The sequence below is a fragment of the Myxine glutinosa genome, chromosome 14 (assembly GCF_964187855.1).
Source record: "Myxine glutinosa chromosome 14, kmMyxGlut1.1, whole genome shotgun sequence".
In the NCBI taxonomy this organism is placed as follows: domain Eukaryota; kingdom Metazoa; phylum Chordata; class Myxini; order Myxiniformes; family Myxinidae; genus Myxine; species Myxine glutinosa.
The window spans coordinates 60,171,825-60,243,250 of NC_136274.1; the positions used below are offsets into that span (position 1 = coordinate 60,171,825).

Sequence of the window (71,426 nt, forward strand, 5' to 3'; positions counted from 1 at the left end):
GTCCCACTGTCAGTTGTTCTACTCCCAGCGTCAACTCCTCTATACCACCTTGCAATTTTACAGTCCCCTTTCTCACCTCTTTCTCCATGCGCTCCTTACAGTGCCTCACCTCCTCGCGCACTCCTCCGACCTCCTCACTCACTCCTCTTCTGATCTCCTCTCCCATCACTTGCATCTCCTGCCCAGATGCCACCCTCATCTGCTCCATTTCCTCCCTGTGAGCATCCAGTTTGGTTTCTACCCCCATTCTGACCCCCTCTATCTGCTGCCCCATTTGGTTAACTTCCCTTTCCGCTTGGTCCCTCATGTCCCTCAATTTGCCTTCCATGGTGTTTTCTAACCCCTCTAACCCATTTTTCACTCCCTCTATCTGATTCTCCTGGGCAGCCATTCTATTTTCTACCCCCTCTAACCCCTTTTGCATCCCTTCCATTTGATTCTCTTGAGCGGCCATTCTGTTTTCTACCCCCGTTAACCCCTCCTGTATTTCCCCTAATCTATCGTCTAATTTCCCAAATTTCATGTCTAATCCCTTAAAATTATTGTCTAATCCCTTAAAATTATTATCTAATCCCTTAAAATTATTATCTAATCCCTTAAAATTATTGTCTAATCCCTCACTGGTACCCCTCGCTTCGTCCCTCATTACCCCCAATTGCTCACTCTGAGCCCTCGCTTCGTCCCTCATTACCCCCATTTGCTCACTCTGAGCCTCCATCCGGTTCCCCATTACCCCCATTTGGTTTCCCAAGTCATTCCTCAGGTCTTCACTTGTCTGGACCATGAGCGCCTTTATTTGTTCCATAAATAGGCCCCAATCCATCGGCGGCGCTGCTACGGTCGCGGGCGCGGTGACCAGCGAGGCGCCATTTTGTGCGTTTGCTACCCCCGCTGTTTCGCTCTCCTCACGTGTCTCAATTTGGTCCTGGACCGACCCTGCTTCACTCTCCCCTACCGGACCCCAGCCGTCTTGATCCGCCATAGCGCGACTTTCAAAATTCGGGTTTTGTAAAACAAAACGAATTTCGGCCGCTCCAAATTTTGACCAAATTTTTTTTTTTCCCTCTATTCGTTTTTTTTTTTTCAAAATTTGGTCGGGCCTCGAATCTCACTCCCAGACACCAATTGTTACAGACGTGGCTTGGATGTTATTTACCGAGCGGTTTTATGGTATGACCACGTCTGCACAAGTTACCCGATTGTGCCCGAACGTTGACTAGTCGCGCGATGCTGGCTCAATAAGAAAAAGAAGACACCCGGCTGGATTACAATAACACAATACGACACCAATGTTTCAATTCTCAAGACCTCCGGAGGAGATTATATTCGTACGGAAAGGTCAGATTACAGGGGCTAGAGGTATAATCACAGAAAGACAGGCACTTAGACACACTCTTATATTAACCCCGGACAGACGACAGACAAACGGGACAACGGCTGACTCACACGGGGGTTTGATGGCTAGGAAAGGCAGGATCGATGGCTCCAGGTCCTCCTGGGCTCGGGGCAGGGTACAGTACGGTCCGGTCCGGTCCAAAGATGCGGGGAGGTCTCGTCGCGCTGGGGGTGGCGGTGGCTTCTCTCTCCAAGCTGAGGCGCATCTGACGTCACATCCGGCGCGGGGCCGCGTATATCCGGCGGGGAGTGACACGCCCTCGGCTCGTTAGCGCTGCCCCAGATGGAATCGGCACGTTGCTTCTCATTGGGTGCGTGGGGGGGTTACTGGCTCCGCCCCTGACGAGGAGCTGACAGCCAGCCCCTTCGGGGTAACGCCGTGGAGCGCATGGTCATGGCGGGTAACCGAGCCGGTGTGAGGACGCACACTCCCCGCCCCTCTGTTGTTGTAGTCGTAGTTGTAGTTGTAATTGTTGTTGTAGTTGTTGTTATTGTTGTTGTTTGGGGAAGAAGATGGGAGGAGGTATGGGAAAGGTCCTAAACTCACTACTGATGCCATATAATCACATTCTGGTGCAACGAAGAGTCATAATTAATGGAAACGAGGCCTTAACTGACATAGATTAAGAATAACTAGGAAGATGTCCGAAAGTTGTCTACGTGTGGTGCGGTGGACCTGGGCACGACATTTAATGGGGGAATAAGGGGAAGGTCGGCTCTACTGATTGTTGTTTACATGCAATGGGACTAGGGAATGGGGGATTGGGGAAAGTTGGGGAGTATTGGAGAAAATAGGGGAATATTTACAAGCGGATATGGAGGCCAAATTCCATATTCGCAACAATATATTGTCTCCCGACGAAGATTTTCGGTGCAAATCTTTCATACCTGTATTGAAAATCGTGTTAATTCGTGTCGTGTCTTGAGGCCTTGTACAGTGTACACTGTACAACCTTGAGGCTTTGTTTTTCCCTCAGCGGTCCGTCGTTTTGTGATCCAATAACTTTCGTTCTCTGTTTTCCCAGTCTTTTCACCCCATAGCCTACTTCCTTATGTAAATCTCAACTTAAAAAAAAAAAAAAAAATTTCTCTGTTCTCATTCGTTTATTCATTCTTATTCGTTCGTTCGTTCTTCGACCACGGGTTTCTCCCCCATTTCCCCAGATAGATTGTCAAATTTCAACTCATTATTTTATCGTCCATGCGTTATTGTTTGATTATAGTTAGTTTTGGTTTGAATTTCCTGGAACTCGTAATTAATTAATCGTGTTCTGCTCCTCGTGTGCGGCCTTGTAGTTGTACCCCCGTCGGTGTTTGTTAACTTAAGCGTGTTTTGCTTGGCTCTTAGTTTTTCCCCTTCTACCCCGAACATAATACTCTGTCTAACGTTCTAAATCCCCACCCCCCCCCCCCACCCCCCAAAAAAACAACAAAAAAACCCATTTGTTTTCCTTTCTCCACGTGTACTGTTGTCTCATCCTGTATTTTCTGTCCAGGTGTGCTGTTCGCCCCGCCCCCATTATCTCCTTGCCATCCACCGTTTGCCCTGTTCACGTGACTCGTGGTGGTCCCTCTCGGCTCTACCCCCGTTGGTATTTTGTGCATATAAGATTGTTCACGGTTCTGTTTAAATATTATTTAAATATGTTTAACCTTTCCCCTTCAGTGTTTTACTCAGTGGTATTTTACAACACGCTGTTTTTCTTCCTATTTAAAAGGCTTTTCTCAATTTCCTCTCCAACTCATTCCACTTCAAAAAAAAGAAATTCAATATCTTATACATCTCCCTCACTACATGGTCTAAATTCACATTCATTCCACCCCTCCTCCATCGTTCTGAATCGGATTGCTAACTTGAAAATCACAACAAACCCAATTTGTTTTCAATGTTCGTCTTTCAGAAATCATCCACTTACTAAACTCCCCTCTTGCCCCTCCCATCCAAATCCCCCCCCTTGCACCTACACTCCTGAACTCCCCCCTTGCCCTTCCCCTCCTAAACTCCCCCCTTGCCCCTCCCCTCCAAATCACCCCCCTTGCCCCTCCACTCCTGAACTCCCCCCTTGCCCTTCCCCTCCTAAACTCCCCCCTTGCCCCTCCCCTCCAAATCACCCCCCTTGCCCCTCCACTCTTAAACTCCCCCCTTGCCCCTCCACTCCTGAACTCCCCCCTTGCCCTTCCCCTCCTAAACTCCCCCCTTGCCCCTCCCCTCCAAATCACCCCCCTTGCCCCTCCACTCCTGAACTCCCCCCTTGCCCTTCCCCTCCTAAACTCCCCCATTGCCCCTCCCCTCCAAATCCCCCCCCTCGCCCCTACACTCCTAAACTCCCCCCTTGCCCCTCCACTTCTAAACTTCCCCCTTGCCCCTTCCCTCCTAAACTACCCCCTTGCCCCTCCCCTCCTAAACTCCCCCCTCACTCCTCCCCTTCAAAACTCCCCCGCAACCCCTCCCATTCAAATCTCCCCCCATACCATTCCTCTCCAATTTTCCCTCCTCCCCCCTCCTCCTCAAAGCTGCCTCCTCCCCATTTCGTCTCCCTTCTATCTCATACCTCCACCCCCCCCAACCTTCTACTTTCCTCTGCCCCCCCCCCCCTCAAACAACCCCTCACTGTGCCTCATCCCTTCACCATCAAACCTTTCATCCTCCTCATCCTTCCCTTTCTTGGAACTCTTCTGCAATCTCTGACACACTATCAACTGCTCTCCCTACCTCCCCCTCTCATCCTTCATCTTACCCTACTCCTCCCCTCCCCTGTCCTGTACCCGATGCTCCCCCTCTCTCTTCATTAACGGTATGGACCTCAAACATCCGGGGCCTTCGCTCAAACCTGACTGATCTCTCCATACAGGTTGCTTCTGACAATCCAGACTTGATCTGCTTAACAGAGACTTTCCTCCTTCAAGATGTCTCTTATTCCTTAATATCTCTTCCTGGTTACTCCCTCCTCCGGTATGATAGACCTGAGCCTCGGCCTGGTGGTGGGGTGGCTATCTTTATCAAAAACTCTTCCTCACTCTCCTTGCACTGCCCTCGCTCCTCCTCACCCCCAGGAGTACCTCTGGCTACGGCTTCCTCTCCGCTCCCACCTTTTGTTCATATGTGTTCTGTACCGTCCCCGAAACAGTGATGACTCCATCTACATTTCACTGTCTGACAACATGGACCAACTTCTATCCACTCATCCCAACTCTCTCTTCCTCATATGTGGTGAGTTCAACTGTCATCATGCCACCTGGTTGGGTGTGGGTTCCTCTCTCACCAGTCATGGCACCTCAGCAAAGGACCTCTGTGACTCACTGGGATTGACACAATCTGTCAATTTCCCGACCCGGATCTCAGCCAATGGAGTATCTTCTCTTCTAGACTTGGTTATGACAAACTTCCCTGCTAATGTCTGTTGCTCTTCTTCTGCTCCAATCGGTTCTTCTGATCATGTGCTTGTCAAAGTGGACATCTCTCTGGCCATTCTCAGAGAGCCTCCTCAGCGTCGACGAGTCTGGCATTTCACTCAGGCCGACTGGGACGGTCTTCAAGCAGCCATCAATCGTCTGGATTGGTCTCCCATCTCCACTGCCTCTGACATCAATTCTTCCTGGGAATTCTTCCAAAGCAAACTGATCTCTCTCATGCACAGAGTTATCCCATCTCGCCTTCAGTTGTCTTACCCTTCCTCCCGTCCATGGTACACTGACTCTTGTGGTGAGGCAGTTGCCCTGAAACAACTTGCCTTTGCCTCTTGGAAGGCTAATCCAACTGAAGGCAATCTCAGTTCCTTCCACCAAGCTCGGAACAAGTGTGTGTCTACCCTCAGGAGTGCCAGGAAGCACTATCTCTCCTCACTCAAGAATGAACTCTCAAACCTGTCTCCTTCCTCCAAATCCTGGTGGCGTCTGGTCAAATCCGTTTCTGGTGTTTGTTCCCCCTCCATCCCCTCCCTTACCTCAAATGGCCACACAGTTGATATCGCACGTGACAAAGCCGAATGCCTCAACTCTGTGTTTGCCTCAAAATCCTTAGTCCCAAACCCATCTCTCTCTGTTCCCACCTTTCCCAGTCGAACCCAACTGCTCCTGGACTCTGTGTCCTTCTCTCCTGACAAGGTGGAGGAGTTTTTGTCAAACCTCGACTCTGATTCTGCAACTGGACCAGACGGCATCAGCCCACGGGTCCTAAAATCCTGCTCTGCCGCTCTATCTCACCCTCTCTCTGTTCTTTTCACCCTATCTTTTGCTCAAGGTCATCTGCCAGCATCCTGGAAATCAGCAAACATTACCGCTTTACACAAAAAAGGTGCAAAAACAGATCCTTGCAACTACAGACCAAGCAACCTTCTCCCAATTATCAGCAAAGTCATGGAATCCATCATTGCTTTGGATATGAAATCATTCCTGTTCTCCAATGGCTTGATCTCTGATCATCAATTTGGTTTCAGACCAGGTCACTCTACTCTGGACATGCTGCTTCTGCTGTCTCAACAATGGATGGAGGTCGTCAATGCCAAACAGGAAATCAGAGATGTCTCCCTTGACATATCACGTGCCTTCGATATGGTCTGGCACCCAGCTCTGCTCACCTAACTCTCCTCCTATGGTATCCATGGAAATCTCCATGCATGGCTTGCGGACTTCCTCTCTGATCGTAGTCAACGTGTGGCCCTGAATGGGTTTCTCTCATCTCCCCTTCCTGTTCAGGCTGGAGTTCCCCAAGGCAGTGTGCTGGGCCCTGTGCTTTTTCTGGTCTTTATCAAAGATCTCTCCGACTCTCTGGAAAATCCTCTCTATCTCTTTGCCGATGACTCCACTCTCTGCCGCTCCATTCCTCTTCCCTCAGATCGGCAGTCTGCAACCTCCTGTCTCTCTGAAGACCTGGACAAAATCACAGACTGGTCAAACAAGTGGAACATGTCTTTCAATCCTGACAAATCTCACACTCTTACTATGTCTCTCCGAAAAGATCGACTGGACAACCCTCCCATCTACTTTCTCAACAATCCTCTCCAAGAAGTTCTGTTGCTCAAGCTTTTGGGTCTCACTATCTGCCATGATCTTTCTTGGGAAAACCACATTTCCAAGCTGGCCTCCAAAGCCAGTTGCCGACTGGGCATCCTCCGTTGTGCGAAGTCCTTCCTCGGCACACCTGAGCTCCTCACCACATACAAGGCTTTCATCCGCAGCTCAATGGAATACTGTTCTCCCCTATGGGCTGGTGCTCCTGCCTCACGCCTGGCTCGGCTTCACGCTGTTGAATCCAAAGCTTTCAGAATCATTGGAATCTCCCGCGATGAAGCTATCTCTGAGGGCCTTTCACTCACTCACCGCAGGCAGGTAGATGGTCTTTCTGTCTTCTACCGACTCCTCTCCGGCCTTGCTCCCCCAGCTCTCTCTGTGCTCTGTCCCCCAAATATTCCTACAGGTCGCACAAGATCTGCCAGCCACCCTCTGATGGTTAAACTGCCGAAATCTCGGCTCTCTGCTCACCTTCACTCTTTCATTCCTCTTTTCTCCCGCCTCTGGAACAAACTCCCACACTCACTTCAATCACACTCCTCCCTCCAGGTCTTTAAAACAGCTGTTCACCACCATCTCTTATCTTCCCCCATCCAAAACCTTGATCTTTTCTACACCCACTAATTCACCCCAGATCCACCTTGTTTGAAATTCCAACTTCTTTCCTGGAAGTCCTGGCAGTGTCCATATGTTTTATACCTCTCGCACCCCCCCCCCCTTCCCATGCCTCCCTCCCAAAGCCCTCTCCCTCCCACAGTTCTCTCGATGTCTCCATGTCTCTCGGTCCCTGCTCTCAAATGTTGTGTTTGTGTCCTTCCCCCTCTCTCCCCATCTTGTCTACCGCTCCCGATGTTATTTGTTTTATGTGTCTGTTTGTCTTTCTGTGTGATTAATGTTCGCTCTTTCACGAGCCTCGATCTTGTATACAAAAAAAAAAACAAAAAAAAAAACAACAACAACAATAATCATAACAACAATCATTAGGGCCGAATCCGTAACAGTATCCATGGAAATCTCCACTCGTGGCTCGCGGACATCCTCTCCTGTCATTGTCAACGTGTGGCTCTAAATGGAATCCTCTCATCTCCTCTTCTTGTGCAGTCTGGAGTTCCTCAAGGCAAGTGTTCTGGGCCCTGTGCTTTTTCTAATCTTCATCCATGATCTCTCCGACTCTCTGGAAAATCCTCTATCTTTTTGCTGATGACTCCAGCCTCTGCCGTTCCATCTCTCATCCCTCAGATTGGAAGGCAGCAGCCTCCTCACTCTCTGCAGACCTGGATAAAATCACAAACTGATCAAATAAGGTGAAAATGTCTTTCAATCCTGACAAAACTCATACCATCACACCTTATCTCTCCAAAACGACAATCTGGAAAACCCTCTCATCTACTTTCTCAAAAATCTTCTCGAAGAAGTTCAGTCATTCAAGCCTTTGGGTCTCACTATCTCCGTCGAGATTTTCAAGCTGCCCTCCAACGCCAGTCGCCTACTGGGCGTCCTCCGTCATGCGAAGTCCTTTCTTGGCACTACTGAGCTCCTCACCACATACAAAGCTTTCATCCACAGCTCAATAGAATACTGCTCTCCACTCTGGGCTGGTGCTCCTGCCTCACACCTAGATCGGATTCACGCTGTAGAAACCAAAGCTTTCAGAATCATTGGAATCCCCCGCTATGAAGCTGATTCTGAGGGCCTTTCACTCTCTCATCGCCGGCAGGTTGGCGGTCTTTCTATCTTATACCGACTCCTATCTGGCCTAGCTCCCCCAGCTCTATTTGTGCTCTGTCCCCCCAATCGTTCTGCAGGATGCACATGATCTACCAGGAACCCTCTTCTTGTGAAACTGCCAAAATCAAGACTCTCTGCTCACCTTCACTCCTTCATTCCTATTTTCTCCCACATCTAAAACAAACTCCCACACTCTCTTCAATCCCTCTCTTCCCTTCGGGTCTTCAAAACAGCTGTTCACCCACCATCTCTCAACCCCCTATCACTCCTCACCTCAGCCTTTACCCACCACCCCTCAACTCTCATGTCCCAAACATTCCACAACCATCTCTCCCCGAAACCCCTCAATTACAGGACATTCAGAAAGTATTCAGACCCCTTCACTTTTTTCACATTTTGTTATGTGCCTTATGCCTTAGGCTGAAATCGTTTAAATTCATTTTTTCCCTCATCAATCTACACTCAATACCCCATAATGAAAAAGAGAAAACAGGATTTTAGAAAGTTTTGCAAATTTATTAAAAATTAAAAACTGAAATATCACATTGACATAAGTATTCATAGCCTTTGCTACGGCACTTGAAATTTAGCTCAGGTACCTCCCATTTCTCTTGATCATCTTTGAGATGTTTCTACACCTTGATTGGAGTCCACCTGTGGTAAATTCAATTGATTGGACATGATTTGGAAAGGCATACACCTGTCTATACAAGGTCTCGCAGCTGACAATGCATATCAGAGCAAAAACCAAGCCATGAGGTCGAAGGAACTGCCTGCAGAGCTCCGAGACAGGATTGTGTCGAGGCACAGATCTGGGGAAGCCTACAAAAAAAATTCTGCTGCATTGAAGGTTCCCAAGAGCACAGTGGCCTCCATAATTCTTAAATGGAACAAGTTTGAATCAACCAGGACTCTTCCTCGAGCTGGATGCCCAGCCAAACTGAGCAATTGGGGGAGATGGGCCTTGGTAAGAGAGGTGACCAAGAACCCGATGGTCACTCTGGCTGAGCGCCAGACATCCTGTGTGGAGATGGGAGAAACCTCCAGAAGGACAACTATCACTGCAACACTCCACCGATGAAACCAAGATTGAACTGTTTGGCCTCAATTCTAAGCGTCATGTCTGGAAGAAACCAGGCACCGCTCATCACCTGCCAAATACCATCCCAACGGTGAAGCATGGTGGTGGCAGCATCATGCTGTGGGGGTGTTTTTCAGCAGCAGGGACTGGGGGACTGGTCAAGGTTGAGGGAACAATGAACGGAGCAAAGTACAGAGATATCCTTAATGAAAACCTGAAACAGAGCGCTCAGGACCTCAGACTGGGCCGAAGGTTCACCTTCCAACAGGACAATGACCCGAAGCACACAGCCAAGACAATGCAGGAGTGGCTTAGGGACAACTCTGTGAAGGTCCTTGAGTGGCCCAGCCAGAGCCCTGACTTGAACCCCCAATCGAACATCTCTGGAGAGACCTGAAAATGTCTGTCCACTGACGGTTCCCATCCAACCTGACAGAGCTTGAGAGGATCTGCAGAGAAGAATAGCAGAAAAAATCCCCAAATCCAGATGTGCAAAGCTTGTCGCGTCATACCCAAGAAGACTCGAGGCTGTAATCGCTGCCAAAGGCGTTTCAACTAAGTACTAAGTTAAGGGTCTGAATACTTATGTGAATGTGATATTTCAGATTTTTCTTTTTAATAAATTTGCAAAACTTTCTAAAATCCTGTTTTCTCTTTGTCATTATGGGGTATTGAGTGTAGATTGATGAGGGAAAAAATGAATTTAAACGATTTCAGCATAAGGCTGCAACATAACAAGATGTGAAAAAAGTGAAGGGGTCTGAATACTTTCTGAATGCACTGTACCTGTCGTCACCATCTCTCAACCCCCTCTCCCTCTCATCGTCTCCCATCCAAAACCCTAACCTTTTCTACTCCTGTTAATCCAACCCAAACTCACATCTTCAAATACTGTGTTCTTTCCTGAAAGCCCCTGTGGTGTCCTTCTTTTTTATCCCATATACCCCACCCCAGCCCTCCCTTTTCCACAGATCTCCTGATGTCCTTGTTCCCTTCTGTTGTTGTGCTTCCCTCTCTCGCCCCCCTCTTATCTCCTGCTCCCTTTGTTATATGTTCTGTGTAGCTCTCATAGGAGCCTCGACTTGGTATACAAAAAAGGCTGTAAGGAAAGGCAGGAAGCTTACTGAAATGAGCGAACTAATTCCCACCTTTACAGGTCATGTGGGGACAAGACCTACCCCATTCTATTATTTTTCAACAAGCAGGTCTGAGAAGAAACAACATCCAGAAAAAATCTCACGAAGAGGTTCCCAAAAACCTTCTCTTCCCAATTGGAAATTGATAGCGTATCATTGTGAAACACCTGCTCCATTGTTGTATCAAAGCCATGTTGAAGACGACGGGGACAAGCAGACTTCCAATGGGTTCACAGTCACCTGGTGAAGCCCTCCTAGGTCCTCTACTATTAGCCTGTGCAGTCGAGCCACCTGCAGGGTCTTGTACAAATACACCTGTGGCTTAAATCTGGAGGGCTAAAGGACAGCGAGCCAGGTTCTGACTTAATATGTGTCCTGAATTACAGAATATTGTTTTTTAAACCGATTTAACAAGCACAAAGCAATTGTTTATAATCCATCAGAAATGTGGACTTGATTTTTATGGAAAAACTTTGTGAGCTAATTATGACATCACAATGATGATAACGTTCGCCGCAGATGGTGGTCGTTAAGCAGTTCCGATCTCAAAGGAAAATTGCGACTTGGCCAGGGTGGGCCCAGTTCGGGCCAGGCCGGGTTTTGGACCTCGTGCAAAACAGACCAAAACATTTCCATCTGGTTTGTATTTTGCAGCTCACGTGACTCTTTAGCATCAACCTGATTCTTTACAGGAAGCTGTGAATCGAATTCTGTAAGTTGTGCGTTCGTTCGGGGGCAAAAGGAGTTCCTGCTACCCGTGGCCCAACACACACACACACACACACACACACACACACACCCCAGAGTGCAATATGTCGACTTTAATAAGTAACGGGATGGCTGCGCCGATGGTTCTGTGAAATGGGTCACGTGATCCATTTGGCCATGCCATTTAAATGTATAAACGCAAAGGCACATAAATCTACAGTATATATATGTATATATATACACACACAAATGTACTCGATTGTTAATTTTTAAACTTTTCATAAACATGAACATGATGTTTATAAAATGAGAGAATATTCAAAACATGCTTGCAGTCTCACTCTCCTCCCTACCCCTGCTACGTGCATGGGATCTGATTCCAAACACACATCTTTTGCCAAACATCCTTCAACATCCTCCACCCACCATCCCTCAACCTCCTCTCAAGTCTCCACACCGTGCCCCAACCTCCTGTCCCCAACATTCCTCAACCCTCCTCTCCCTACCCTCTGTACCCCTCAACTTTGCCTCTCCCTACCACTACCCTTCAACTCTGCTTTCCCCATCACCCCTCAACCTCCCCTAACCTCACTACATTCCTCAACCCCTCAACTCCTTGCTCTCTCCCATCCTTCTTTCCCTTCCCCTCAATCCCCCCCCCCCCCCCATTCCCCCATCGCTTCCATACTCCACCCCACCCCATCTCACTATCTCTTTCCCCCATTTTTAATTCCTCATCCCACAGGTAGCCTGCCCAGGCACGTACCTTCGTCACTTGGCAACTTGAGTCCAATGATTACAATGAATCCCGATTATTGTTGATTTTGGGGGATTTTTCAATATACCTTCCTCAACTCCTATCTTCCCATTATCACTTCTACCTCCCACCCCCTTCCCCCCCAACTCATTCACCTTCTGCCAATTTCAACCTTTCATCAGAACGTTGAGATCCTCCGTGCAGGCATCAAAATACTCCGATGGCACGACCCACAAAGGGAGGTTCTCACTGAAGGCTTTGTGGCCCGAGGAATTTTGAGCATTCTTATTCAGGCATGCTCGGTCTGCCCGAGAGAGGGAAAGGAGGAGGAGGAAGGGGGTGGGAGGGACAAGAGAGAGAGAGAGAGGAGATGGCGATTGTACAGAGTTAAACGAGGAAGGAACTCCTGTTAATGTGCTTTAAGGTCGAGTTTTGGTTTGTAACTCTAAATGGTCACATCACATGGGCAGCCCTTGGGATCTCGTCCGTTCCTTGATGTTGCGCTAACGGATACTTTGTGATCGTTTCGAGGAGTCTTGCCCAGGGCGCGCGTCCGTTCGGTTCAAGTCTCCACTTTGACTGAATCGGGAATCTTTCCTCCCAGTCCCGGAGTTGAGACGCTTCATCGTACGTCGGAAGTGGATCCTTGAAGAAGACGAGTGTGGTGAGCACGTCAGACGGACGATGAACCGAGCTCGCGTTGTCGGCCCTTTCTCTGGTGCCTCCGGCCTTTGGGCATATTGCTACCGGCTGTCTCGCCTGCAACGTGGATGTTAAACTTCTCGCAGCAACTTTCACAAAAGTAAGTATACTTGGCACGTGACTTTTTGGCCAAATTATGACTCCTCTGTATGGGCTGAGCAGAGAGAGTTTGAGGTGTGGTGTCAATAGCAAACTTTCTGGTCGATCATTGCGGTCGAGGCACCTTGAGCTCTCGACGCGTTGTGAAATCATCAAAAATGGAAATGTCAGGGGCAGATATATCATATTTGTGTCCGGCAGGTTCATCCAGGTAGCTCATACAAATGAGTGAACATTTGTATGTTCACTCCCCTGTCTCCCTTCAGAAGAGATGCAGGTACAAGGGCTGCCCCATGCTGTATTATTAATGAAGTGGGTTTGACATGCATGAGCTTAATCCCAACACATTGTGCACATCAAGGTACGGTATTGAAGATTCCACCTCAGTTTTACCTCTTTCACTTGTTATCCAAACTCTGTCACAGGTTGAAGGCCCAGTCGTAGTATGGCGTTTGCTCCTACATCATGAAAAGTCACATGCGAGGAGCTCCACCTGTTTTCATATTAGGCCTGCTCTATTATCCTGTCCTTACCCAAGATGTTAGCTCTGCACCTGGATTGCCTTCGGTGGATGGTCATCCCTTTTTGTACTTTGATCACAGCGACATTGTATCGATGCGCGTCCTTGCACATTCCACACACTTCGAGCTGGCCAACCTGTTGCAAAATGCTGCCGAGTCCATGCTGGCATCACCTAAAACCTACTTACCTCCTTGGGAGCCTGAAAAGTTCTCAGGGCGTTGGAACGAGTTGTACGGGAACAATCTTCCTCCACTCGCCCTCTACTGCCTCCTGGAGCCGCAGCGCGCTGACCTTCTGCATCTCGCCCTGGACTACATGGAGAGAATGGCTGCACAACCTACCTGGTAATAACAACACCTACGGGTCCAACGGAGGCTTGCAGGATTAAGTCTAAACCCTGAAGTACCAGAGTTCACTTATTTGCTCAATGTTGTTGAAGATCAGAAGTGTCCATCACTAGTTAGTTCAACACCAAAATGTTTTGAGCCGACTTTGCTGATGTGGAGCCGACTTTGCCTTCTGAGGTTTTAAGGGAAAGTCGGCATGCTCTCACACCTTGTTTTTTCTCCTCCACCTCCTCCACATGCTACCCTGCAGGCTTGTCCTAAATGCCCCCAAGGATGAGGTCCCTTTGGCCCACTCACTAATCGGTTTTGCAACGGCCTTTGACTTTCTGGAGAGGAATTTTGAGCCTGAGCAACGGCGACGTTTCACATCGGCTCTAGCCAACGCCACCCATTACATGTACGAGATGTCCTTCATTCGCGGATGGGGGTTCCAGTACCTTCACAACCACCAGCCCACCAATTGTGTGGCTCTCCTTAGTGCTGCCCTCGTTCTCCTAGCAGAAGGTGAATACTTTGCTGTGCCCACTGAAGTTGCACTCGTTCTGAAGCAAATCCTGTTTATCCCCGCACACCAAAGCTACATTTCCAGTCGCTCCATTAACTCATAGTATTATCCCAGACTTCATCATCTTTTGCATCTTCTCGCTTCACCAGGTTCCCTTAGATTTGGCAGATCTGTTACATAGAGTAAGTGCACATTGTTGACCTTTATATTGAGAGTAAAGTTCTATGTTTCGAATCGCTGAAATGCGTGCAGGTTACCTGCAAGAGGCCTACCTGTGGATTCAGCAGGCGGTGAGTATCATGGAGCGTGCCATACTCCTACTGTGGGAAATCCAAGATGGCAGCCTGGATGAAGGAATTGCCTATGGGACGTACACCACGCGTTCACTTTTCCAGTACATTTTCCTGATGCGCCGCCATTTTGCTTTGGACCACACGCGTCACCCTTGGCTACTCAAGCACTTTGACTTCCTGTACCACACGATCCTTCCAGGTGAAAGGTCACACGTCATCTTGATTGCTGAAGAAGATCTGAATCACTTAAATCTTTGATGCTGACTTTAGTCCCATCATTATCTCGGTCACTTCTTCCGGGTACTCACTTTTTGTCATTTGAGTTGGCCTGTTTGGGGTTCTATGCTAAACTCAGGTGTCGTAATGCATGCGAAAGTACATTGTCATTGATGTTCTCAAATATCTTTGGCCTACCTGTGACGTGTAGGCAAGCTGTACTGATGAGACCTAGGACAATGGGAAAAAAAAATCCCAGTGACTTTAAAAAGAGTAGACCATTGTACATCGGTACCTTGTTAAAATTCCCAATTACTGTATGGGGCATGGTACACCTGTCCCAGTACCTAGCACTTCTCGAAACATCGATAGCACCACCAACCAGAAGTTCAAATTTATTTTCAAATTCTGGTTACATCATCATTATGTACCATGTTCTCTCCAGGGCCTTGCTACAGTTCCTTGGCAATGGTTAGGGTTATTCTCGGTAGTGTGCCGTTGCCCTTCCAGAAGTCAGGCAGGGCAACATTTATCACTTGCTCATGGTGCCAGAGATAACTTGCCCACTCTTCACATAAGGACACCGTAGGATCTTTAACGTCCACCAACTAATGCCGACAGAGGGGAAACCCAGTTTAACGTCCATCCGAGGGATGAACCTCCCTGCCTGAGAAATCCCAGGATGGCAGTTTATAGCTGGGCCAAGATTCGAACCCAGACTAAACAGCTTATGGATGGCGAGTGTGTGTACCACCAGGCCAGCCCCCCCCCCCCCAACCCTCCTCCAATTGAATATTCATTAAACTGATATAATTATAGATTTGCATGGATTTTGTGAATTCCTGTTGATATAAACATTGTTTAACATTCATATTTTAACAATATTATCCTTGGGCCTTTACATTGCCCCACTGGTATTTTTTCCCTCGCAAGCACACTGCACATTCCTCTGTCGATCGGACCCTCCATCTCCCATTCATCCCCTGGCACCATATTTTTCCCCATCATCGTGTTGGAAAGAATTTGAGCTGCAATGGGATATTCTGCCATGTTTATATAACCGATTGAGATGTTGTCTTTGTAATGAAAACGTTCAGTAGTTTTTCACCCGATTTCTCACTTGTGAAATACCTTAGTAGTCAGGTCAAAATACAGTTTAACCCCCAAAAAATTGCTACAAAAGGTTTCTCAACTGATTCTGGTAGGGTTTAGTGTACTTTATAACATACTAAAAGTTTACCAAAGTAGGACCCCCGGAAAAGTGTTTTTTTCAAGATGGCGTCCAAGATGGCCGCCGAAACCTCTTAATGATCATAACTATGTAACTATCAACTCAAATTTGATGATCTTGGTGTCTATCCCTAGGTTTTTGGGGGCAAGGAACACATTAAGACCATTAAAAATGAAAGTGGGCCATTATATGTAACACAAAAATCCAATATGGCGTCAATAATGGCCGCCAACACCTCCAAATGACCGCAAGTCCATAACTATTGACTCAAATTTAATGATCTTGATGTCTATCCCCAGGTTTTTGGGGGCAAGGAACACATTAAGACAACTTTGGATATTACTGAGCTGTTGAATCATTATGAAATTGAACTCATGACCTTCAGCTGTCACCTAATGCACAAACACCTTTGTCCATAGAATAAGTTTCAGAGCGTTCAGTTTTGAGTGTCATCCTCCTCCTCAGTATCGACCTCTTGAGTGTTGTTTGGATTGTCACAGTTTTCAGTTTGGCAAGGGCCACATGCAGCAGTGCAGCGGAGTCCATAGCGTCTGCAGCTGCATCGAGAGGATTTGCATCCCCCCAAACAGTTGCAATGGATAATTTTCAAGAGTTCGTCAGGCGCAGCATTGTTTTGGGTCATAATTGGAATTAACTGATCATTTTCCTGTTTCCATCCCCATTCAGTTGGGTTCATTTCATTTGCCATCCCCATCCATACCATAATTTGAAAGTACACACGTTGGCTATGGAATATTGTTGCAGGTGATGTTGGGGGGAGCCGTTCAGAAGTGACAAATGCTTGAGCAGTTGCCACTTTTTTGGTGAAAATGATATGGCGCAGTGATGATAGCGTATCATTAGACTTGCCACCAAAGAGATCAACCATCAGGTCTTTGCCAAGATCTGATATGTCCTCTTGAGATTTGTTTTGAAGGATGAATGCACTAGCACAGGACTTCATGACAGGATCAGATTTCACTAATTTCCGGAAGGCTGACTTTTTTCCGATGCCGAAAATCCTTGAAGTAGAATCACATCCTGAGTAGGCATGTACAAAGAGCAACTCATTGCACACATCATCTCCTAAAGTTTCTTTCAACAGGTTAATGTTATACACTCTGTGTTCTTTTGACTGCTTGTTTGCATCAGAACGGAAGTAGATGATCTCATTGTCTGTTCTGGAGTAATGAAGGAGCAAGATCAGCAAATCTGTATCCTCACCGACCAACGTTGTGGTGCAATGACGGGATCGTTCAACAGTTGCCTTAACGATATCAACGTCTGCATCCCCTGGTGACTGAATGACATGGCATCCCCTTTTAGTTAGTGCTGTGCTGATGAGAGCAATCATGTCTGCCTTGTTTTTGTCACGAGACAAAAAGTCGTCCTTTTTGCCTGCAAACTCTGTTTCTGCAGTGAAACTAACAATAGGGTGCAGGTTTTTTCCTCGTCTCTGATGTGTGTTGTCTTTTATGGAGGGACCTTCACCATAGCCATCGAACACCACTGTCGCTTGTCCGTAATGTCTCACAGTGAAGTCTGCATAAGACTCAGCTATTGCATTATATGAGTCGCCTTTGTTCCACGGTAAACGATGGAGCAAAGAGCCACCATCAAGCACGTAACAATCTGTTTTGGGAATAGAGTTCATCACAGCCTCACTTGATAAGTCCGCAGCATGGTCTCGAATTGCCTGAGCAAGCTGAGGTTTGTCTGCTTTTCGAAGAATGTTCCTGGTCTCAAAGAGGGCTGGAGGGTAGGGGCTTAGTTCATACGTCAAAACCTCTTCAAGGGAAAGATCTCCTGACCTTGACACCAGAAGGAAACGCTGGAACAGAAGGGCAGGATCAATGGTACGATCAGGAGCAATCTTCACAGCAGAGATATTCCCAAGGGTTTTGGCTCTGTCTTTCCGCTTGAATTTGTAAGTAAATGCCGACTTTCCGATTATATCTTCAATGATCTTGTTTCAAACCGATTCAAAGTCATGTACATTCACATCTGGCCCAGCCACTATCCCGTTGACAATGTTTCTCAGAGTAGGATCAGATGTGAAGGGTGAGCAGGCTGCAAGCTTTATCCGAATTTTCTCGAGATCAGATGCATCTCTTTTGATGCACGCCTCAGTTGAGTCTTTGTGTTGCGGACTTGTAGTATAGGTTAGGTTTGTGAAATCCTGCATCGCAATGTTGTACTCGGATGTTACAGGTGCAGATAAGGTCCAAAGGTTTCGCATGTCCTCGGTCATCCCACTGCCGCGAGTTAGACCACCAGTGCTCTTCAGAGACCTCATCAACGTTTGTTCGATGACAAGATCACTACTATGACAGCTCGTGGGCAATGACAGCTCGTGGGCGAACTGCCTGAATTATGGCATGACCAACTGCCGCAACCTTGCGTCTTGTGTCTTTCCCAACGAACAATGTTTCCAGTGCTGTCCGCAGACTAGTCGGAATGAACGATAGGGCTGAATCAAGTTTTAAATCATCAATACTTGGATACTGATTCGTCACGGTAGAAACCTGAGATTTTATATCACTTCTGATTAACCTAGCAGCAGTTTCAATAATAGCGCGTTTTTGGGACTCTTCATCGCCTTCCTGACACGTTTGCTTGTAGTATGATCTCAGAATCTGCGACGTTTGTTCTCTCATCGTAACAATATCGTCCAAGCCTTCTCTTTCACCAAAAAAAATTGAGTCCTTAAAGCGTTCTTTAAGACGCTTTTTCAAACTGTAATTGTCATAAGGTTCCGAATCAGGATTACAAAGATACCCTTTCATTATGAGGCTCAAAGATGTAACAGTTAGTTGTTCCTCACTGTTCAGTTCTAGGTAAGCACACATTTTCTGAAATGCTTCATACTTATCTTCATCTTTAGGACGACCACACTTTCTGCGCTTGGCTTCGCGGGCTTTCTGGAACTCTAAAGGCACAGACTTGAAGGACCGGAAATTTCCACTACACGAATGATGATAAAGTCCATCTGCTGCATGTAAATCTCGTAAATAGTATTCAATCCGACCCTTTACAGTATGTCCCCAATCATCTGAACGGGATTCACAGACCTCCACAATTGTCTCCACAAATTTGTCAGTCCGTACCCAGCTAAAGTGTCCCTTGTCCAAATCAATTGTACATCCACAGAATACGCAATCCTTTTCACTGTCAAAACCTCCACTTGGTTGTCTTGTGGTTCTCTTTGGTGGCACAGAACCACTACTTTTCTTTGCAACATGGCTTTTAATGTTTTTATCATTTATGTACTGTTGACGACAGCTTTTATGCACTTTAGTACTGGCTTCAACTACAAGATCGTCCTTCCGCTTTACACTGGCTTCATTTATTCCCTTCGCCCCCTTCCACTGAATTGCAACCCAGTTATCACTGGAATCCTCGATCTCCTCCTTGCAGATTGGACAAAAAGCTTGACTGGCTGTGCTTGCACTCATTGTTGAATCATGTCTGAAAAAGAGAAAGATGAGAATTAGTTATTCAGTTAGATCCAATTCGACACATTCTTCAGGTCAATATATGGAAAATGCCCCCTCAACCTGTTAGATAATGGCCCACTTTCATTTATAATGGTCTTAATGTGTTCCTTGCCCCCAAAAACCTAGGGATAGACACCAAGATCATCAAATTTGAGTTGATAGTTACATAGTTATGATCATTAAGAGGTTTCGGCGGCCATCTTGGACGCCATCTTGAAAAAAACACTTTTCCGGGGGTCCTCCTTTGGTAAACTTTTAGTATGTTATAAAGTACACTAAACCCTACCAGAATCAGTTGAGAAACCTTTTGTAGCAATTTTTTGGGGGTTGAGGGGGTATTTTCCATATATCGACCTTACTATAGGTGATGCAGTACTGTGGAAGGTTCGGTGGGAAAGCCACTTCTCTTACGTTTCTTCTTCTTCTTCTTTCCCTTCACTCTTATTCACCCTATTCTTCTTCTCCTTTCTTTTCCGCTTCATCTCCCTCTTCTTATTATTATTATTTTCCTCTTCTTATTCTTCTCCTACTTTTTCCTCTTCTTCTTATTCTACTCCCTCTTCTTTTCGTCTTCTTCCTCTTTTTCTTTTAATCTCCTCCTTCTCTTTCCTCTTCTTCTTCTTTTTCCTCTTCTTCCTCTTATTCTTCCTCCTCTTATTCCTCTTCCTCTGCTCATTCCTTTTCCTCTTCATCTCCCTCTTTTTTTCTTCTTCTTCTTTCCCTCATCTTCTCATTCTCCTTCTTATTCCTCTTCTTCTTCTCCATCTTTTTCCTCTTCATCTCCCTCTTTTTCTTCTTCTTCTTCTTTTCCCCTTCTCACCCCCCCCCCCGCCCCCCCCCCATGTGGACCAAATTCAGACCCTGGGGGGACAGGGCCTTCTCCATCGCTGCTCCCACCCTCTGGAACTCACTACCTCACACCATCAGAGACTCCTCCTCACTCACCACATTCAAAACATCACTCAAGACCCACCTGTTCAACACTGCATTCAACATTTAACCCACAGCATTTAACCCCTGACTATCTCTTCTCCTTCTCCTTCCTTTTGCTTTGATTATTTACCTATTGATTTTTGTCTTTTTGCACTTGTTTTTTGTACTCTGTCAAAGCGTCTTTGGGCTTCTTGAAAAGCGCTATATAAAATAAATGTATTATTATTATTATTATTATTATTCTCCTCCTTCTTTTTCCTCTTCCTCTTTTTCTTTTTCATCCCCTTAATCCTCTTCCTCTTCTTCTTCTTTTTCCTCTTCTACTTCTTCTTCTTCTTTTTATTCAGGTTTTCAGCAGACGGTCGCCATTGCAGATTCCAACTACAACTGGTTTTATGGGCCCGAGAGCCAGCTTGCATTCCTCGAATCCTTTGTCCTGCACAACGGCAGTGGCAACTGGTTGGCCACACAGATCCGAAGGTTTCGCCCTACGACCGGACTCATGGCACCTTCGCACGCACAGCGTTGGTGCACATTGCACACGGAGTTCATCTGGTGCGTGTTGTACTTGTATGCCTACAAATGTAAAAATGTGCGTCGCTTTCTGAGGTCGAAGTGTAGGTTAACCGATGTAAAAGAACTACCTTGGAGGTACCTGCTGGGTGTCCCATCTGCCGGCATTAGATGGTAGATGTTAAACATCTCACGGTACCTTTCTGCAGATTAGGTGAGTTGTCATCGGCATTCTGGCCAAACTCCAAATTTTTGCTCTAACCTCAATGGGGAACTGCTTCAGCAGCGTAGTTGCATCCTCAGCAAATGATGCTACCCGCAGCCATGAGCTGCAGACAAATGAAGAAGAGGAAATATGAGGAAGAAGAGGAAGTTTAGTAACTATTAGCAAGCAGCTATAAATATGTCAAGACATTCAGTTGATTAATAAGATTTGACTATACATATATGTGGTTGAACTCTTGGTTGATACCTTGTAGGTACAACTCCAGCTATGAACCACGACCACCTGCCGAGTACGGATCTCCCAAGTTGCACCTATTTGCAGATTGGGGAGTAGCAACGTACGGTGCTGCTCTACCCGCAGGGCACATTGGCAGCTTCCTGGCCTTCAAATCTGGCAAGCTGGGAGGGCAGGCGATCTACGACATTGTCCATTCAGAAAGGTACACAGAGGCACACTGGGGAGATTTAATGTTCTGCTCACAAAACTTTTTTTTTAACCTGTGACATGTCACAGGTTGACAAGAGCCGTGCGTTGTTGCTGTTCGGATTCGTGTTGGAGGTCGATTTTTGAAATGTGCACCCATTGGTCGGACAGCTGCCGAATCACACCCACATGTCGCTTGACTCCACCCACCATAGCACCGAGACTATAATGATATGGCCGTCATCTTATTTTTCTGGTGGGCCCAATACATTCGGCATGTAGGCCTCTGCTGATTATACACTGCTCGGGCTTGTTGCATCAGATTTCCATTGGCTTTGTTTGGGTCGAGTGTTATTAACAATGAGGGACCCCAAAAAATGCAATCATATGTTGAATAATAGTAAGGTTTAATCAAGTGCGTCAGAACGCACGAAAATCAAGCGTTACGTCATCAAGCGTTACGTTATTCAAATTGCGGGAAAAAAAAGCGTTACATAATTTTTGAACGGTCCCATATTGGGGTTGAGCAATCCATGACCGTGTGACGAATACAACAACAACAACATGCATTTTAAGGCCGCTTTCCCTGCTGGAGTGTAGTTTAGCCTTGCGGTCCGGTCCCCATGACGATCTTCACCAATTTGCCCTATTTTCTACATCTCTCCTTGTTAACCCCCTTGCCCGCATTTTTTCTTCCACCATCTTTAGCCAAGTCTTTCTCGGTCTTCCCCGTCCTCTACTTCCTTCTACATTCATTTCCGTCACTCTTCTCAACCAGTCACTTTCATCCTTCCTCAACACATGACCAAACCATCTCAACCTGTTCCTCTTCACAGCGTCAATCACAGGCTCTATTCCCATCATCTTTCGCAATTCATCATTTGTCTTCCTCTCTCTCAACGATACTCCACACATCCACCGAACCATTCGCATTTCCACCCTTTCCAGCCTTCGTTGCTGCTCTACATTCATTACCCATGTCTCGCTCCCATAAATCATAACACTTCTCACACATGCAGCATACACCTTTCCGAATACGTGTGACGAATCAGCTGTTCTAATATAACCGTGGGGAGGGTGACATGGATAAGAGGTGTTGAGTTAATTATTTAATAGCGCATTAAATGTGTTTCCCAATCGCGCTGTTCATCTTTTAAGAGTGCTTTAAATACACGTTTCCCATTCGGCCTGTTACCCGATTTTGGCACAGGTTGTGACCACAGTACGGTCATCCTTGTTTTGTTAAATCCATCGGGATTTATCTGCATGTCAAAAACTTTGCATGGAGGAAGTGTACGCAGAGTGTTGTTTATGTACCTCGTAAGCCTCCAAACACATTTGGGATTCTGTTTGCTATTTTGGTTTATTTTGTCGTGTGTCAGGAATACTCTGCGCCCACTTCCTCCTCCCACTTCCTGCATGGAAATGAGTGTGATGTGCCTATCGGCCTTGAAAGGGAAGCACAGAAATGTGCTGTGGCTCTCAGTATTCAAGGGAATCTCCCATTGCTTGCTCAACGGTTGTTTTGTCTCTCAAATATTAGTATGATATATTTATTGAGTTGCTCAATTTCTGGTTTGATGTGTTTTTACCTCCGCCACCAAAGGTGGGTGGAGGTTATTTTTTTACCAATATTTGTCTGTCTGTTTGACTGTGAGCAGGATGCCTTAAAAAGTTATTGACATATTTGGAAGAAACTTGGTGGACAGGTTAGTTGTGTGATCTGTGACATGTTGGTTGTGTGACAAGGATGAATCGATTAGATTTTGGTGAAGATCTCGATCCGGATCCTGATACGAGAATTTAAAAAGCCATTCTTCACCATTGAGAGATAGGACCAAAAATGATAGAGTACGATATTTTATAAAGTTGTGGTCGGATTAAAACAAAACTTGGTCGATGAGTTGGTTAGGTGAATAGAACAAGTCGATTAGAATTTGGTCCAGGTTCAGATCCAGCCTTTCAGTGGGATAGAAAACGTAAACTGTTCAGCCTGATGGATGTATGCGCTCTACCGAGTGCCACTCTAGTTTATTTGCTGTAACACCTACAACTAGAACAGCACTCAGTAGAGAGCATACCTCCGCCTGGTTGGCCATATCACTCAATGGTGAAGAATCACTTTAAAAAGTCTCCTAGCTGGATCCTGATCTGAATCTTCACCGAAATCGAATCGATTCTTCCTCGTCACACAAACAACCTGTCCACCAAGTTTCGTCCAAATCCATCCATAACTTTTTGAGATATCCCGCTATGTATCGTTTTTGGCCCGATCTCCCAATGGTGAAGAATCACTTAAAAAATTCTCCTAGCTGGATTCGGATCCGGATCTTCACCAAAATTGAATAGATTCTTCCTTGTCACACACACAACCTGTCCAACAGGTTTCGTCCAAATCCATCCATAACTTTTTGAGATATCCCGCTAAGTATAGTTTTTTGGCCCGATCTCCCAATGGTGAAGAATCACTTAAAAAATTCTCCTAGCTGGATTCGAATCCGGATCTTCACCAAAATTGAATAGATTCTTCCTTGTCACACAAACAACCTGTCCACCAAGTTTCGTCCAAATCCATCCATAAGTTTTTGAGATATCCCGCTAAGTATAGTTTTTTGGCCCGATCTCCCAATGGTGAAGAATCACTTAAAAAATTCTCCTCGCTGGATCCTGATCTGGATCTTCACCAAAATGAATCGATTCTTCCTTGTCACACAAACAACCTGTCCACCAAGTTTCGTCCAAATCCATCCATAACTTTTTGAGATATCCCGCTAAGTATAGTTTTTTTGGCCCTATCTCCCAATGGTGAAGAATCACTTTAAAAATTATAGTAGCCGCATCCGAATCCGGATCTTCACCAAAATGAATAGATTCTTCCTTGTCACACAAACAACCTGTCCAACAAGTTTCGTCCAAATCCATCCATAACTTTTTGAGATATCCCGCTATGTATCGTTTTTGGCCCGATCTCCCAATGGTAAAGAATCACTTAATAAAATTCTCCTAGCTGGATTCGGATCCGGATCTTCACCAAAATTGAATAGATTCTTCCTTCTCACACACACAACCTGTCCAACAGGTTTCGTCCAAATCCATCCATAACTTTTTGAGATATCCCGCTAAGTATAGTTTTTTGGCCCAATCTCCCAATGGTGAAGAATCACTTTAAAAATTATAGTAGCCGCATCCAAATCCGGATCTTCACCAAAATGTGATCATTTCGTCCTTGTCACACACGCTACATCACTGCCAAATTTCGTCCGAATACGTCCACAACTTTTTGAGATATTTTGTTCATAAACGGACAGACAAATGGACGGACAGGGGTGAAAACATAACCTCCATCCACCTTAGGTGGCGGAGGTGAAAAGGGTTTTGAGCTTGAGCAGGTAATTACATTGTATGAGGTACAAGCTTGCGGTCCTTTTGACTGTTATCGGCAGGTACGGCGAATGGATTCACGGCTGGAGAAACTTCAACGCAGGACATGAACACCCGGATCAAAACTCGTTCGTCTTTGCACCGCATGGCACGCCCTTCATTACGGAGGCCTTGTACGGGCCCAAACTTTCACATCTCAACAACGTGCTCGTCTTCGGTGCCGACATACCACTGAGCTCCTGCCAGCCATCCTGGCATGGACAACTCACAGAGAACTGCCATAGCAAATGGCTGAAATACAAGGTGGGTTTCTTTGCATGGAAAGGCTTCGTAGACCTTTTGAAGATGTCTTGGAAGGCTCTTTGGCCTTGGAAGGAAATGTTTAGTTGTAAAGATATCGTAAGTTTCGAGGTTCACTCGAATTTCGAGGAGGTATTTGAGCCTGAGAGGTATTTGAAGGATAAAAGTGAAAAAGCAAGGTCAGTGATATAAGGAAAAAATCTCAAGAGCATTGCAAAGAAGGTTTAAGTCACAGTGACCTAATTTCAACTAAAACAAAATTACACAAGGTTGTTGAGGCCTGAAGCGTTTTGCTTCACTTCGTAAACATTTTACTCATACCACCATTGTGCAAACTCTCAGCCACATCCACAACTTTTTAAGTACAGTTACTCTTTTGTTTTATACATGATTTCATCTCTGATAAATATCGAGGCATGCTTTGATAAGGAAAGAGTTTTATTTCCTTTATGTCAAAGCAAATTAACCCTCAAGAACAACTTGAGGAGTCGTTTTTATCTCCAAATATGACATTTTTCATTTATTTGTTTCCATCGAGAGATGCAATGCAATTTTTTGGTGAATAACATCAGAGAGACTTGTGGAATTTCAAACATACATTCTTGAATTTGTCCTTGCACATATTTTAAATGTTGATCAGGGATATTAGGAGACAATGGACGAATCGACAAAGTACATGTTATTTGAACGCAGAATTCCTGTATCAGGAGGCAAGTGCACAGTGCTGCGGCATGTTCTTGATGCATTCCCTCCAGATCAAATGTGCGTGCGGGGCTGGCAGGATAGCTTCGAGGTAAGTGCACTCACCTTTGAGCTGCCCTGCCTGGGTTTGGATCTCGACCCAGCTATAAACTGTCATCCTGTTGTTTCGCAGGCAGGGCGAGGCATCAACATTCGTGGAAGGATGTTGAGCCGGAGGACTTGTCTGCCAGCACTGGTAGTTGGTGGATGTTAAATATCCCACGGTGTCTTAAACTTAAACTCCTGCCCAGCCTGACGGTTTGGAAGGTAACGGCAAACCACCCAACATCGGCAGCACTGACGCTCTATCAAGAGTGCGGTACAATGATGATGATGAAATGTGTGCCATCTGCTGGACATATCTCCGTCGTGTTGGGCATTGTGGTGAATTTGCCATGCACAGCCAACACCTGGACTTGTAAAGTTATACAGCCAATCACAATATATTACAATGCTGGGCAACAACATGGAACTTCATTCACTGAGAATACCCGCACAAAGTGTTCTTTACCGAGTGATAATTACGGAATGGTTTGAGAGTTTGTTTTGCTGAAATATTGAGTCAATCAGTCAATAATGCATTTTACCCATTCAGTGTCTTAGATAAATGAAGGGAATGTTAAAGAGGCCGATAGAAAACCAAATCTGTCCCAAAGTATAATTTTGAAAAACTTAATGTTATTGAGCCATGTTGAGAGGTCTCACGCTTACGGTAGAAATATCAGGGCGTCCGTCGTAAGAGGCAAAGTGAGGATGTATTTAGCTTTGTTTTTCCTCCTGTCATTTTGTTGCCTCGACAAGTGTAATTATGTGGAATTCACCATGTGTAATTACACAATAAGTGTTTTTATTTTTTGTGGAACTGCCATTGTCCTCCACAGGAGGAACCTGCAGCAAGTGCCCGTGGACAGCTGGAGGCAGCCGTGGAAAGCTCTGGCGTAGTTTTCATGCGAGGAGAAGCCGTGCATGCCTACTCCACGGCGCTTCTACTGCGCAGCGTCCAACGGAACCTCTTGCTCATACATCCCGGCCTACTGCTTGCGCTGGACCACCTCCACCTGGCTCCCGGTAGCCCTGTACGTTCTGCAGCTGCTTTTTTCCACAATGTAAACCAGAAATTTCATTCCTTGAAGCCTTCTCCAGATGGACCGTCGCTGAGCGGTGCTACGTTGGGCAATGAAGAACTCAGCTGTCGCGTTTACTGGGTCGACGACTTGGGCCAGAGCTCCAGTGCAAATATAGAGTTTGAGGATAACCCGCAGAACTTCCCCTTCCACAGCACATGTTTCGTAAATGTTACGCGTGCTGTTTCCAAGGAACTTAGTCGTGCGGCCTTTGCTTTCCTTGCACCGGGGCTAGAGCTAGCTGAGATGAGCGTCATTGGTTTTCGTGATGCAGTGCACATTTCCTTGGTGGTAAATGCTACGGCTTATACCATTTACATCAACACGGGTGACGGCGTAGAACGCGATGGGATTTTCGCTGTCCTGGCAACCGAGGGAAGAAAATGGGTGATGCGGAAGCAAGACAACGATCCTGATGTGACGCGTCCAGACACTCAGACGCAATCATCAAAAGATGACTATGTCATCACGGTGGAAAAAAACCTTCAGAAGATTTCAGAGGCATTTGAAGCACTGGAGAAAAACGCCCCAGAAAATTGGTTTCTCGACTCCACAAGCATGTCTGAAGTACCGCTGACGCCGGTGCCAAGAACTCAGACAGGTAAGGGCCAGAGCCAATCCAGAATGGAGGTTGATTGGCTTCAACGAAGCTTAAGAAGAGACGGAACCTGGCGGAAAAGTCCAGAAGGTAGCAAGGATGAGCCAGAAACAACCTTTACACTGGACATTTTTGATCGACTGGAGAGGAAGAGGGAAGCGGATGGGAAAACCGATGATGATCAAAACTTCATAAATAGGATTAAATTGAAGTCTATGTCCAGAAGGAATAAAGCATCACGAAGGGTGGCAAAGCAGAATCTCCAAAGAAACCAGACGGGCCCTAATTTGTTCCCAAAAGTTCAAGTCCATCTCTTAATGGTGCTCAACGTATTTTTCTTCTCATTCTTTCTGCTGCTTCAGTTTTGCCGGTTCCCGACGGGTCAGGTTCTGCTCAACAAACGGTGTTTGTACATTGTTCTCCTCGCAGATTGCTTGCTGCTGCTTGCCCTCTATGGACTCTGCTCTGAGGATAGTTGTTAAAATCACGAACTTGCTTTTGAATAGGTTTCCCCAAACTTCTCAAGTGATTTCTTCTGTTTGTTCGTTTTTCCAGAGAGGGGCTGGAAAAAGATATTTTTATACCTCCGGGCTAAACGACCCACTTGCAACTTTTGTGGGAGGGCGTACGGAACACACGGCAAAGTCTCAAGGGTGGACCTGATTGTGAGCCCTTTTGGCAAGTTTTGTTCATTGATTTAATTCCAAGAGGAATTTGAATGTTTTATTAAAGGACTGGTGCAAAAAGTCCAATTAAAATGCAGTGTTTGTGATAATTGTAGTGTTTCATCATGCTATGTACATCAGGCCCAAATGACACTAGAGCGAAGTCGATGGCACACCATCGCAAATCCCCACGCTTCCCACGTAAAGCAAAGTTGAAAGATGGCAAAAGGTTCCACGAGGAATGACCCAATATCAAATTTTAGGTTAAATATATTTTCCCACGTTTTGACCCCTGTGACCCTAAAACCTCACCCCTTGGGGCATGAGCTGGAGATCAAATTCCCAAAAAATCGTTACATATTTCATGCGTCACCCAATGTTGATTGCACATACAAAGTTGAATTAACCTTTTTTTGAAATGTTCCTGTAACTGCATTTTTAGGTGTTTTACCTATTGATCCCACTCTAAGGGGTGAGGCCAAAATGGTACTGCTCATGCACCTTCTTGCAATGTGATCATAACTACAAAGTTTGGTGAATTTCTGCACAACCGTTTAGGAGGAGATAGCGTGACGGATGGACGGACGGACAGATAGACAGACGGAGCCGATTACAATGTCACCCTGTTGGTTTTTCAAAAAGCATTGGGATATGATATATACCCCGTGGGGGACCCCACTCCCTCTCGTCAAAACTCAAGGTGGGGAACCCGATCGAAGCAAGGGTGGAAATCACTCCATTTGTGACGACGAAACGTCTGATGCCCGACGTGGAGAACGGTTTCTGAAGTTTGGGACATGAAATGTAGGGACAATGACAGGGAGATCAGGAGAAGTGGTGGAAGTATTGGTCAGAAGAAGAGTGGACATATGTTGTGTGCAGGAGATGAGATGGAAGGGAAGTGGTGTGAGAATGGTGAAGGGTAGGCAGGGACAGAAATACAAGTTTGTGTGGCAAGGGTGCCCAGAAGGCGTGAATGGTGTTTGTGTCTTGTTTTCTGAGGAGTTTGTAGACAGTGTGGTGAGTGTGACTAGAGTGAGTGAAAGGTTGATGGTGGTGAAAATGATGATTGGAAAGCTCTTGGTGAACGTCATCTCGGGATATGCTCCGCAGGTTGGTCGGAGCGATGAAGAGAAAGACAAGTTCTGGTGTGCTATAGAGAAGCTGATGGAAAACGTGAAAGATGAGGAAGTTGTTGTGGTAGGAGGAGACCTACATGGACATGTGGGAAGGAGTATGGACGGTTTTGAGGGAGTTCATGGGGGTTACGGATATGGTGTGAGAAATGGAGAAGGTGAAAGGATTTTCGAGTTTGCTGATGGAGCTGATTTGTTGATTTGTAATACTCAGTTCCAGAAAGAGGATAATAAGCTTGTTACATACACGTCAGGTGGGTCGACGACAACCGTTGACTACCTGCTGGTGCGTAGGCGAGATAGGGGGCACCTCTGGGACACAAAGGTGATCCCGGGGGAGGAGGCTGTTTCACAGCACCACTTGGTTGTCTGCGACATAAGGGTGAAATGTGCGAGGAGAGCTCGGCGGGTGAAGTACCAACCGAGAATGAAGGTGTGGAGGTTGAAAGAGGTGACAGTGAGGGAGGCATTAAAAGAGAGGCTGAGTATGGTGGAGGATGATGTGGTTGAGCTTGAAAGTGGTTGGATGTCAATGAAAGATAGTTTGTTGGGAGCCGTTGGTGAGGTATGTGGATGGACAAAAGGACCACCGAGGCACTCGGAAACATGGTGGTGGGATGATGAAGTTGGAAAGAAGATTGACGAGAAGAGGAAGAAGTTCAAGGAGTGGCAGAAGGCAAAGGGTATGGGGGCAGAAAAGGCAGAGCATGAAAGTTATAAGGCAGCCAAGAAAGCTGCAAAGAAAGAGGTAGCAAAGGCGCAGGAGGCATGCAGGAAAATGTTCGGAGAACGCTTGGATTTGGAAGAGGGTCAAAGAGGTATTCAGGATTGCAAAGCAGGTAGCGAAAGAGAGGTGTGATGTGATGGGGGTGAGTTGCTTCAAGGATGAAGTGGGACAAATCGTTGTGGACCCAGATGGAATTAAAGGAAGATGGAAGAGATATATATGGAAATACTGTTGAATGCAGAGAATGAATGGGATGGCAACATAGACAGTAACCCAGTTTTAGGGCCGGCAGAGAAGATAACCAAGAAGGAAGTTGAGGAAGCGATAAAAGCAATGAAGAGTAGAAAAGCGGGAGGGCCGACGGGAGTTGTGGGAGATATGTTGAAGGCAGCGGGAAATTGGGGTGTGAAGAGAATGACAGAGATCTGTAAACTGGGGGTGAAAGAAGGCTGCATTCCAGTAGATTGGGAACTGAGTAACCTCGTCCCTCTTTCCAAGGGGAAAGGTGACCCTCTGGACTGTGGCTCGTATCGAGCGATAAAGTTATTGGAGCATGGAATGAAGGTATTGGGAAGGGTGTTGGAGAGGAGGATAAGGAAGAAGGTGAAGATCGACAAAATGCAGTTTGGATTTATGCCAGGAAGAGGAATGACAGACGTGCTTTTTATTGTGAGGCAGTTGCAGGAGAAGTACATGGAGAAGAGGAAGAAGTTGTTTCTTGGGTTTGTTGATCTGGAGAAAGCATTCGATAGGTTTCCACGTGAAGTAGTGACATGGGCATTGAGGAAGTTAGGAGTGGAGGAATTGTTGATCAGAGTAGTGACGGCAATGTACAAAAGAGCGCGCACAGCTATCAGGACGAAGGACGGGAACAGTGGTGAGTTTGAGGTGAAGGTGGGAGTGCATCAGGGGTCGGTATTAAGTCCACTACTATTTGTAGTTGTGATGGAGGTGCTGGCTCGGAATGTAAAGGAGGGTTTACCATGGGAGTTGTTGTATGCAGATGATCTGGTGTTGATTGCAGAAAGTATGGATGGACTGAAGGAGAAGATGAACAAGTGGAAGGAATGTATGGAGACAAAAGGTCTGAAGGTGAATATCGGAAAGACGAAGGTGATGGCAAGTGGTAAAGCATGTGGTGAGGTGGAAAGAACTGGGAAGTGGCCCTGTGCTGTGTGGAGGAAGGGTGTCGGAGTGAATTCCATTCAATGTACAATGTGCGCTGAGTGGGTTCATCAAAAATGTAGTGGTTTGAGAGGGTCATTAACCAGTGTGGCAGCTACATTCAAGTGTAAGGTGTGCACAGAGGGAGCTGCAGATGGGGGAAATGTTGAGTTGGATCTTGGTGACGGTGTGAAGCTGGAAGGTGTGAAAACATTTTGTTACCTAGGAGACATGCTGAATGGAGAAGGTGGATCAGACTCGGCAACGGTTGCTGGAGTGAGATGTGCATGGAAGAAGTTTCGGGAACTGAGTGGCGTGCTGACGAGGAGGGGAGTGTCGTTGAAGCTAAAGGGACAGGTGTATGCTGCATGTGTGAAGTGTTATGATTTATGGGAGCGAGACATGGGTAATGAACGTAGAGCAGCAACGAAGGCTGGAAAGGGTGGAAATGTGAATGGTTCGGTGGATGTGTGGAGTATCGTTGAGAGAGAGGAAGACAAATGATGAATTGCGAAAAATGATGGGAATAGAGCCTGTCATGGATGTTGTGAAGAGGAACAGGTTGAGATGGTTTGGTCATGTGTTGAGGAAGGATGAAAGTGACTGGTTGAGAAGAGCGATGGAAATGAATGTAGAAGGAAGGAGAGGACGGGGAAGACCGAGAAAGACTTGGCTCAAGATGGCCGAAGAAGAAATGCGGGCAAGGGGGTTAACAAGGAGAGATGCAGAAAATAGGGCAAAATGGAGAAGATTGTCATGGGGACCGCAAGGCTAACCCCCGCTCTTGCAGGGAAAATGGCCTTAAAATGCCTGTTGTTTGTTGTTGTATTGGGATATGAATTGTATTTACAGTCCCTCATTGGGAGGAATCCGGCAGGATGTGGCAGAGGTAGCACAGTTGCCCGAGCTGTGTCACCTGGGTTTGATTACCGGCTTGACTATAAACTATCGCATCGGTGTATTGCAGGCGTGGCTGAGTATGACAAAACGCCCCATCCCTCGGGATGGACGGTATAAGCCAGGTGTCCTGTCTGCAAGCATTAGTTGGTGGATGTTAAAGACCCCACTGTCAATTTCATGAATAGTCGGTAAGTTACCACTGGCACCCTGAACAAATAAAAAATTCCATACCTGACTATATTGCAAAGAGGACAAGGGCAAACCACCCAGTAATCGATGCCAGAATTCTGCTTTGTTCAGGCAGAGCAACAGAGAAAGAGAAAGAAATATCGGAGGGGGTCAGGTGGTGGAAGAGATGAAGGCCGAACCATTGCCTTGATTCCACATGCCAGCAAGATTAGGATAATTGAACACAGAATGCAAGACTTCATGAAGTGAGAAATGCCCGTTGAGCAAGCAGGTTTCAGAAGAGGAAGAGGTACTAGAGGTCAAATCGCAAATCTGAGGTGGATCATTGGAAAAGCAAGGGAATATCAAATGAAAGGTGTCTGTTCTATAGGTTATCGCAAAGCCTTTGGTTGTGCTGATCATGAATTGATTTGGATTATGTTGAGAAACCTGGGGATATCAGAGCACCTGATACATCTGATAAGAAGCCTGTGCACAAAACAGGAAGCTGCAGTAAGAACAGAGTATGTTGACCACCTGCTAAGTAGGATCGAAACCACTGCAGGACTGAACCGCAGATTCCATATCGATGAAGTTTGTCAAGGAGAACACAGTGGCTCACACGATCAAAAGCCTTGGCCCAATCCAAAAATATGGCGTCAATTATACGAGGGGGTTCGAGGAAATCCAAAGTTGTGGCCCAGTGGTGACAAATTGTAGCAAGTTGTGTGATACAAGAAGGTTTTGGGAGAAAACCATATTGGATACACTGATGCTAAACCCAAACCGATATCATTTGGACACACCATGCATGATGAAAATGAATGTCTGGAGAAATCAACCATACTGGGTATTGTTGAAGGAGAAAGAGGCAGAACCTTGTATTGTATGTGCTGGAGCCTGGATGGGAGGGGGGTAAAGGTAAAGATTGGAACCAAGGTATCTCTGCCAGGGATTCTGGAAACCACTTCTCAGCTATCCCTTACCCCATCTTCTCTTACCTCTTACCTTTGTCCCTTTATCTCCGACTGCATACTCCGTCCTTGTGAGTACATAATAAATATACAGTTAAAAATTCATTTGATTTAAAGTTCGTGCCGTTCTGTTAAACATTTGAACCGTTCTGATTTACCTGCAGTTTCAAAGCTCGTACGTACAATGTGGATATAATAAAATTTCAGCAGCTGAGTTCACCGAACCATCTCAGTTGGAGGAAAACGTTTGAAGTTCGTATAATTTGCAACAAATGTTGGTTTTGAAGCCACGCCCATTGAAACTGAACAGGTGTGGTCACATTTAAGAGAGGCAGAAGAGGTAGAAAAGTGTTTCGGTTTGAGTTTGAGTTTTAAAAGTTTCGATCCTGTAACAGTGTCGTGCTCGAATCATGGTGTATGCCTCTCGATTTGTTATTCGGGGACTTTAGTTGAATTTTTTGTTTTGCTATAAACGAACTGACCAATAGCGAATTGAGAAACTGGACGAAAAAAAAGAAGAGTTTGTTTTGATTTCTCTTGCATCGGAAACCGAAACCATTTGGAACGAATCGTGCGCAAGGTGAGAAAGTTTTTTTAATGTCAGACAAAAATATATATATAACATTGTATTCTTATTGCTTTCTCGTATGAACGAGACAGAGAATAAATAATTAATTGCAGGGATCTTACGAGCTGTGCTTGGGGTCCAGATAAGAAGGGGGAGATTGCATGATTCCAATTACTCAAATCGGATTTACTATTTTCATCTAATAACAGCCGTTCACAAACACTTTGACCGCAGACCGTTTGTAAATTATACTTCGCCGAACTTTTATGAAAACTATGGCTAAGCCTATGGGCGATCGATTTTAATGTGTCTATGCACGCCGCAGTCCTTTCTAGGAGGGGGTCTCAAAATGGCTGCGCATTGACTTTGGTACGCATATGCACGCTGTGTAGTCTTTTCTATTAGGGGGTCTCAATATGGCGTTAGAGTTGTGTACGGCTATGCACGCCGCGGTCCTTTCTCGGAGGAGGTCTCAAAATGACTGCGCATTGACTTTGGTACGCATATGCACGCCGTGTAGTCTTTTCTATTAGGGGGTCTCAATATGGCGTTAGAGTTGTGTATGGCTATGCACGCCGCAGTCCTATCTAGGAGGGGGTCTCAAAATGGCTGCACATTGACTTTGGTTCGCATATGCACGCTGTGTAGTCTTTTCAATTTGGGGGTCTCAATATGGCGGCATAATGGCGTTCGAGTTGTGTCCGACTATGCACGCCGCAGACCTATCTAGGAGGGGGTCTCAAAATGGCTGCGCATTGACTTTGGTTCGCATATGCACGCTGTGTAGTCGTTTCAATTTGGGGGTCTCAATATGGCGGCACAATGGCGTGAGAGTTGTGTCCGGCTATGCACGCCGCACTCCTATCTACGAGGGGTCTCAAAATGGCTGCGCATTGACTGGTAGGCATATGCACGCCGTGTAAACCTTTCTATTAGGGGGTCTCAATATGGCGGCGCATTGACTGCAAGCACTCAGTTGAAACGGTTGTTAAGGAACGGCAGGCTTGGCAAGCGATAGCAAGCTTATAGGTAATCGAACACCATAGTATTCGGCCGTAACAGTCAATCCACTTAGTACTGTAAAGCGATTAATGCTTTATTATTAAATATTATTATTTTGTATGCAGCCTGTGGCGACTGGTTGCATTATTTCTGGAAGCGCAGCGGTGCCGCTGATGCAGTGCCCCCTGCTTCCAATAACCTGGTGCTAGTTTTGTAGACCTCGGGAGGATGGCAGGCTGAGTCAACACACCAGGTGGTGTTTAACACTACGCCAGGGGCTTGACCTCAAGACCCTAACATCTTAGTCGCCACCTTAACCGTTAAGCCAACACCTGGCTGTTACTGTTAGTAAATATTACCGCGTCGTGATTGAATACGTCATGACGTCATGGAGTTTAATATTTCTCGAATTCACATTCCTTTTCAACCCCAAAAATATTGTATTAATTCCGTTCGTCATATTCACTTCCTTTTGCCGTTCTTCTTTCTCTTCAAAATCTGTATCTTAACCTCTCTATCGGAATATACTTTTGTTGTAGCTAACGGAAGCGACTGAGTATGTATCGTCTTATTATATTCGACGAGGCTGATGTCCTCCTTCTTCTAATCTACCTTATTCTCCATGACTGATGTATATTTTTCTAAATACTGACTAATTTATTGTTGCATGGATTTATTTATGTATATAAGTAATTGTTTATAATTATTTTATAATCTAAGTGATGGTAAACAGTTATATATATATATATATATTTAAAGGCCCGAGGTGTCACGTGACTGAAATTATTCTACAATTTCGTTTGTTACGTTCAGAAATTATTTTTTTTTCGATTTGATGAACTGAAGACTCTAAATTCAAGTATAAATGTTATACACTGTCGCTCCGGGATGTTTTCACCTCGTTTTAAACTCGAGTTCGTCTCAGGATATTGAAATCTCATCGAGATCGAGTTGGCGCATATCACGTGACCTCGGTGTTTCTCCGCCCCCTTTGGGTCGACATTCCGTCACTTCCGTGGTTTAATCGTTTTCATTTGTAAAGATATAATGGGAAGAGTTGTGCTGTTTTATGTTGTGCAAAGTGATTCGTGAAGGATTCTGGGATACTTTGTCGGTTTGAAGAGGAAAAACTGTTGCATGCAGCGGTGACTAGAATGACCAGCAAAGTGAGCACTGTGTATGCTCGACTCGATTAATCTCCGGTGGGTTTTTATGGTGCTTGGAGGGTATTTCAAGTCGATACTCAAATTTAAGATTGTTGTTGTTTCATAATTTAAGATTGGTCATGGACCATCCTCGAATTTGCACAAAGCCTTATATCTCTGCGTTCTGCGTCAATGTAACATTTTAAAAGCTGCCAGTTTGTCCCACAAGCCGTTGTCGTCCCACTAGAGTCCCTAATCTACGTACTGGGAGTAGCAACATGGCGTGTCCCGGAGATTTCTGGTCACGTGGGTCACGGGCACCTATTTGTATCCATTAATCTTCATTGAATGAGCAAACGGCAGCTCATTATTTTTAAAGTTACATGATGCTGTGCCATTGGATGCACCAATCGATCAGAGAATGGTTTCAAAATGTTTAGATTCCCTGCAGATGCCGGAAGGAAAGAAAATTGGGGGAATAAAGTTTGTCCTCTGAGATGGAAACCGACTTTTGCGTCGTTTCTGTGCCAGGTATAAAGTTATAGTCCTGTGTGTGTACATTTATATGTACGGCTCACTGCTCAAATCTTTTCCTACTTGGTAGTTGCATATAACTCGTAAACAGACATGAATTGTCATGGAACCGTCTAGATAATTTATGACTTATTGTGGTGGACACGATGGCTCGCTGGTGCGATGACATCATTCCGCGCACCAGGAGGGTGTCGGCCACGCCCGAGGGGTAGGCGTGGCCTCGGGATATACACGGGGCTCACAGCCCCGAGTACGGCAGTGCTATAGTTTGATCCGTGAAATAAAGACGCTTGTGGTTACATCGTTGTTGCTTCCTTTATTGGCAAAACAAGTTGTGCGCATAGCACCGCACTACATTGGTGACCTCGACTAGTTCAGCCGACGCTGACCTACAGAACGCGCCATGACGAGCAGCAACGCGGTAGCGGTGAAACTCCCCGAGTTTTGGGAAGCTCAGGCGGAGATATGGGTTATGCAGGCCGAAGCCCAGTTTCAGCTTCGTGGCATAACGGCGGACGAGACATGCTATTTCCACGTCATCACCGCCCTCGGGCCCGGCACAGCCGCTCGAGTCGTGTCTGTCCTGCGGAACCCACCGGCCGACCACAGGTACGAGGCGCTCAAGCGTCGCCTCATCGCCACGTTCGGCCTCACAGAGGGCGAACGGACCGACCGTCTCCTGGACCTTCCCGACCTCGGCGACACGCGACCATCGGTCCGAATGGACCACATGCTGTCGCTACTGGGGGACAAAGCACCGGATTTTTTTATTTTATTCCGGGCGCTCTTTTTACGCCAGCTGCCGGCCCAGGTACGCCTCGCGTTGGCCGGTTCCAAGATAAAGGAACCCCGCGCGCTGGCCGTCGAGGCCGACAAGTTTTTTGTGGCGTGTGACACGCGGGCGAGCTTCGGTGCGGCCGTCGCGGATCCCGGGGCTGATGCTGATGCACCACACCTCGTGGATCTCAAGGCTGATGCACACTGCGTGGCCGCCGCCACGCCCCGCCCACCACCACCGCGAAAACCGCAGCCTCCGCCTTCGCCGCAAACCTGGTGCTATTTCCATGCCAGGTTTGGCCACAAGGCGAAGAATTGTTGCCCGCCGTGCTCCTTCGGCAAGTCGGGAAACGACAAAGCCGGCGCTCGGTAGCGGCCCTGAGCGTCGGCCATTCCGGCAGCCTCCTGTTTGTCACGGACACCTTGTCCGGGCGTCGCTTCCTCTGCGACACGGGCGCACAGGTGAGCGTTATCCCCGCCCCCACATCCGACAAGCGAGCCGCGGGTCGGGGCCCCGCGTTGCTTGCAGCCAACGGTACGCCCATACGCACCTTCGGGAAGCGCTGCCTCTCCCTGCGGTTCGGAGGGCAACGCTTTCAATGGACTTTCGTAACCGCCAGCGTGCCCATGGCATTGATCGGTGCGGATTTCCTGTGTGCAAATGGGCTGTTGGTGGATGTTAAGAACAGGCGCCTCGTCCAGGCGGAAACGTTCAGCTCGCTGCCTTGCACGCTGAGCGGTTCGTTGGGCAGCTCCCTGAGCGGCTCACCGAGCGGCTCACCAAGCGGCTTGCTGAGCGGTCCGATCCCGGCGAGGTTGGTTTGTACGCTCTCGGCAGCGGACGAGTTCACCCGCCTCCTCGCCAGTTTCCCGGCCCTCACGCGGCCCACCTTCTCAGCGGTGGCCGTAAAGCACGGTGTCGAACATCACATCCCCACCATCGGGCCACCGGTCTACGCCCGGGCCCGCCGCCTCAAACCGACGAAGCTTGCGGTGGCGAGAGCGGAGGTCGCTACGCTGGAGCGGCTGGGCATCGTGCGGTGCTCCAAGAGTGCTTGGGCGTCGCCGCTACATATCGTGCCGAAGCCTGGTGGGGGATGGCGGCCGTGCGGGGACTACCCCCGCCTCAACGATGCCACCACCCCCGACCGTTACCCGGTCCCTCACATCCAGGACATTTCCGCCCGGTTGGCGAAAATGTCCTGCTTTTCGAAGGTGGACCTCATACGCGGCTACCACCAGGTCCCCGTCAGGCCGGAGGACATCCCGAAGACGGCCGTCATTACGCCATTCGGCCTTTTCGAGTTCCTTCGGATGCCCTTCGGTTTGAAGAATGTGGCTCAGGCGTTCCAACGTCTGATGGACAGCGTCTTGCGCGACCTGGAGTTCGTCTATGTCTACCTGGACGACATCCTCATCCCAAGCGCGTACCGTGAAGAGCACCTCCGCCATCTCCGCACGCTCTTCGAACGCCTGGGCCAGCATGGCCTGATAGTGAACCCCGCCAAGTGCCGGTTCGGCGTCGCCGAGATCGACTTTTTGGGGCACCGCGTCACCAGGCACGGGGCCATCCCCTTACCAGCAAAGGTGGAGGCGGTCAAGGGGTTTCCGCGCCCCCGCACGATCAGGGGGCTCCAGGAGTTCCTGGGCATGGTAAACTTTGACCACCGTTTCCTGCCCCGCATCGCCCAGCTCCTGCGCCCCCTGCACGAGGCCCTCCGGGGGAAGCCGGGCAAAGGTGACGTCGTTTGGACCGAGCAGATAGACGCGGCGTTCGCGGGCGCGAAGCTCGCCCTGGTTAACGCCACCCGGTCCTGGTCCTGGTTAAGCCCCTGGTCTTCGCGATGGCCAAGGTCGCCGAGCTGTGGTCGGCCCGGCAGCAGCGTCACCTCTCGGCCGTGTCCGAGTACACGACGGACATCCGGCACGTCGCGGGGAAGGACAACCCGGTGGCGGATTGCCTTTCCCGGTCCGTCGCCCACGCGGTCCACCTCGGCATCGACTATGCCCGGATGGCGGCAGACCAGACCACCGACCCCGACGTCCAGGCCTTGCGGACCGCCGTCACGGGCCTCCGCGTCACCGAGGTGCTGTTAGATGGCGCGGGCACGGCCCTCTTGTGCGACGTCTGCCTCGGGTGGCCTCGCCCCATCGTGCCCGCGGGCTGGCAGCGCCGGGTTTTTGACGCCATCCACAGCCTGTCCCACCCGGGCACGAAGGCCTCCCAGAGGCTGGTCGCCGACAAGTTCGTCTGGCATGGCCTCCGGAAGGTCGTCCGCGATTGGACCAGGACGTGCCTCGCGTGCCAGCGCGCGAAGGTGCACCGCCACACCCAGGCCCCGTTGGCCCCGTTTACGGTGTCCGAACATAGGTTCGACCACGTTCACGTGGACTTGGTGGGACCTCTGCCCCCCTCGCGGGGTTTCACCCACGTCCTCACCATGGTGGACCGCACCACCTGGTGGCCGGAGGCCGTGCCTTTGGCAGCGACGACGGCGGCGGACGTCGCGCAGGCGTTCATCGCCACCTGGGTTGCCCGGTTCGGTGCCCCCTCGGACATCTCGTCCGACCGCGGCCCCCAGTTCACCTCAGAGCTCTGGGGGGCGGTCGCGCGGGGGCTCGGTGTCCAGCTGCACCGTACCACAGCCTATCATCCCCAGGCCAACGGCCTGTGCGAGCGTTTCCACCGCTCCTTAAAGGCCGCGCTCCGGGCCACCCTCCGTGATGGCGGCTGGGTCGACAGGCTCCCCTGGGTCCTGCTGGGTCTCCGGACGGCGCCCAAGGACGACCTGCGCGCATCCGCGGCGGAGTTGGTCTTCGGACAACCGCTGCGGGTGCCGGGCGAATTCCTCCCCGACTCCAGGGCACCATGGTCCGCGGCGCAGCAGCGCTCCGCGCTGCAGGAGACCGCCCAGAGGTTTGCACCGGTGCCGATGGCGCACCACGGGTGCCCGCCAACGCACGTCGCCCCGGAGCTTCGCACGGCAGAGTACGTGTTCGTCCGACACGACGCCCACCGGACACGGCTGTGGCCCCCGTACGACGGGCCCTTCCGTGTGCTGGAGACCGGGGCGAAGCACTTCACCCTGGACATCGGCGGTACTCCGGACCGCGTGTCCGTGGACCGCCTCAAACTGGCCCACCTCGACGTGGACCACCCCCCGCCAGTGGCTCAGCCCCCGCATCGGGGCCGCCCCCCGGCGGGCGGACCCCCGGCACCGCCCAACCCCGCCGGCACGCCGCCCCCTGGCCCCGCACCTATCCCAGGGGCAGCCGGTGGCATCCCGGCATCCCAGACGCCGCCAGCCGCCAGAGGGCGCTTCGGCCGGGTCATCCGTTTGCCCCGCAAACTGACCCTTCAGGTGCGCGGGAATTCTGGGGGGGCGCGTGTGGCGTACACGATGGCTCGCTAGCGCGATGACATCATTCCGCGCACCAGGAGGGTGTCGGCCACGCCCGAGGGGTAGGCGTGGCCTTGGGATATACACGGGGCTCACAGCCCCGAGCACGGCAGTGCTATAGTTTGATCCGTGAAATAAAGACGCTTGTGGTTACATCGTTGTTGCTTCCTTTATTGGCAAAACAAGTCGTGCGCATAGCACCGCACTACATTGTCAAGAATATAAATTCATCCTGGCAAAGTTACTTGTAATTAAACACGTCACTTGAGTAAGTTTGTTTATTTATTCGAATTAGTCCAAGTGTTGTAGTTAACATGGGTTAACAAAATGGCATGGTCCATGACCTTGGTTAATTAACATGTCATAATATTAGTTAACAAAATGGCTTGGTCCATGACCTTGATTAACAACATGTCATAACATTGGTTTCCAACGTGTTATGGTCCATAACCTTGGTTAACATGTCATAACATTTTTTTAACAACCTGTTAAGGTCCATGACCTTCGTTAACATGTCATAACATTGGATAGCAACCTGTTATAGTCCATGACCTTGGTTAACAACATGTCATAACATTGGTTAACAACCTGTTATGGTCCATGAACTTGGTTAACAACACGTCATAACATTGGTTAACAACCTGTTATGGTCCATGACCTTAGTTAACATGTCATAATTGGTTAACAACCTGTCATGGTCCATGACCTTCATTAACTACATGTCATAACATTGGTTAACAACCTGTCATGCTCCATGACCTTGGTTAACATGTCATAACATTGGTTAACAACCTGTCATTGTCCATGACCTTGGTTAACATGTCCATTAACATTGGTTAACAACCTACCATGGTCCATGACTTTAGTTAACAACATGCATATAACATTGGTTAACAAACTGTCATGGTTCATGAAGCATTTAATTGGAATATAAAAGAATGAAGGATTACATGCACATGCAGGATAATAGTCAGTTATGAAATGTACTTCACAATGATGAAAATGGACGAAAATATAAATTTCTAAGCGATATTTAGATACCTGATGTGATGACAGACATCACAGTAGATCTGATGTCATGGCATTGCAGTATTGAAATAGAACCAAATGAGTTGCCTGGCAACCTGTCCCTCGTTAGGCTTCCCTCAACAACTCGAGGTCTTTGTTCTCGTGAAAGACCAAGTTTGTTGGTCTTTTATGATCATCGCATGCGTCTTTGGGTTCCTTCTCTCCATGTTTTTTGGAGAAAAAACAAAAACGTGAGGATATTTTAATCGGTTCAGTCTGGTTGTATGTCTGTCCTTCACGCTATCTCCTCCTAAACGGTTGGGCAGAAATTCACCAACCTTGGTAGCTGTGATCTCCACATGGCACAAAGGTGCAATGGCAGTGTCACTTAGCCCCGCCCCCTGGTGTGGGTTGAAAAGGTCAAATATCGAAAAATGCAATTACCGGCACATTTTTAACCCTCTTTTGATTAAACTTTGTATACGGAATCAACATTGGAGAAGCATGGAATATGCAATGAGTTTTTTTTGGAATAGACACCCAGTTCATGCCCCCAGGCCTATGTGGTGGGTACTTGGGAGCACAGGGTCAAAACGGGAAAAAAAAATTTCACAATATTTGATATTGGGTCATTCCTGGTGGAACTTTTTGTCATCTTTCAACTTTGCTTTAGGTGGGTAGCGTTTTGTTCTTGAGCCTATCCGTTCCTACAGATTTTTTATTTTTTATTTTTTTTAAATATGTTGTTTGGATCACATGTACAATCAATATAATTGGCATCAAGTAGTTAATACAGTTCCTTGTCATGTGAACAAGCTCCTACATGTACTTCAAGGTGTACCTGTTAGTCATTGTTATTTTCATGGGATTGGTTTGAACCTTTTGAATTTTATTTACTTATTTATTTTTTCAAGAAAACCTAGATTTTCTTTTTTACATGCTTGTACGACAAAAATGATATACAAGTTTGAGTATTAGGGATATTATATTTACAGCGTACAAAGTACACTTGAATGTGTATTCGAGACTACTTCCATCAGGCCGCTATGGACTTTCAGACACGTTGGCTCCACTGAAGGAGCTTGTGCTATCAAATGCTAGGATATGTAAGGGAAGCCTGCAAGTCGTCTTGCGGCGTGGCCTCTCCTAAACTCCTACTTTGGCTTCAAGCAGCACTTGCGCCAAGTAAGCATCACACCACTGTACAAACCATGGTCCTCATTGACGTTTAAAAAAAGTATTATTGTTCAATTCTTAAAATGTTGAAAAATGCATCCCTGCCTAAAATGCTTTACATGTCCGCTAGGTTCGAATCCCACTCCTGACACCAGTTGTCATGTGACTGCCCTTGGTGATCACCTTTGGGAAACACGGATAGCCAAACGAGCTTTACTCCGAGGCACTCGGTTCAAGATGTGGCGGAGTTAATACATGCGGGGGGGGGGGGGGGCAGAGGAGGATGCTGAAGAGCACTTGCCTGCATGGATCCCATCGGCAGTCCTCAAACCTGCAAAAATTAACTCGAACAAAAACGGATTTAAAATGTACAAAAATTACAGGTTTATTCAAAGAAATGCCGGCACAAAATAAAACACGGTGAAACTAAATTTCCTATATGGAGCGCTCCTGCAACAGACCCAAACCACGGACACAGGGAAAGATAAAGATATATAAAACAACCATGTGTGGTTATTTGGTGCACTTATCTCTGATCGCTGGTGGGGTGTCTTGTCAAGAATCTTCAGCCCCGAGTGGGCCGTCCGGACCCGGCTCTGTTCTTGGTGGGAAGAAGGCCGCAGTACTCTCATTCACATGCTGCTAGGCCTCACCGAGCATCCTCTCAATCCTGGCTTCGTCGAGCGCGAAGCGAACAGGAGTTGTCGCGCAGCTCCTCGTTGCCAGCTCTTGGTTCACAACTCAGCCTCCTCATAATCCCCAGCAAGGTCTCGGCACACTGTCGCCCACACCGAGGCCCAGAACGTGAAGAAAGGGGGAGAATCGTCGGCGCACAACCGTCTCCACCAAAGTCCGAACCCCCAGAGAGAAAATGTCTGCCACGCTAGTATTCTGTCCGCGCTGCTCTGACATCATCTGTCCTCTTCACCAATCAGCCAGTCCCATCTTTTCAATCGTCTGTCACTCAATGCCCCGACCAATCACGGCTCTCTATGGCATGGCCTTTGGCCTGCATTTCCTTGTGCTGATGCAGCGGCTGCGCCGCCAGCGGTATTGTTCTTGCCTGGCTTCCGGTGGTTTTATTATTAATCAGTGAAGTTGATAGGCGATTTTAGCTAGTGTCTAATGCAGTGCCATAAGGGACATAGGGATAAATTACAGAGGTAACAACATACAATGAATTAATTGACATAATCCCTGAGATAAATAACATCACCCCCCTCCCGTGATGGGGACGAATATACAAGCTTAATCAGAACACACGGTCTGAACAAGTACTTATTACATCAAGGTTTCTACACGACATTCGGAGCACTTACCTATACAAATCTACCTGGACTAAAGTAATCACTGCCTACCCCCTACATACATAACAGTATTATTGTTCAACTCTTAAAATGTTGAAAAATGCATCCCTGTCTAAAATTTTCACATCTACGAGTTGTCCCCATTTTCCTTTAACATGTGTGGTAATCTCCCAGGTGACGATGGACCAGAATGTGCTGCAAACTGTTGTCAAGCTTCTCCAGAACCGTTCAGATGCCATCATAACCGGCCTGCTTGCATTGTTCACCTTCGGTGGTCACGAGCTGTTCAGTGTTGTTGTTATAGAGTGTCCCTGCGCACCCACTCAGAACCTCATCTACGGTCTGGTTGTTTTCACCATCCCAACGTTTATCTTGTTTCTCCTTGGTCTGTTGTTGAACAACCACATGGCTCGTCTTCTCACCGGCACGTTGGTGTTAAACTCTTCCTTTTCCAAAACTAAGCTTTAACATCTCCTGAATCCATTTTCGTGAAACCTTGTTCCAGGATTCGCTTATCAATAATATATTCTTGTAATAAACACTTTGATTACACGGTTGTATGGCATAAATCACTTTCAATCAAAAGGGTAAATCACATATAAAGTTTAAGCCACACTACTCTTATATCGAGCAAAAATGTTGTGATGAAGTAAAATTTAATTCCAAATCAAACGCTTTTGTCAAGGATATCAAACAAGAAGAGGTCATGCAGAGCACAATACTTGCATAATCCACCCCTCTCTCCAAAAAAAGGTTGCCATGGATACATCAAATTGTTAATTTCATTGAGATTAAAATTTACGATCTTAATCAAAATCGGGTTAATCGGATTAACATCGATGATTTTTCAGGTGAAAATTGATATTAGTTTGACCTTGAGTTGACCTTTGACCTTAAAAATAGTTTCCCAATCCAGGGAGGCACCATGTAATTGCTGTTAAATTTTCAAGTCAATCAGATGAAAATTGATGATGTTGGAAGTTTGATCTTGAGTTGACCTTTGACCTTTTGACTTCGAAAATAGTTGTTTTCCCAATTTATTGACTCAATATGAAAAATGGCGATTTTAGAAATTTGACCTCCAGATGACCTTTGAGCTCAAAATCAATAGGCTTCTCAATTGTGACTACCTCTACAACTTGGTGAAGTTTCATGATGATCGGTTTAGAATTGTGACCTGTAGGCGAGTGACAAACAAACAGAATGAAAAAATCAATCATGGAGCGACACTTGGCAAAACAGAACAAAGTAGAATGGCACTAAGTAGAGCATCCTTTTGACCTCAAAAATAGTTGGTGGTTGAATTCAGTTGGCTGATATGTAAATCCCATTCAAATTTCAAGTGAATCGGATGAAAATTGAGGATTTTTCAGAAATTTGAATTGATAAGCGAATTTGAAGCTATGACGGACTGTTCCCAACTGATTATTCAGATTCCCATTGAATCATCCAGTCATTAAGCTGTTGGAATTCTGTAATTCTCCCTCTGTTATTCTCTCAGCTTCCATTTGCTTTCTTAATTTTACTTTACCCACTTCCTTGCACACAGAACATGTAGCTAGCCCATAAAAAAACTGAACATACCTCCCCAGCTTGTACCCTTCAGACAAGTGACTTGCGCAATATGGATTTTATTTGTTTATTTGAACCACAAACTCTATTTGAACCACTTGAACCACAAACCACAAACTCCAGAACAAAGTTCTACCACCGCCATACTAGATGACATCAGCCAATGGAGTGCATTGATCTCTCTCGGCATTGTTCTCTCTCGTTCTCGGCCCATCAACTTGCATTATCCAAATTGCTGTAATTCATTTTGTAGTACTTTTTATTCCTGGTTTTCTTGAACAGCCTTATACTGTAGCATGGCTCTTAGTCAATTATTTCACCTCCAGGTTGTGTAAGATGGAGGCCCCGGCTGAGACTTTGCTCATGCCTCTCGATCTGCGGAGAGATTCTCGGTCGCTCAGCCATCGCTCCCGTCACCTGGTTGATCGCTGCGCTCATCCGGGGATCCTATTTCCAATGTGCGGTTGCGGAGCTGCAGGAGCCTCCTCCCCGCCTGGTGCGTTTGCTGGGAAACGGTTCACTTCTCTCTCCACGAGAGGTGCTCTCTCGCTTGCCCTGTCCAGACCTTATGAAGGACCCAAGCATCGCAGAGGAAGCGGTTGAGTTCTTGCGGGAAGAGCTGATGCGCAGGATGGATTTTCAATCGCAGGTTGATCCCAATAATTTGTTAAACTTTTGGCTAGATTAATGTCCTTGGGACTTTGGCACCTAGCATTAGACAGGTTTTTTTACTCTGGTCCTTATGATTGCATTACTTCATTAGTTCTCTTTATAACGTACTTGCGGAGCCTATCCGTCACTTCACTGACGGACCAATTTGGCATCCTATTTGCGTAACCTCAGCGTTGCCCAGGTAAAAAAGGGAATTTTAATGCCCTCTGCCACCACCACCAGGTGGCGTTACATAGTACACATTTACATCGAGAATTCCCTCCCTCCCTTCCCCATCCCACACTCCCGTGTGAGGCCACAGCCACATGGCCTATGTTAACCCCCACACAAAGTTGTATTTCTACCCCAGGTTTGGAGTTTGTAATTTAAAGGATGGATGTGGCCATGCATAGAACACATACAAACTGTGTGTGTGTGTGTGTGTGTGTGTGTGTGTGTGTGTGTGTGTGTGTGTGTGTGTGTGTGTGTGTGTGTGTGTGTGTGTGTGTGTGTGTGTGTGTGTGTGTGTGTGTGTGTGTGTGTGTGTGTGTGTGTTGTATAGATATATATATATTTGCCCTTTGTAGGTATAGATTTATTCATTTTTGTCTATTGCAGTTCAATCCTTATTATTAGTATGATGTTGTGGCAAAGTTATATTTATATATCTATGTTAAAACTTGTTTTTTTCATCATGATAATCTGTACCATTGTGCTCTACTGTTTCTTACAGTTGGTTGGTTGGGGACTGCTTGCGGTTTCCACCAGTTTGTTCTTCCTGGTGAATATTTTGGCCATGTGCTTCTCGCCGATCAGTCTCCTGCAGCTGAAATATTGGAAGCTCTATTTGAAAGTGGAGAGAGGATTTTTTGACAATGCAGCACAGGTAATCCAAGTACAGTATTACGTTTATGGGGGTAAGAGAATACAGTAGGAAATGTAGAATTGTATAGCAATAGTATGGACGGTGTGACGTGTAGGAGCATTTCGATGTAATAAGTAGGGAAAATGTAGCTTAAGGTTGTTTTGATGTGCATCATACGGGGGATGATGCCATGCTAATGAAAGTAGGTTTTAAGGTTCATTTCCACTGTATGTCAAACCCTCTGTTGGGCTCAGCCGGCCAAGTTAAGCCCACACCTACGGACAGGATGCAGCAAATACCCGCCCAGGAGAGGCAGAGCGACCTAGATTTGGTGGGCGGGGGGAGGCAGGGCCGGTTGGCCACGTCTCCCGAGTGGTGCGGCCGGTTGACGTGGGTGAGCTCAAAGAAGGAGCTCAGCATTTGGTTCAGGGAGCGAGGTTGCGAGCAGCAGCAAGAAGCTTCACGATTGTTTCTCACCGAAGAAGAGGGAGCGAGTGGTTCTTGTCAAAGAAGGAGGTCATTTTCTTTGGTGTTGGCTGAGAAGAGCATTGAAGGACAGAGGAGGCTTGTTGGTTCAGCTGTGCTGCAGCAGGACGTGCTTCCCTTTATTGAAAAGGAGGATTCCTTTTATTTCCCACACCAAGGTGTTTGGAGCTTGGAGTAACCGCGAGAAAAGGAGGCCGTGTTCGCGACTCGCCTCACACCCGTGGCCTGGAGCTTCGACGGCCGCCAACCTCCCAAATGGACCCATTGGGGCCAGATAAGTAAAAAAAGGGGATATTGTAATTTTATTACTTTACCCTGTGTGCGTTTTTGTGTCCGTATGAGAGGATCATCGAAGTAGAATAAATTTACCTTAGCTTTGTTTTTGTTGTCTTCATTCGGCACCTTATTTCATTATAAATTATGATTGTTGCATTTATTTTTCGCGTCGCGTCACGTTGTTTGGGTTTCGGAATAAACCCGTGTGTTTTGTGAGAATAAGCCTTCGTGTCTCTTCCCTCTCGCGTGCGCAATAACTGCCATAATCGGGAGGTCGCCTCGTGAGTTAAAGCTGGTTCGGCTCATCTGTCACAGGCTGGTCTTAACTAGCTGGGGACGTGACAGTATTAACTACAGTTAATAGAAAACCCTATTCCATGCAGTTTAAGTTTATTATTCAATTGAAATAAAATGATGATTTTAAACGTTGTACAAAAAACATTTCCCCTGCCAAACAGAAGAGTTTTGAAAGTGGAAAAAAGGTGTTTTTGTTCTACAGTGTTCAAGTATGTAATTCGATTTAACTAAAATATAAAGGTTGTAGAAAAGGAACATCCGGAAGTTTACCGCTGTTGATGCAGTGTCTCATACACCACCTTATTTAACATGTTACATTAGTTATTTGTGCCTGTTGTTTATGTCCTTCATAACTTCCTTTAAAATGGTACATTTCCAGTTTTGAATTATTCTCGGTCATCTCGTCTCGAGTCTCGAGAGATGGACTTATAAAATGGGCCGTGATGTCCTGATGTCTGTGAGTCTACCCGTTAACATTGTGCTATTTTTGCTGCTCCTCCCTTAAACTCAGCTGATTGTTCTGAAACTTTACACACCTTATTATAATAGAGCAAACGTATATGGTGATGTTTGTTTGTATGTTTATTTGTGACCAAAGCCTCTTCTTCTTTAAATAAAATTAACACCCAAAACACAGTCCGTGAACTCTTAATTACGTACTGTTGGAATATACCTTTTGACCATTTCGACTGCTGAGACCCCTCAGGCCTTTGACGACCCTTGAAGTCCCCCAAGACCCCCAAGACTGCAAAGACCCTTAAAGACTGCAAAGACCCTTAAAGACTGCAAAGATCCTTAAAGACTGCAAAGACCCAAAATACCACGAAGACCCTGAATACCCAAAATGCCCTTAAAGACTCAAACCAAAAGACCCTGAAGACCATAAACACTCCAAAGACCTAAAAGACACTGAAGACCCAAAATACCCCAAACATTCTTAGACTCAGAGGAACCTGAAGACCCAAAGGAGCCAAAATACCCTTAAAGGCCCAGAGGTTCCAAAAGACACTACAACAAACAACAACAGGCATTTTAAGGCCATTTTCCCTGCAAGAGCGGGGGTTAGCCTTGCGGTCCCCATGACAATCTTCTCCATTTTGCCCTATTTTCTGCATCTCCCCTTGTTAACCCCCTTGCCCGCATTTCTTCTTCGACCATCTTTAGCCAAGTCTTTCTCGGTCTTCCCGGTCCTCTACTTCCTTCTACATTCATTTCCATCACTCTTCTCAACCAGTCACTTTCATCCTTCCTCAACACATGACCAAACCATCTCAAACTGTTTCTCTTCACAGCATCCATCACAGGCTCTATTCCCATCATCTTTCACAATTCATCATTTGTCTTCCTCTCTCTCAACGATACTCCACACATCCACCGAACCATTCGCATTTCCACCCTTTCCAGCCTTCGTTGCTGAAGCAAAACATCCCGAAGACCCAAAACATCCCGAAGACCCAAAACGTCCCCCAAAGACTAAAAAGACCCCCAAAGACTAAAAAGACCCCCAATGACTAAAAAGAGCCCCGAAGACTAAAAAGATCCCTGAAGACTAAAAAGACCTTTGAAGGCCATTAAAGACCCCCGAAGACCAAAAAGACCCTTGAAGACTAAAAAGACCCTTGAAGACTAAAAAGACCCTTGAAGACTAAAAAGACCCTTGAAGACTAAAAAGACCGTTGAAGACTAAAAAGACCCTTGAAGACTAAAAAGACCCTTGAAGATGAAAAAGACCTTTGAAGGCCACTAAAGACCCCCAAAGACCAAAAAGACCCCCGAAGACCAAAAAGATCCCTGGAGACTAAAAAGACCTTTGAAGACTAAAAAGACCTTTGAAGACTAAAAAGACCTTTGAAGACTAAAATGACCTTTGAAGACTAAAAATACCTTTGAAGACTAAAAATACCTTTGAAGGCCATGAAAGACCCCTGAAGACCAAAAAGACCCCTGAAGACCATAAAGACCCCTGAAGACTAAAAAGACCTTTGAAGGCCATTAAAGACCCCGGAAGACCAAAAAGACCCCGGAAGACCAAAAAGACCCCCAAAGACCAAAAAGACCCCCGAAGACCAAAAAGGCCCCTGAAGACCAAAAAGACCTTTGAAGACCCCCGAAGACCATTAAATACCATTAAAGACCACGAAGACTCGTAAGATCTCTGTTCACCACCATCTCTTATCTTCCCCCATCCAAAACCTTGATCTTTTCTACCCCCACTAATTCACCCCAGATCCACCTTGTTTGAAATTCCAACTTCTTTCCTGGAAGTCCTGGCAGTGTCCATATGTTTTATACCTCTCCCACCCTCCCCCCCTTCCCATGCCTCCCCCCCAAAGCCCTCTCCCTCCCACAGTTCTCTCGATGTCTCCATGTCTCTCGGTCCCTGCTCTCAAATGTTGCGTTTGTGTCCTTCCCCCTCTCTCCCCATCTTGTCTACCGCTCCCGATGTTATTTGTTTTATGTGTCTGTTTGTCTTTCTGTGTGATTAATGTTCGCTCTTTCACGAGCCTCGATCTTGTATACAAAAAAAATAAAAAAATAAAAATGCCTTAGTCCCATTAGACCACATTGGACCTTTCACCATTGAGAGCTTTAGACCACTTGGACCTTTTTATATTATAAATAATATCACCAGTATTACAAATGAAATGTTTCTATGATGATTGGTGTAAATTGTGACAGCACAGTAACTCACGTAGTGTCATTATTATCCTCTGTTAAAACAAGCATTTGTAAAGTTTATTATAGCACTCTCCGGATCATATAAGCAAAGCAAAACACGAGACGAGTCTGCCAATTCTCCCCCGATCCTCCTCTTCGTCTGCCTCCCCTCCTCCTCCTCCTCCTCCTCCTCCCACTTCAGACTAAAACGGGTTCTTCTTCCTCCTCATCGCAATGCACCGATCCATTACATGACATCACACATCCACGACACATTTATGTATATGTATATGTACAGTGCATTCAGAAAGTATTCAGACCCCTTCACTTTTTTCACATTTTGTTATGTTGCAGCCTTATGCTGAAATCGTTTAAATTCATTTTTTCCCTCATCAATCTACACTCAATACCCCAAAATGACAAAGAGAAAACAGGATTTCAGAAAGTTTTGCAAATTTATTAAAAAGAAAAAACTAAAATATCACATTGACATAAGTATTCATACCCTTTGCGATGACGCTTGAAATTTAGCTCAGGTGCCTCCCAATTCTCTTGTCATCTTTGACATGTTTCTTCACCTTGATTGGAGTCCACCTGTGGTAAATTCAATTGATTGGACATGATTTGGAAAGGCACACACCTGTCTATATAAGGTCTCACAGCTGACAATGCATATCAGAGCAAAAACCAAGCCATGAGGTCGAAGGAACTGCCTGCAGAGCTCAGAGACAGGATTGCGTCGAGGCACAGATCTGGGGAAGCAACAACAACATGCATTTTAAGGCCATTTTCCCTGCTGGAGCAGCTGGAGTTGGAGCAGCTGGTTGCTAGAGCAGTTGGAGCAGCTGGAGTTTTCCCTGCTGGAGTTAGCCTTGCGGTCCCCATGACAATCTTCTCCATTTTGCCCTATTTTCTGCATCTCTCCTTGTTAGCCCCCTTGCCCGCATTTCTTCTTCGACCATCTTTAGCCAAGTCTTTCTCGGTCTTCCCCGTCCTCTAGTTCCTTCTACATTCATTTCCATCACTCTTCTCAACCAGTCACTTTCATCCTTCCTCAACACATGACCAAACCATCTCAAACTGTTTCTCTTCACAGCATCCATCCCAGGTTATATTCCCATCATCTTTCACAATTCATCATTTGTCTTCCTCTCTCTCAACGATACTCCACACATCCACCGAACCATTCGCATTTCCACCCTTTCCAGCCTTCGTTGCTGCTCTACGTTCATTACCCATGTCTCGCTCCCATAAATCATAACACTTCTCAGGCATGCAGCATACACCTGTCCCTTCAGTTTCAACGACACTCCCCTCCTCATCAGCACGCCACTCAGTTCCCGAAACTTCTTCCATGCACATCTCACTCTAGCAACTGTTGCCGAGTCTGATCCACCTTCTCCATTCAGCATGTCTCCTAGGTAACAAAATGTTTTCACACCTTCCAGCTTCATGCCGTCTCCAAGATCCAACTCAACATTTCCTCCATCTGCAGCTCCCTCTGTGCACACCTTACACTTGAATGTAGCTGCCACACTGGTTAATGGCCCTCTCAAACCACTACATTTTTGATGAACCCATTCAGTGCACATTGTACATTGAATGGAATTCACTCCGACACCCTTCCTGCACACAGCACACGGCCACTTCCCAGTTCTTTCCACCTCACCACATGCTTTACCACTTGCCATCACCTTCGTTTTTCTGATATTCACCTTCAGACCCTTTGTCTCCATACATTCCTTCCACTTGTTCATCTTCTCCTTCAGTCCATCCATACTTTCTGCAATCAACACCAGATCATCTGCATACAACAACTCCCACGGTAAACCCTCCTTTGCGTTCCGAGCCAGCACCTCAATCACAGCTACAAATAGTAGTGGACTTAGTACCGACCCCTGATGCACTCCCACCTCCACCTCAAACTCACCACTGTTCCCATCCTTCGTCCTTACAGCTGTGCGCGCTCTTTTGTACATTGCCATCACTACTCTGATCAGATCTGGGGAAGCCAACAAAAAAATCTCTGCTGCATTGAAGGTTCCCAAGAGCACAGTGGCCTCCATAATTCTTAAATGGAAGAAGTTTGGAACAACCAGGACTCTTCCTAGAGCTGGCCGCCCAGCCAAGCTGAGCAGTCGGGGGAGATGGGCCTTGGTAAGAGAGGTGACCAAGAACCCGATGGTCACTGGCTGAGCTCCAGGGATCCTGTGTGGAGATGGGAGAAACTTCCAGAAGGACAACCATCATTGCAACACTCCACCGATCTGGGCTTTATGGCAGAGTGACCCCTACATAATTTGGATCCCAATCATCCATTATTTACCAATCTATTACTCTGGAACTTGATAGAGCCCTTGATAGCCCACACAATTGCTCACATTTCGATTTTTCGATTTTGGATCATGTGGGCACCCTGAGGGGAGGGGGAGGAAGGATTACCCCCTAAAACTTTGGATCCCTACTTGTCCCTTATTTTCCAACCAATTGCTCTGAAACCTGATACAGCCCTCCTACTTGATGCTTCTCAAGATCGCTCAGTCTTCAATTTTTTTTTTTTTTTCCGTTTCGTATCAAGGGAAATTTGGAGGGTGGGTGCACCCAAATCAGCTGAGTTCTGCATTCCAACCTCAAGAGATGACCGTGAGCCCACTCGGGGCTGTTTATTAATTTTCTTTGACTGGCAGGTGGACAGAGTAAGAAATAAAATAAAAATTGGGCCAATGCCCCTGGACTCACCTGGTAGAACCATGGAACCACTGTTAGGTGTCGATGATGCACAGAATATGTAACGGAGAAGAAAGTAAATGCCTATTTTTGGGGGCAAACCCACGAATGTTTTTTTTTAAATGCCGTGAACAACCTTTCACGGTTTATCACGGAAGGTTGTTGTAAATTTTCATCTAAATTGTGTGTGTAGTTTCGGAGAAGAGAACAAAGATATTTTGGGGGAGGGTGAGTCAACCCTTCTCCCCTTCACATGTGGACCTCCTCAATGAGGGCAGATTTTGATGCAGTCAACACCCCTTCGTTAGGCATCAGATATGAACACCGTGTGGCCAAGTTTCATCGAAATCGTGTTTTGTTCAAGTGATAATGACTGAAGTGTTTACAGACCAGGTGAGCTAAAAATATTTACAGACCAGGTGAGCCAGGTTTGTTTACAGACTCACTCACTGACTTACCTACAGACACTGCTCAAATGCATAAGCTCACTGGACTAAAGTCCAGGTGAGCTAAAAATGATCTCGCCCCTCTCTGTGCATGTGTGATCGGGACAAATTCCAAGCCAAAGCACTGTTAAACTGCAGGTTCGTTTTCCAAATTAGTGTTCCAATTCGTCTTCAAAATATGATGCTCAATTGAAATCAAGTTGTTCCTCGATCATAAACTGACATTTGTCGATTAATGGACAGAAGTGAACCCGATGGCTTAACCCTGCTTTTCACTTCGCATGCGTGGGGTAAACATTCTGATTTACATCTGTTTTGGTTGCTCTTCATATCCAAAGAAGGCCGTTAACATGAAACGTGAATTGTACCTGATCCGTTTGTTTATGGTGCAGAGGCTGTTGTTAGACAGCGGCCATGCTAAGATAGCAAGCAGTGCAACCTGGTGTCAGGGAACCTCCAAGAAGACCAGACCACTTGCTACTGCTCCCCAGGTGGAAGTTTGTACCATGTTGAGGGTGCCGGCCATAGCTTGCCTACGTTTTACGAAGCACATGGTGGAGAATCCATGCTCCCCCAAATGTACGGAGATGTTCAACTCTTGGAAGATTGTAGAACTAATTGAGAGGCGTTATGATTGGGCAGCGGCTCAACAACTTTACAATCGTGACCCGTCCACAAGTAAAACACAGATGGACCTGAACCAGGAAGAGGCATCTCAGGAACTTAGCACAGCCAATGAGGTGCAGAACCTATTTGTGGTCCCTTTTAACATGGGAACTGGTCGTCTCATCAAAGTTGTCTCTCTGCTCGGAGCAATTTGCTGAAAGGATTGGGTTCGTTCTGAACTTGGGACATGAACACTGGTGTAGCAGTGATATGGTAGAGCCGGACCGTCTGGGCCAGAGCCAAATGTCAATTCCTTGATCAAGTTAATGGTCTGATATTGAATCTTTGTTCTTTGGGCATTTAATGGAATTCTAAATGGGAACCTTCACTTTGAAGCCATTTTTGTCAGAACTTGTACCTTGTAGTGTCACAAAGTTTGCCTCCTAGTGGCTCATTCCTGCATAACCTTGCTTGATTGAAATATGTGTCTCACTTGAAACCAAAGTATTCACATTGACTATTAACCGTTTTAATATCGTTTGAGCATCACCTGTAAATCACATCTTGTATTGCACCTGTCAGTTGTATGACATGCCACGATTGTCAATGTTTCTGTCACAAAATAAGCTGCTGGGGAGGTTCAATCTCCTTTTCGGGTATGAAAAACCATCACTATCCAAATTTTAGTTGTGTGGGTAGTTAGACCCACCCATGCTGTGGACCCACACATCTCACTTTCCCAGCCTCCCTAGATTTGATTACCCCTTGAAAGTGCCCTGCCGTCCCCACCCAATACCATTATCCAATGCCAATGATTTGTTCAAATAAATGTTTCCAGAAGTAAAAACATGTTGCCTGCCAAGTCAAATTCACATTTTTGTGACTTTGTCTTCACTCTGCAAAACACAGGAAATTTGTTCAGCTTCAGTTTGGTTGTGATGACTACTACACTCGAGCAACGCCCAAGCTGATTGGCTGACAGTGACAAATTAAATTAATTTTGCTTGATTGCAAAAATATTTTACTTTTATTTTTCTTCCTGAATCTATTCTTGAGTAAAAGTTATATTTGCAGGTTCTTGCTGATTTGATCCTTAGGTTATTTCTCCGAAAGAACCTCAAAGAGGGTCCCGGTGTCCATCCATACATATGTACGTCTGTTAACATTTGACATAAACATCTCCTCACAAACTACCTGACCGATTTATGGACCATATTTAGTATGATTCACCAGGGCAGCAAGGTTTCATGGGGTTGTGCTCCTCATCTGGATGCACCACCTATGGAGGGGGTGAAAGCTGGGGGTTTTGCCCCAAATATTGGTATTTAATTGAAAAAAATCTTCTTCTTCGAAACCGCCAGACAGATCCAGACCAAACTTGTCACGAGGCATCGGGACCATGCCCTATTGCCCTAACCTTAAGTTGTGCACCTCATGGCTGTATCTCCCCTGGAAAGGGGACCATGGGCCCCTCCCCAAATCCCTCATTTTCACTAAAACATCTCCCCAACTACCTGAGCAATATGGACCACATTTGGGAGGATACATCAGGACAATAAGGTTTCATTGGGTTGTGCTCCCCATCCGGATCTGCCCATTTAAAGGTGGTGAAAAGGGGGATTGCTTCAAATTTGGGTAATTTTATCATCTTTTCAGAAACCATGGGGAAATAACCACCAGTCCCCATGGGGATATTTTTCTTTTAATACAAATGTATTTTTAAAACCTGTTTAATGAGGTACTTGTTCTTCATGATTCTTCTTTTCTCCAGATTCATGCACAGAATTCTGCAAGCCGCAACATCCGCCGTTTCTTTGGTTCAGCCGCGGTCCCAACAGACTCGAATGTCCCAGGAAACGAAGGTCCACCAGACAGCCAGTCGGCTCCGGTTGCCGATGGGGACAATCGAGGGCAAACATTCCTTAATCCCACCACAAGAGATTGGTGGAGCGTGTCTCAGCCGTACACGTACCATAAAAAGAACATGTATTACAGTGAGCTGCAGCGCTGGGCAGAGTATGGACTACAACCGGACACGGACAAGGGATCGACTCCGCTGGTTTTGGATTTTGTCGATTTCGGCAGGTCAGCTACAGGAACCAATTTAGAGTCTACTTTGTAGTGGCTTCACTTCCAGTCTTGTTTGTTACCCTCGCCAGAGGAGAGGTATTGCATTTGAGTTTTGTTTGTTTGTTCTGTCTGTTTGTCCGCACAGAATAAATGTGATTTTCTCTGCAACCATTATTCCGATTGACAGGAAATTTTCACCATGGGTGTACCTCCACCTGTAGAATTTTTTTTTTCATGTGGAATAAGATATGTTAATGATGATGTCATAGGTGCCTCCATTGTGATGTCATAATTCGACAAGTACAAAACTTTATCCGATCAAGATGAAATTTATTGAGCATCATCTCGGGATAAATTGGTGGAGATTTTTTTTTAATGATGTCTTCAGTCACGTGGTTTGGCCGCCATATTAATTTTGACAGAAAAGCCTTAAAAGCCACTGAAAACACGTCCTGGCGGGGGTCTGCCATCTCTGCTTGCTCTTTCTTGTTTACTTACTGCAGTTGAGACTTGTTACTAATGGTCTAAGGTCAGTTTAGTTACTAAGGTCAGTTTAGGTTTTTAATACTGTATTGGGTACTTTTTTCTGAGCATTATTATACTTGCAGCTTTTCCTGCATTCCAGTTTATATATATTTGAACAAATTTACATTAGATTTCCAAATAGATCAATGTGTTTGTACAGTCGGATGCCGCTCAATCGCACACCTTTGCATCACATCTAGTCAAACGCACAAAACATTTTTTGGGGTATATTTTCCCTTCTATCATGGGAATGTCCCCTCCTTCCCGCACTCGTCCATCTCACTTGAAAAGATCCGACTCGGTACCCCTTCTGTTTTCTGCCTTTCTTCCTGATTCATTCCAGTGCAGAGTCCTTCCAAACTGACTTCTTGAATCTTCTTGACTCTTGAATCTTGACTTATTGAAATGCAAGACTTCCTCATCTTGAATCGTTACTGAATGTTCTTTAGATTTGAAACAGTTTATATTGTCAGTTTTGAGATGTAAAATTGAATGGCCATTTATATTGCTTCCTTGAACCTAGAACAAGGAAGTGTGTGCTCGTCACTTTTATATTTCTTATTCCTACATTAGATGACGACGTGTTATTTTTTTCATTGTCTTCTTGCAACCGGAACTGAATGTTTCAGCCAATGTTTATTTACACTTTGTACGACTTTATGCATTTTATTGCTGCATCTGTTGTAATGTTGCAGTATTGTTGTTATATTAGGTTGTATGTATTAAGGTGTTTGTTGAGGAACTGAACCCTGCTATTCACATTCGTTTTGTTCGCATCTATGCCATGTTGGCTGATATGTCACAGTGCAATGTCAGGCCGATGTTTGTTGTATTAAAACATACTTGCTCTATATTCGAACTTGTTTGAGCTGCTCCACGAGCCTCGTTCACTGTGAATGAAAACGGAACTTGGAATTGGCAATGATTTTAAGGAATCCGTTTTTGGATAAATGTGCAACCTGTTCGTTTGGCTGGGTGCTAGGATGTGGGAGTTGCGGGAGGCTTAGAGCAGGATTTGATTAAAGGCATCGCAGGCTTGGCTGTAGTGGGAGAGGAGAAGGCCCTTTGCCTCACCCCTTGCAGTGATTCAAGTTGCTTTTTGGGCTCTTGATGCCACTTTATCCGGTTTGAGATGTGGTGAAGCAGCACGTGAATGAATGCCTTGGACATCGTCGGCGCTCGGTCCTGGAGGCTACCTTGGAGAGGTGATAAACCCAGGACAGGTCTTAACCAATTAAGCCAAAGGACGACTCTACCGTCGGTTGATCACTGAAAAGATTTGGAGTGTTTGCCAAACGTTATTTTGTGAAAGGACTGTGGATCAACTCTTTCTCGAATTGAACATCGTATTCGGGTTGTTGACTGGGTTCTTATCCTCTCCAGAGCAGCAGAACTGCAGTGTGCCTCCATCTGGGGGTGACGAGCTATCTGGAAGGAGGTTTTGGTAGTTCCAAAGTGATCCAGAGGTCATCGAGCAAAAGGAAACACCATATTGGCTACACGATGTCACTTTGTTGGACAATGTATACCATCCAACCGAAGAACACGAATGTCAGTCAAAGAGAAGACCCTGAATGAATGTTTGGCCTATAGCAGGCTAGATTGGTTGGGAATCTCATTGAGCGTGGACCTTCCTAACTGCATGCTCCGATTGGTATATATTTTTCTGAATTTACTTATGAAGTTGGGTATTCGTTATGCTTGCGGACATTGGCTGATCATGAATGTTCGGTGTCTGTCGTCTGCCGATGTATAAATTATTCCAAATGCTTGTACGTAATGGAGAATTTAGAGGGCATTGTGTAACTTATGTGTTAATGGAACCTCCTCGCCTTGTATTCACACCTTCCTCGGTGCTTTTTGTTCAGTCCACTGAAGGTTTTATTTTTTATTTTTTTTATTTTTTATTTTTTGCAAAATCGAAGATTTTTCACGTACATGTATTGGTTGGACTTGTGCTGTCTTGAATGTATATTGTCTTGTGCTGTTGAATGTAATTCTGTCTGTCTATTTGTCTGTCATTCGCCTACAAGTCACAATTTTAAACAGATCTTCACGAAACCTCACCATACGGTACAGTTGGTCATATGGAAGAAGCCTATTGAATTTGAGGTCAAAGGTCATCTTGAGGTCAAATTTCTAAAATTGTCATTTTTTCATCCGATTGACTTGAAAGTTGAACAGCATTTGCATATTGAGTCATTACATTGGGAAACCAACTATTTTTGAGGTCAAAAGGTCAAACTTCTAAAATCATCAATTTTAATCTGAAAAATTGTCATTTTCTCCCGATTGACTTGAAAATTAAATGGCAATTGCACAGTGCATAACTGAATTGGGAGCCCAACTATTTTGAGGTCAATAGATCAAAGGTCAACTCGAGGTCAAACCTCTAATATCAATTTTAATCCGATTGACCCGAGCTTTGATTAAGATCGTCAATTTTAATTTCAATGAAATGGGCAATTTGATGGATCCATGTCAACTGTTTATTTTGGGGAGGGGTGGATTTTGCAAGTATCCTGCTCTGCATGATGTCTTCTTGTATTTTGTCAGGAGTGGGTGGAATACCTCACCACAATCCACCTTACTCTAGCATGAGATGCGGAGCACAGGTTGCGATAAGGAAAGTCACAAATGCATTTTACAAAATAGTCACAGCTTCTCTTTGTATTTCTTGCGAAGCCGTGACGTTTCTCGTTGTCTATCTTGTGCCTTGTAGTTGAATCAAAGTTTGTTTTGTGTGCAACTTGCCAAATCGATTGGATAATGAAGGTAAGAATCAATCTCCCCATCTCCGCAAGCCTCGCCATTTACTCGACTCTGCACTTAAATCCGACACTCCAAGATGGAGGATGGGGGGTGAGCATGTTGAATTATTATTATTATTTTTTTCCTTCCCTCCACAAAACGAACTCTAAGCCATTTAAGCGATGGCTGTTTGTATATGGAATCTGACGGTGCTTTCAATTTGCTGATGGAAAATCTCATTTGCCCGTCACTCTGTGACCTGATTGTATTCATAACTGTGTGAAATGAGTAGAAATGAGGGAGAGCGAATTCTAATGCTATGTGCAGCCGGCCGCTAAAATGTAATGAAGTTACCCACATATCTAGAGACAGAGTTAATTAGGAGTGACACATTATTAGTAAAACCAATCCTTTACTTTGTCTTTTCGGTGACACGTCTTTGCGTTCGTTCTCATTAACAGGAGAAGTGCAAGTGACAATGACAGTGCAATGTTTTATTATTATTATTATTATTATTATTATTATTAGCATTATTATTATTATTTTAATCTTTTTTTTCCCCCCTTCTTCGCTGTTTGTTGCAGCTACATTTTGTGTGTTTTCAATTACCCCCTTTCGGTCAATGTTGCGACACAATAATGTGGGCCCTGTCACCTGATCATGGAACTTGTGAGCCCTGAGGTTGGTACATTGTCCGAGATGGCGAAGCCGATGAGGTGAGACTTTGACGTAAGTGAAAGTTGCACTTTTGCAGACTTTCAGTTTATGGATACCCAGATGCTGGTGGAGTGTTGTTTCCTTTCTCGCACTGTTTGTGGACGGATGTTCAGCGAACTCTCTGATTCTGTGCCAAAGCTTCCATGACATAGGCGTTCCCTCTGTCTGCGTTCAAGGGCGCGACCTGGCAGCGGAATGTTTCTTGTGTTGTCCATGCTTGCCAGTCTCTAAACTTCCGCACGTGTGCATTTTTCCGTAATATTTCCGTGGGTGTGTTTTCCAAGTTTCCAGTTTTTCCTTCCTCGGAGTTTGCAGCTGTGTCCATCTTGTTTACCCTCTGTGTGCTCCCCTGGCCCTCATTCTTCCCCACATCCCCGATTTTGTCCAAATTTTCCTCTATTTTGTCCCTCAACTCTGCTCTTGCTGTGTTTTCCCCCCTTTCTTTTTACTGTGCCTTTTGTTATTTTACGTCTTCATCCGTTCAGTGTTCTTTTTCCTCCATGAGCCTTGACTGGGTGTCATCACTAAATTGATTTGGGGAAATATAACCACGTGTTTTTATTTATTTAATATTTGTATTATTGTGCCCCGTCGCAATGCGGAGCGAAAGGGGGACTATGGTTTTCCCCTCCGTCCGTGTGCGTCTGTCCGTCTGTCCGTGCGTGCGTGTGTGCGTAAACGAAGGACCGCATTCGAATTTGGTGTGTGGGTGCAACCCACGTCAAAATCCAAGATGGCCGCCGCCATGTATGTCTGACGCCATGTATGTCTGAACCTTGTAAGCGGAATATCTTGAAAAATAAACGAACTACTAACTTCTAATCTGGTGTGTGGGTGTATCTAGGCATAAGGAAGAGCGCTAATGAAAATTGGGTCGCCACGTCAAAATCCAAGATGACCGCCTTGCGTCTTCCACTTTGTCAACTCGTATCACTTCACCGGCGGGGGACCTAGGCGTAACGCTTGTTGTTTACAATTTCTAGGGTTCATGAAAGAGCTCACACACACACCATACAACAACAACAGGCATTTTAAGGCCATTTTCCCTGCAAGAGCGGGGGTTAGCCTTGCGCTCCCCATGACAATCTTCTCCAAATTGTCATGGTTCTATTTTTGAGGCAATGTTTTTATGGTCGGATGCCCTTCCTGACGCCAACCCTTTGAGTCGCCTCTTACGACACGCAGGAATACGGTGTACCTATTCTAAACCGGGGTACACACCGGTAAACACACACCATACAACACAGGACATTATTTCAAACAAACAAACAAAGCTGTTGCCCTTGGGAGAAGGTGCTTCCTGGAGCACACGAGGTATCGTGGTGCCATCTAGTGATTTTTTTTCTTCTCAAAACAGTCAGGAAGTCTTTTTTTTCCGGAAGAAATCTCACCACTCTACACTAACTTCCCCATGTGTTGGGATCCCATGGGGCGCAAGCTCCAATATGATGCTAACCCACAGGGTTTGTCTGTTATTTCCTCCATATGTTGAGCATCGAGCGAGGAAGCAGCACGGACCATTTTTAGCCTTTGGTATAATTCTGCTCGGGTCGGAATCGAACCCCCAACCTCCCATACTCGAGTGGATGCTCCAACCACATCATCATTGAGTCTTGTAACTTTGGTCAAAAACTGGACTGTTTCAACGTATCCTCCAAAGCACTTGTACCTTTCATCGTGATCTTAACTTCACTTCATGTCGACACGACTGGAGGTGTTTGTGCACGTCGCTCATCGAGCGGACAGGTGGCGTCACCTGTGTGCCGAGTGGATGGAGGAGGTGTTGCAAACACCCACCTCCAGTGTCTTTCACTTTAATAGTTTAATCATTCTCATATCTCAGCTATTTGCTGCCACCCACTCGCATTAGATGTAACGGGTAACTCGGTGTCGAGCTCTTGTTGTGTTGTTGTACATTTTGTTCTTCGTAGGTGTTTTTACCCTCACTCTTGAGTTCATTGCACATTTGGTCCCGGAATATTTGACCGACCCCGAGCCCAGACCCAATGATTTTGATGTAGGTGTGGGCAGGGCAGGGGAGGGAGACGTGGGAGTGAATGGAGAAAAAAAACCAAAAACTGAAACAGTTGCTCTTGTTGCATTGTGACAACTTTTGTTACAAACTGAAATTAACTTTACCTTTAAGATGAATAATTTGCCAAATTTTGGATCTTTCTACCTCATTTCATGATACAACACTCTGTGTGACGCCATCCTACCTTTGAAAGCATAGATATGGCAACATGTGGCAATTGTATTTATTGAGAAATTGCCCATTTACCAGCAGGTAATAAAATTGATAATCCTTGTTTTCTTTCTCATAGACCCTAGCTGACGCTATCCAATAATTTATTGAGCTTATTTGGATTTTTTCATCTCGAAAAACCCCAATTATTTTCACTAGGGGGAAACTATTCTGCTGTCTTTCTGGAACCAGCACCCCTGGGCGGATGTTCCACTGCGGGTGACTAGGACAGGCATTTGTTAATTTGCTCAGGATGCCTGCGATGACTCGCCTACTCTTTGTGAGAGAGACCGTTGGATCTTGACCAGACTCGGTGTTGTAATGGTTAGAGCATCCACTCTATCGGTAATTGGCAGCTTGAATCCCAGCCTTGTCCTACTAAAGATGTTGTATCTCGTACATGATGTCCAGCCTTTGAAGGTTCGAGAATGGACCAACAAACATGGTTTGGAAACCATTGGCCGCCTCCTGCATTAATTAATGAAATTGAAATTCCAATTGAAAATTGAAATTCCTTGTAAGGGAACCCTTATTAATTAATTAATTAATTAATTATATATATACTGTATATATATGGAGGGGGGGGGGCGCGTAGGCAATGCAATACCTTAGTGTGGGTAGAAATGTATAGGCAGTGTGCTCCGACTGTCATGAAGAATAAGAAGAACCCCCATGTACCATAAGTAGGGATCCGTTAGACCGGATGTCGTGTAAAAGTGTATCTTTGTCCTCATGATGGGTGGGGTTATGTTAATTAGTTCGGGATTTATGCTAAATTCCCTGTATGTAATCCTCTGTAATTCCCTGTATGTATGCCACAAAGGCCGACAAGTGGCGATGAGGCCACGCCCCGAAGAGTGATTGGTTAGGGTATGATAGAGTGATGTGGTGGCGTCCACTGGTTGGAGCAGGCACGGGCGGCGGCTGATGATGTAAGAGCCTTGAAGACGAAAGTCTGTGTTCCAACATTTTCTGTCTATTGATTTATTTATTTATTTCCCCTCTCTCTTTTGGTCCTGGCTTTGATAGCGAACGGTCGTGTCCCGACATTTTGTCTCTCTCCAGGCTGGCCTCCATAGGGAACAGTTGATTTATTGGCTCTCTTACGTTGGGACGTTGGTGCCGTGCAGTCACATTTTATAGCGCTCTTGCGCTAGGGACATTGGAGGTTTCGACAATCGTGAGGAGGGGCGGTCGCGGCTCGTGGACTCTGGTGTGCTTGGCCTGTAGCTTCGTGACAGCTGAGGGCCGTGCCGAGTGAACCGGAGAGATGTCGGTGCGTCTGGGTGCTGTGTGAAGCAGACGGCAAGTGGACGGGCATGGCTTGCTCGCTGCACACTCTGTGGCTAGGGGAGCGAACAGCAGACCGAGGCCTGCGTTTTCCCGCGCACGGGTTGCGGACCGAGCCCTGCGTTTTCCCGCACAAGGACTGGGGACCGAGCCCTGCGTTTTCCCATGCATGGACTGCAGACCAAGCCCTGCGTTTTCCCGCGCACGGGATGCAGACCAAGGCCTGCGTTCTCCCACGCACAGACTGCGGACCGAGGCCTGCGTTTTCCCACGCACAGACTGCGGACCGAGGCCTGCGTTTTCCCACGCACAGACTGCGGACCGAGGCCTGCGTTTTCCCACGCATGGACTGCGGACCGAGGCCTGCGTTTTCCCACGCACAGACTGCGGACTGAGGCCTGCGTTTTCCCACGCACAGACTGCGGACCGAGGCCTGCGTTTTCCCACGCACGGACTGCGTGATCATTTCTGGTCATATGGTAATTTTTGAAATTAATGTGAAGGTAATAAAAAGTTGTATTTCAAAACAAATTCTTACAAGAAAGTGAAGTACATAACATGCCATTTATTTGTGGAAAAGAACATCTAGGAGATGTGCACCATTTCGTCTGACACATTCCTCCAATCCTGGATGCCAATTATTCATGACGTTCTGCAACATGGCCACGTCAATATCATTGATTTCACGTCTGATGTTTTCCTTAAGTTCATGAAGAGTTTGTGGTCGGTTAACATACACTTTGTCCTTTAGATATGACCACAAGCAATAAGCACGTCGTCAAATCGGGTGACCTCGCTGGCCATGGAATATCACCGTTTCTGGAAATGACATGCTTTGGAAAGAGCGCCCTTACAGTAGTCATGGGCACTCTGGCGGTGTGGGAGGTTGCACCATCTTGCTGAAACCACGTCATTGGGCTCACTTCTGCAAAACGAAATAAGTAAATAATAAAAATGCATGTTATGTACTTAAATATCATGAATGAATTTATTTTGAAATACAAATTTTTTTTTTTTTCCTTTACACAAATTTCAAAAATGACCATATTTCTGGCTCGCCCTGTGTCTGCATGTACACAACAAACAACAGGCATTTTAAGGCCATTTTCCCTGCAAGAGTGGGGGTTAGCCTTGCGGGCCCCGTGACTATCTTCTCCGTTTTGCCCTATTTTTTGCATCTCCCCTTGTTAACCCCCTTGCCCGCATTTTTTCTTCCACCATCTTTTGCCATGTCTTTCTCTGTCTTCCCCATCCTCTACTTCCTTCTACATTCATTTCCATCACTCTTCTCAACCAGTCACTTTCATCCTGTGTGTGTGTGTGTGTGTGTGTGTGTGTGTGTGTGTGTGTGTGTGTGTGTGTGTGTGTGTGTGTGTGTGTGTGTGTGTGTGTGTGTGTGTGTGTGTGTGTGTGTGTGTGTGTGTGTGTGTGTGTGTGTGTGTGTGTGTGTGTGTGTGTGTGTATGTATATATATGTGTGTATATATATATATTGTTGTGGATATGAGAATGTTTTTTTTTGTTGTTATGTAAATTGTTGTAAAAATATCGCCCTCCTTACTCCAGTTATGTATAAAGGTCAAAGTGCGTCCCGTAATTAGTTCATAAGCACTCACGTTAGCCAATAATAGATTTCCCCCTTGTTGACAGTTATTTCCTTATTCTGTGTATTAGGTTAAGGCTATGTCGTCCATTAATTGATACTCCATTGCACCGAAGTCAAATAAGCTAGGTCCTCTTTCGTTTTCATCCCAGCGGTGCGAGTGGTTTTCCATCGCCGCAAGACTCCATCAGCCACGAGGTCATCTCGGAGCAGGAGGTGGGAGGAGTCGGCCCAGCGCCGGAGACAAGGCGTGGCCTAGCCAACGCCTCCTCTAAGGGCGGGGTCGGTGAGCCTCGCGACCAATCAGGGCCGAGGCGAGCTCACCGATGGGCGTGTCCTAGCGGCCGGCGTCTTGATCGCCAGGCGCGCTATAAAACGGGTGCGCATGCGTCAGAACGGGTGGTTGTCGGTGGTGAGGAGTTGGTTGGTGGTTGGTGGCTAAAAGTGCAGTTGTTGTTGAAGGAGGAAGGGTTGATGAAGAAAGAGAGTGGCGTGGGAGGAGGACGAGTTGAGTGTGGCGCTAAGTGGCAATAAAAGTGGAGCTGAAGAGCCCGGAGTCCAGCACGAAGCGCCCATCCGCTCACGGTGAACAATACGCGCCGCTGCACATGAAGGCTTTCCCGCCAAGAACGCGAGTCGACTCCTGGAGCGGGACCTCGACGCCTACAGTGGCCTGGGCCTTCCCATTCCTCCTTCCAGCCAATCCACTCTGCAATTCCCCGTGTGAGTCCGTCTTTCTTTGTTCTGTCCAGGGTATTAATTGAGCCTGTTTAGATAAGCTAGCGATTTTCACTGTGTCTCTTTGATTTCTTCTGTAAATTATTTTATTATCCTTCCTTCTCCTTGGTTACTTTTGGTTGTAAATAGCAAATAAATTATATTCGTATTCCCTACTTCTGTCTTCCTCGTCTTCACATCCGTGTCACCTTTGTCTTTTCCCCATTGAATATCTGTGGCACGATTTGGCCCACGTTTAAGGGATCGGGTCTAGTCATTGTAAAAACAGTTCGGGCCGCGGCGCCATCCGCTCGGCAAATTAACATCTTATCTGCGGTCCGTAACAATATGTATATATATGTATATATTGTTGCGAATATGGCATTTGGCCTCCATATCCGCTTGTAAATATTCCCCTATTTCCCCAATATTCCCCAACTATCCCCAATCCCCCATTCCCTAGTCCCATTGCCTGTAAATAACACTCTGTAGAACCGACCTTCCCCTTTTTCCCCCATTAAATGTCGTGCCCAGGTCCACCGCATCTCACGTAGACAACTTTCGGACATCTTGCTAGTTATTCTTAGTCTATGTCAGTTAAGGACTCGTTTCCATTAATTCTGACTCTTCGTTGCACCAGAATGTGATTATATGGCACCAGTAGTGAGTTTAGGACCTTCCCTTACCTCCTCCCATCTTCTTCCCCAAACAACAACTACAACAACAACTACAACAACAACTACAACAACGGCGCGGCGCGGGGGTAGTGTGCGTCCTCACACCGGCTCGGTTAGCCGCCATGACCATGCGCTCCGACGGGGTTACCACGAAGGGGCTCCCTGTCAGCTCCTCGTCAAGGGCGGAGCCTGGTAACCCTCCCCGCACCCAATAAGAAGGGCGGACCGATTCCATCTGGGGCGGAGCTAACGAGCCGAGGGCGTGTCACTCCCCGCCGGATATACGCAGCGACTTACCGGATGTGACGAGAGATGCGCCCCCAGCTTGAGAAGACAATCACCACATCCGAGCGCTGCGACCTCCCCGCATCTTTGGACTGGACCGGACCGGGTCGATTCTGCCCTGAGCCCAGGTGCACCTGGAGCCATCGACTCTGCCTTTCCTTGCCATCAATCCCCGTGTGAGTCAGTTTTTGTCCCGTTTATCTGTCGTCTGTTGGGGTTAATATAAGAGTGTGTCTAAGTGCCTGTCTTTCTATGCTGTCCCTCTCATTCCTGTAATCTGACCTTCCGCCCTAATATAACCTCCTCCGGAGGTCTTGAGAACTGAACCCTTGGTGTCGTGTCATTTTAATCCAGCCGTTATGTCCTTTTCCTTCATTGATCTAGCGTAGCGCGACTAGTCAACGTTCGAGCATAATCGGGTAAACTGTGCAGACGTGGTCATACCAAACCGCTCGGTAAACTAACATCCACAACCGCGTCTGTAACAATTGGTGTCGAGGAGTGGAATTCGGACCCGGGACTAAATTTATTAGGCCCAAATTTTGGAACACCAATTGTACCACTAGGGTAACAATTGGTGTTGGGGAGGTAGAATCGATCCGGAGCGCGTTTCCCGCGCTCGACGAAATTATAACGGCGAAATTTGATTTTGTTATACGGAAATAAAAACCCGAATTTTGAAAGTCGCGCTATGGCAGACCAAGTCGGCTGGGGTCCGGTAGTGGAGAGTGAGGCAGGGTCGGTCCAGGACCAAATTGAGGGACGCGAGGAGAGCGAAGCAGTGAGGGCGGCAGGGTCGCAAAATAGCGTTGTCACGCACGAGGTGGCCACGGCGTCCACGCCCGCGACCGTGGCAGCGCCCCTGGTGGATTCGAACCTTTTCCTCCTGCAAATGAGGGCCCTTATGGAACGAATGGGAGACCAAATGGGGGTAATGGGGAACCGGATGGATGCTCAGAGTGAGCAATTGGGGGTAATGGGAAACCAAATGGGGGTAATGAGGGACGAAGCGAGGGGTACCAGTGAGGGGTTAGACAATAATTTTAAGGGATTAGGCAAGAAATTTGGGAAGTTAGACAATAATTTTGAGGAGTTAGACAACGGGATAAAAGAGGTGAGAAATGGGTTAATGGGGGTAGAAAACAGAATGGCCGCTCAAGAGAATCAAATGGAAGGGATGCAAAAGGGGTTAGAGGGGGTAGAAAATAGAATGGCTGCCCAGGAGAATCAGATAGAGGGAGTGAAAAATGGGTTAGAGGGGTTAGAAAACAGGATGGAAGGCAAATTGAGGGACATGAGGGACCAAGCGGAAAGGGAAGTTAACCAAATGGGGCAGCAGATAGAGGGGGTCAGAATGGGGGTAGAAACCAAACTGGATGCTCATAGGGAGGAAATGGAGCAGATGAGGGTGGCATCTGGGCAGGAGATGCAAGTGATGGGAGAGGAGATCAGAAGAGGAGTGAGTGAGGAGGTCGGAGGAGTGCGCGAGGAGGTGAGGCACTGTAAGGAGCACATGGAGAAGGAGGTGAGAAAGGGGACTGTAAAATTGCAAGGGGGCATAGAGGTCCTGACGCAGGAGGTGGAACAGCTGACGGAGGGACAAAAAGAAGTAACGGAGCAGGTTCAAAGGAACACTGCGGTATTAGGAGGGTTGAAAGCGACACAGAAAGAACTAAAAGATGACTTGATAGCGACGAAGAGGGAATGTCAGATGGTACGTGAGGGACTGACAACGAGGTTGGACGAGGTGATAGAGGTAATGGAGACGAAGGACCGGCAGGTGAGGACGCACATGGAAACGGTCAAGGTAGCCTTGGAGGACGAGCTTGAGGAGACGTACCGGGGAATAAAAGAGGTGAAGCAGCAATTAGAAGAAGTGGAAGAAGGGGTGAGCGAAATTAAGAAGTGACGGAGAGGGGATAACAAAGAGATAAAGGAGGAGATAAAAGAATTGGTCCAAAGTCTGTGTTTGGATCGTGATGATGTGCTCATTAACCGGATGAGGGATTCGCAGGTGATGGAGGAGAAGCGAAGAGGAAGAGGACCCGGTGTAAGTGGTGACCAATATGGTCGTGCGTATGATGCGCCAGGGGATTTAAGAAGCTTGGGGGTCGAGATAGACCCGGGTGTTCGTGAGAGGCCGTTGGTGAAGTGTGCGACAGGTCTGGTGTGCGAAAGAGGAGGTGTGCGAGAAAGTCCGACTCTGGGGTGTGTGAGGAAAAAGTGCGTGCCAAGGAGTGAGGGTGCTGGCGAGAGTGAGTCGGTCGTAGCGCGTGTGCGAGGGAGCACATGGAAGCGCGGTGTGGTAAGTGTTACCGAGGGTGTGACGGGAGAGTGTGCGCAGGAGTGTGTGCGAGAAAGGTGTGTGACGGACAGGTGCATGGGGAAAGAGTGCGCTGTCAAGGGCAAGGAAGAATGCACACCTGTGGTGAGTGTTACAGAGGGTGTAACGGGAGAGTGTGCGCGAGAAAGGTGTGTGACGGACAGGTGCATGAGGAAAGAGTGCGCTGTCAAGAGTAAGGGTGAGAGTAGTGAGAGTGACAAGGAGAGTGAGTTGGTTGTGACAGGTGAGCGAGGATGTACACCTGGGATGGAAGGATGCACACCTGGAATGGTAGAGCATGAGTGGGAATGCACGCTGGAGTTGGTGGTGAGGCACGTGGTTGGGTGTGCGAATGAGAGCACACCTGTGATTGTCACAGAGGAGGTGACCGAGGAGGGGGCGCGAAGAGGTGTGTTGGTGAGGTGTGCGACCAACGAATGTGTGCCAAAGTGTTCGGTGGTCAGGTGTGTGACCAAGGCTGTGAGTGGAATGGGTGTACCTGGGTGTGTAAGGAAAGGTAGCATGGGAACGGCTGGATGTGTGAGCAAGGAACGGGCTGCGGGGTGTAAGCGTCCAGGTGAAGCATCGACGTTAGACGGGTTAGAGGTTAGAGCGACTTTTAGCCGAAGCGGGCCCTCGGTGCGTGCTGGGCCTCGCTTTGAACGGCCGCGTCCGTGCTCCACTAGGCGGAGCGGGCAGCCCGATAGAAAGGGTCGTCATGGCGACCACCTTTTGTTGAGGCAGTCCGGCAGGTCGAGATCGGGACATTGGATGGCTCCGTGCCGAGATGGTGCGTGGGATCTCGGCCCGGGTAAACCTCCTTCCCTGCACCGAATGCGGGACGTATCCAGCCGCTGGCGCAGAACAACCCGCATTCATGGCTTGGCTTTACGAAGCCGGGCTTTGGACAGGAATTGGCGCACCGAGAGGCATTAGTGAGTAGACTGGGTGATGAGGTTAGTGTTTTGGCCCCGAAATTAGAGAAAAACAAAATTTGATGATTGGCAAGGGATTGGCAGTAGTGATTGGTAGATGATGGGTAGTGATTGGCAAATTTTTGATTTGTCGAAATTTGATGTGCAAAATTGGTAGTGAGCGATGGGCCCGGTGGGTAAGGCTGGCATCCCTGCCACCCTTCCCATGGTGGGGGCAAAGGAGCTATAGATTATGGGGTGTATGGCAGTGAAAACTAGCCCGGGTGGGTTAGGTTATATTGATAGGGCCCTAGAAGATGACATTAGGTAACGTTAAGATTAGTTAGTGACTGATACCTGTAGTGGGGACGCAGGTAGATTAGTATGGATGATAATGACGAGGGAGCGCAATAGTTTAAAGGGACGACTGGGAAGCGCAAGTTTCAGAAGGGAGTAGATAGCTGAGATGATGCCGTGTGTGTGAAGATTGAACAGGTGAGAATTGAACAGGTGTGATTGCACAGGTGTGCAACTGAACAGGTGTGTGGAGCAGTGTATGAGTAGTAAGTGTGTGGATCAGCGCGAATGCGCTTGGGGAGAGAAGGGTG

General features: G+C 46.6%; 2 protein-coding genes across 9 annotated transcripts; both read left to right on the plus strand.

Moving 5' to 3' along the window:
* Positions 1-12,156: 12,156 nt before the first annotated feature.
* On the plus strand, positions 12,157-28,241 carry DSE (dermatan sulfate epimerase). The gene is made up of 8 exons (XM_068135946.2): positions 12,157-12,617; positions 13,042-13,482; positions 13,736-13,989; positions 14,243-14,482; positions 20,508-20,715; positions 21,153-21,338; positions 24,766-25,006; positions 26,626-28,241. Exons 2-8 carry the CDS (start codon positions 13,082-13,084, stop codon positions 27,946-27,948), a joined length of 2,853 nt encoding a protein of 950 aa, XP_067992047.2. The 5' UTR covers positions 12,157-12,617; positions 13,042-13,081; the 3' UTR covers positions 27,949-28,241.
* A 5,277-nt stretch (positions 28,242-33,518) lies between these two features.
* On the plus strand, positions 33,519-58,150 carry LOC137439824 (calcium homeostasis modulator protein 6). 8 transcript variants are annotated; one of them, XM_068135948.2, is made up of 6 exons: positions 33,519-33,780; positions 42,631-42,820; positions 44,293-44,542; positions 46,017-46,339; positions 47,075-47,227; positions 56,474-58,150. In XM_068135948.2, the coding sequence occupies exons 3-6, from the start codon at positions 44,299-44,301 to the stop codon at positions 56,822-56,824; spliced, it is 1,071 nt and encodes a 356-aa protein (XP_067992049.2). In that variant the 5' UTR covers positions 33,519-33,780; positions 42,631-42,820; positions 44,293-44,298; the 3' UTR covers positions 56,825-58,150. The 8 variants fall into 8 exon arrangements, with proteins under 8 accessions (XP_067992049.2, XP_078624342.1, XP_078624343.1 ...); XM_078768216.1 differs by having other exon boundaries at positions 33,556-33,780; positions 44,293-44,458; XM_068135950.2 differs by lacking the exon at positions 33,519-33,780 and adding an exon at positions 35,741-35,972 and having other exon boundaries at positions 44,293-44,458.
* The last annotated feature ends 13,276 nt before the right edge of the window (positions 58,151-71,426 follow it).

What these genes read in the sequence shown, in the direction of transcription:
- LOC137439824 (XM_068135948.2), top strand. Translation starts at nt 44,299, where the DNA reads ATGGACCAGAATGTGCTGCAAACTGTTGTCAAGCTTCTCCAGAACCGT. An exon ending in CATGGCTCGTCTTCTCACCG is followed by an intron (nt 44,543 to 46,016) that starts GCACGTTGGTGT and finishes TTTCACCTCCAG; the next exon opens with GTTGTGTAAGATGGAGGCCC. An exon ending in TTTTTGACAATGCAGCACAG is followed by an intron (nt 47,228 to 56,473) that starts GTAATCCAAGTA and finishes TCTTTTCTCCAG; the next exon opens with ATTCATGCACAGAATTCTGC.
- DSE (XM_068135946.2), top strand. Translation starts at nt 13,082, where the DNA reads ATGAAAAGTCACATGCGAGGAGCTCCACCTGTTTTCATATTAGGCCTG. An exon ending in ATGGCTGCACAACCTACCTG is followed by an intron (nt 13,483 to 13,735) that starts GTAATAACAACA and finishes GCTACCCTGCAG; the next exon opens with GCTTGTCCTAAATGCCCCCA. An exon ending in GTACCACACGATCCTTCCAG is followed by an intron (nt 14,483 to 20,507) that starts GTGAAAGGTCAC and finishes CTTTTTATTCAG; the next exon opens with GTTTTCAGCAGACGGTCGCC.